Here is a 72089-nt window from a genome sequence, read left to right on the forward strand (position 1 = left end):
CTGCTTCATGGATCTACTTATAGAAGGAGGAATGAATTTCTGGGAAGTAAGCAAGTCCATTTAAACAGAAAATAAACTTCAAAGAGAATCATAAAAACGGGAGGGCAAACACAGAGGTCATTTTGTTTTGAACTCGGTACAATTGCTCAACAAAAATGCCTGCTATTCAAATTTAATTTTTGGTCTAAACATTACAGTTTCTTTTGCTACTCCTGGCAAAACTGTGTTCTTATCCTGTAGGCACTTCTGTCATTACTCTTTTTCTTAGCCTCTGAGCCTACAGCTTCACAACAACACCAGAGCTCATTCCCACAGGCTGGCCTCCAGGATTGTGGGTTGCTTATACCTTATCCAAAAGTGTGATATTTTCAGATATGGACACCATAGCTGCAAAAACAGTACAAGTTGCCTCAAAATTTGAAAACCTGGATGTGTCACTACTGCAGAAAAAAACTTCCATTCTTCATTCTTTCTTTTCAAGCTACAATATTGATTTCAACTATAAGGAATCTGTTTCTGATTTTTAACTTAAAAATTAATCTCTTTAGAGCAGCAGAAGGTTAGCTGGCAAGTCAGCTCCTGCTTTTTGCCTGTCTCTGATAGTAGTTCCTCTTTTAAAAGACTATTTGTGATCCTCTTCAGCAAGGCATATCAAACATTTACAAACCAAAGAAAGATTTTAATTCTTATCAAATGTTGCAACTATATTTTACCCACAATCTCCCTATTCTCCTGAAAGCTGAACCAGCTGACATTTATGGATTTAAGTATTAGCATACTATACATGATATATCTTAACTTACATATGCAGTCTTCTTACAGTGGCAAGGATTGCTGGTTTTAATAGTTAAATTTCCCATGCAATTTAGTGGACCTAGCTACCTATAGGGACCTACCTCATTTTCCTGTCTTTGAAAATCCAAGCCAATATTAATATCTAACAGTTTTTATAACAACCCTTATAATACCCAAACGAAGACAATTGGTATTTGCATACAACAGATCCCAAATACCTAAGAAGATAAAGAAAACCAAAGCACAAAGTCCACTGGAGGCAAAGATACGGTATGACCCTAGGAAAATCAGGATCATTTTAGTAATTTCCTTCACTGAAAGCTGGGAAAAAAATAAAGTTCCCTATTTACCCATAGGCTTGTCTTTCTCTTGTGAACATCAAACTCACCTGGAGCATGAAATGTTTCTGGATACTATGGCACTGTTTTGGTCTGGTTAATATTTCTTTCTGTAAAGCTTTTAATCTTGTTTTTCAAACACTGTTAGCACCAAAATGACCTGCCAGCTTTTATTTTTAAAGAAGCATGACTGGTCAGATTCCTAGGAATAACTATTTAAGCAAAAGGTCATGTGGTAGCCAAAGATCCTCTACACTTATAAACAAGTAGTTCTATAAAACATTGCTTCAGGCAGAGAAATGTGGCAGATAAGGCACTACTGGATGACAGTTACATTTTTCTCAAAGTAGGAAAAACAATGTCATAGTTCCCAAAGGCCCCATCTCTGTAGGCTTGAAATAGAACAAAAAATTAAAAAGATTGAAAAAGAACGCAAACACTGTTTTCCATTTATCAAGAACTGCCATTAATAAAAAGACAATGGATAAGCCTTTCTTGCACTGTATGTAATATTTTTGCATCTTCATGAATGTTATGTATACAAAGCATACACAGAGATGTCAAGAAAAATAATACCATCAGTGGAACCACAGAGTTGAGAAAACAAGCATTCAGAGCATGGAAACACAGTCTTAAAATAAAATTTTATCCCTGAACTTTACCCTCCTATATTTATTCTAAAATATTGGATTTGTTATAGAAATAAAGAGAAATATTGATGATTCCAAGATCACAAAAAACATAAAATAATTTTGTGTACAACTCAGCATATTATCCTTCACCAAAAGTAATGTTTGGCCCTTGCACATCTATAGGCTGGAGAATTTCACTTTGGCTAGTTTTCTGCAAGCTTGTCATATTTTAATTGCAAAAGTATATTAATTAAGCTAACTTTGGTTGAACTGTCTTATTGCTCAGTTATCCTTGCACAATGAAGGTGTGGTTTCATCAGGGGAAAAGTTATTTAATGTGTTTGGAATGAAAAATACAGTAGATAAATTCTCCTTGCTGCAAAGGGAAAAAGTATAAAACTCAATTAAATTTAGTAAATTTGTACACCTTTGGTATAAGGATTTAGAAATCAAAACTAAGCATTTCCCTTCAGTACTCAATATTACTACTGCTATCCTTTTTTAACCCACCCAAATGTTAATGGTCTTATAAATTAGGCAACACACACTCTGCATACATCCTTTTTTATGTTTGTGTTTCTGTGAAATAATAATAATAATAATAATAATAATAATAATGAATTAATTAACTGTCTGCATTGATATCAATCAGGGACAGTTAATTAAGTACTTTATAAATGCACCATTGAACAAAGTGCTCCTGTAAGTTAAAAATAAATTAAATGTAATATTAATTCCTGTATTTAGGGATTAGAATCAAGGATTCCTTCAGCATAGTGGAGGTTATCAACTGAAACCACAGAAGAGAAAACAGAGGATACCAAGACCACAGGAAACCTATTAGACCCAAATGTAATTATGAACTAAGTAATGTGGTCCTGGGATATTTAAGACAAAATGTTTCCACTAGAAATGGAATGATACTCATGGAAATGTGCATTTCTTCACCCAAATCTGAAGTATTCTGTATACAATTCTGGTCACTCATGGTTCAGAAGGGATGAATTTAGGATGCAAAAGCATTGCAGATAACTGGCATGAGTCAAAGAATGGATAGGCTACCATGAAAATACAATGGGTTCGTTTGTTTAACCTAGCGAAAGTCAGTAATCAAGCATAACACTAGAAAGCTAAAATAACTTTTTCAGCTATTGAATAATGCTGACACTTGATGGAAATTGAAACTCTGACATTTTTGCAATAATGTAGGTTCTTAACCAGCAAAGAAATAAGTTTCTGAAAAAGACACTAAGTGAAAATAGAAACCTAATTGCTTTACAGAGACACAGTTTTGTGAGAGGGCTTGTATGATGCAGTTGTCTGCAGCAGGAGACTTGATGATCCAAAATGTCTTTTTTGATTGTATCATCCTACCTAATAGGTATTAATCCTATAGGTATGGTATAACTCATAGGTTTGATGGGGTTCAGTCATCCATAGATGACTGGGCATCACCAACATTTCCAGGATTGCAACAGCTGACAGGTACTACCACCTCAAGATCACTCTTCAATTTAAATCAAGAGCTCTCAGGCAACGTTTACTCATGTTTACTGTTTTCCTGAAATCACTCTGGTTTGCTATGGCTACAAATGTGCTGCTAGTGACTGTCCCTGCTAAGAGCAGCTTCCAGCACAGAGGTTACCCAGACTGTGCTGTGTGGGGTCTCTTTCCTGCTCAGGCTTCTCTGCCAAGTGCTGCCCATTGACACTGCTGCAAACTGCCTTGCATTGAGCACAAGCACTCAGGGAGCTGGAAACCCTGCATGGAACATGCAGTAAACCTAGAGGACTGTGGGAGGGACTAGCAGTGTTGAAGCAGCCAGGATTTGGAAATTTTGGCTTTCAGGAAGAGGACAGTTTGTTGACATGAACTGTGGATCCTGGAGTGTTCCAAGCATGGCTTTTTGACTTCAGCCTGTTTTCATCAAAGACCATCTTTCTGTTGAATGGGATGGTCCCACCCAGGGGTCACTTTCTGGTCTATCTGCAACTTTGTCACCACAAGGTGAAACTGCAGCTATTGTTAAACTGAAAAGAAGTTTTCTCTACCTACAGCCATCACCTGCCATTCCTCCTGCAATCTCATTAAGCCGTGTTTTGCTTTGCTGACACCAGCACTGCCAAAAAGCTCAGCTGGCGAAGGAGTCTGTGCTAGTAATGTGGCTGGCATCCTGCCTCCTGCAGCTGAGGTCACTTCTGAGCACTTCTGAGTCTCTACTGGTCCTCTCGGATGGATGGCCTATAGCTCTCTCCCCCTGATCAGCTTCCCAGTGCTGTAGCAGGCTTGCAATTGGAGCATTGCTCTGCCCTTGCTCTCCAGCAGTGATAGTACTGTAACTGCTGTTTTTCTTCCCTTGCATCTTCCCTAGCCAGCCACCAGAGTTGTTGAAATACTTCATGATCCTGTGTTCCCATTCTACTCAAAAGCTCCAAGAAGCCCTGCAGACCATTCCACATGGAATTGGGGATGGGTATTTCCCATTTCCTCCCCTGGAAACAACTTAGCTTTGCTGGAAGATTTTACTTAAATTGTTTCAAATTTGGGTAAGAATGCTTCTTCTTCTGTTCCCTTGTGAAACACTCATCACTCTCACTCATGCAGGTCTTTTGATTTCAGAGGCCAGAGACATGAAGCACAAACTCTGCCTTCTTTTCACAGTCTATAAGCAACCTGAACTGTCTAGGATGGAGTCCATTTCACTTCACCTTAGCCATTGAAAAACCAGCCTAAGTCAATAATTTAGATTTTCTCTATAATGGTTGGAAAGGAGAAATTTCTTTTGGGAGGAAAATGTCTTCTACACATGGGGAGGTCTTACCCTTTGGAAAGGTCTCGCTCCACTAAATGCATGTCTACAACACCTAACACTCAGAAACAAAAGGTAGAGGAGTCTGATGATTGATGGTTTATGTATTTTGACAGTATTTTGTAACAGAAACTAATATTTTTTGGCTCTTAAAAGCTAAGTAAAACGTTGTAGGCCCATTTCAGAGAAGGCAAATAGAAGCACATAGAGAATATATGACCTGTCAAAAGACAGAGCAGCAATCACTGTCAAAGTCACAAGGCAAAGACAGGAGATCCTCAATCACAATCCTGTAGTAAGACCATTAAACCATGCCTCTTCCATCAAACACCTTTCTACTTGTTGCCTGCAAACATATCAACAGCAGTTTTACACAGGTTATTAATTGCTTGTAGTGCCTTGCCTAGAATAGTGTGGTCACACACAGAGGACTTTCTGTGGCTGGGTGGTTCCTTAACCCATTTGAGCCAGCTTGAAGAGGGCAGTCAGGTCTGCTCTCAGGTCATCCAGAGCCATTCTAAGTGATACCTCATTGCTCCAGGTTCAGTAAAAGTCCAGTGGAGACACAGCTGAACCAGAAAAGTGTTGGTTGATTTCTGTTTTTTTTTTTTTCCCCAAGGAAAGAAGGGATATGATCAAAAGCAATCCTTCTTCTGACCATAAATGTGGAAGGCTTGCCAGCTCCAAACATATTTTCCAGAGTAGAGGACATAACAAGCCTTCAGGAGTACTATGTCACTTTCCATACATAAAAGTCAGGCCAGTGAACCTTCAAGTTCATATGTGTGTATCTGTAATAATATACACATTTACACATATTTGAGTGTACCCAGAAATGTTTGTGTGAGCACATACACAGTTTTATCATTTTTAGGAGTAACTCTTGATTCTGAAATACTTGTTCTTACTAATGAAGCATACAGATCATCAGAAATTTGTATACACCTCTAGGGGAACACCAAAGAGATATCTTCCACTTTATCATGCTGGACTTAGCCTTCTGAAAAGACTGACCAGATCGGGAAGGGAGAGGTATGGCTAAAAAGCCAAGGTGAATAATTTGTGGTGTAATGTAGTTGTAAAATCACTGGACAAATACCTACTGTGTCTCTAACCCACTGAGCTGCTGGATGTGGAGTGCATGTCATGGAGAAGCTCAGCTGTGTCATATGAGAGGCTGCTTGGAGTCCTGAATTCTTATTGCCAGCTTATCAGAAAGAGTCATAAGACAAAGGAATTGCTCTTTTTCAAATAGTTCAGTAGCTGAGAGCAGAAAATAGTGGGTTTATTTGTGGCAAAGACAGACTCTCTCTGCTGCTGTACAGAAAGAGAAAATGTAAGAATGCAAAGCAATAGCATTTTAATTTCAGGTTGTAAATGCTACACTTTGCTCTTCATGCCCCATGCTTCATGTTAAGAAAAAGCTGCAGCATGCCAGACAGGAGCTCTTTTCAGTGAGCAGAAACAAAACTGAGGAAACTGGAAAATGACACTGTTTTACTGCATTTAAACTCCCTTCTCATGTTAAGCAACAACCACACCAGCAAGCCACAAACCAAGAGACACCTTAATGGTCCAGGAAGTTCAGAGATCTTTGAGTTAAATATTGAGCAATGCAGGTGCAGGCTGCAGATGGGAGGTTTGGGTGTGGAAGCATGCCAAATACATAACAAAACTCGATTGAAAGAAGCCAGTATTAAGATCTCAGTCTGAATTCATTGCACATAGATGGCAGGAATTCCACAGATAGTCTGTGTGAAACGAGAGTTTTCAAGGTTCCTCAGTGTATGAACCACTGGCATAAAAAGGGACCTGCATTGCTTTGCTCTCTCTCAATTAAAATTATCACTACTCATACCAAAAGATATCTTCTGCTAAGTATGCAGGGGCAAATAACTTCTTGGTGCAACACAGGTGAAGTGACTTTACTCACAGAATCAATGTTTTTTCAAGATTTGTGTCTAATTATTTCAGAATTAAGAACTGAATATTTTGCTGGTCTTACCCCATCATGCTATTTCACCTGTTAACTATAAGAGTTAAAAACAGAGGTGACTCTCACACATAAAGCTTAGTGAAGAGAAACCCCATCAAAGTAGCTCCTTGCATTTCCTTGGAATCATTGACATACTGGCATTTAGAATCTGGGCCATTGTTCTTACAGTGGTTTTGATATATAAAGCCCTGTGCCTACACTAACTATTCCATTACTGTTGACACATAGTTAAAAGACAGACTTTAGGATTAATTCTTCATGTCTCACATTTCTTTGCTTAGGTTCTGATTCTTCCTAACCTTTACAGCCAGCATTTTAAATTTAGACATTATCAATTATTATACCAGAAACATATGCAGAATATTAGGTTAGACATATGCAAGTTTTTGTAGAATGTAGGACACTTCACAAAGACCAGAATTCTCTCTTCTCAGGTGTCTTTGAAATTACTCCTAATCATTTATTCCAACTTAAGGATGCAAATAGGATTTATTCATGAAATGGGCTGTTGCTGACTATTAGCACATGGGTGAATTTCGTTCAGTGGGTGTGTATGTTGATTTTCCACTCTAGAATTTCTGATCCTCCCAGTTCTTCATTACTACCTGCCAAGATTGCTATTGTTAGGTTTGATTTTTTGTACACCTGAAGAAAGATTTATAACCTTTTTGTTCAAAGTATTCCACATCTGATCCTTTTTCTATTTACCTTTAACTCTCTTCCCCAGCCCTGATCATATCTGCTTTAATAAGTTTAAATGGCTTGATGATGTTTTTATTAATTATTAATGTAACTAAAAGCTAGTTTATTAACTGAATAGATCTTGGTTTCTGGAGTACTGGGGAAAAAGCATGTCACTGAGGACTTCTCTAAGTAGATGGTGTCCATATAAGTGTTTCTAACTTTGTCTAGCGTTTATTTCTGGGAACTTCCACCCCCAAAGGACTGGTGTTTGCAACAGTTTTCTTTGGAAGATTTGAGAGTTTAAACATTTCAGTCTTAGTGGCAACTTTTAAAGAAAATTAATACACCTTTTTGAGAGAAACATTGATTTGTATTTTGAGTTATATAATTATTTCCCTAAGGCAGTAAAATTCAACTGCTTTTAAAAATGGTGTTATTTTAGCTCTGTTACTTTTAAAAATATTCCCTTAAGCTTGATAGCTTGATTCTTAACTTAAAGTACCTTTTCTATTTTCACATTACATCTTAAATAACAGATGCATTTTATGATCCTCTCTGGAACCCAATAAGTAAAGCTCTGATTTGAGACTTCTGTATTATGAATTTATAGTTCTTGCCTGCCACAGAGAGGTGGCAAAAAAAGGGATGAAACTTTGTGCCAGAATATAATGCTATTCAAGTATTCAAGTATAGAAGAACAAAAAACCAAAATGTTGAAAATTGCATTAAAAGAACCAATAGTATTATCCAAGAAAAATAAATCTATTCTGTACAAAACTGAAGATTCCACAAATCCCAAACTCTAAACTTTCAGCCATTCATTGAATACACATCTGCAGCAGATTGTCCAGGCCTTTTATTAGAAATATGCACTCTATATATATTGCCCTCTCCAGATGTACTCTACAACTGCTCCATAAAGAGGAGAAATGGCAACAGGCACAATGGAAGAGGCCAAAGGAAGACTTTGGACATTGTTTACCGTGAAGAGATGACAAAACAGATTTGATGCCTGCAGAAATAAATAGAGTACATTTATTTATAAAATAATTTATTTGTAAATACAACTTTTATTTCTTTTCTAAAATAAGCTTCAGGATTTCTACAGCAGATTTTTAGTAGCTGATCACCAAAGGCTGAATTTCTTCACTGATGTGAATCTGCTTTTGCCAGGCTTCACTGGTGAGGTTATGGTGAAGCAGTTCCTTTGAGAGGTCCTCACTACAGGAATAACCTTGGTGTTCATAAGGGATCCTGAGAAGATAATTCCTTCAGTGAGACAGAAGAGAGTAAACTGAAAAACCATCTTCATGTTCTCCTAATCTTGTCTGTCTTAGTCACATGAAATTGAGACATCCCAGTCAAACTCTTCAATATGCCCATGAGCAGCAGTGCTCTCCCAGCACCAATACACTTTAAAAGGCAGCCATTATTAACATTCCCATGATTCTTCCCACACCCATCCCTACCAAAACCTTCTTACCAAGTTTCTGAAAGAATCTTTGGATCTTTGAAAAGCGCCACTTGGCTATGCCTGTTCCAGGTCAACTGTCTCCTCTCTAAAGACCTCTTCCTCTCTTCCATCTCTGTTGCACATTGTGAAAGGCCACAGTAAAAGTTTGCACCTACAGTTTGTATAGATCCAACAACCCATGTTTTGATGCTACCCAGGAGATGTAAAATCCAATTTCTGGATAGTTTTCAGTAACTTTTTCCTGTTTTGGGAACTGTTTTATTTCTGTTTAAATGTTACTATAGATACTGGAACTTAGCCTTACAAAGTTACATAACCAGCCTCTGCAGAGGCGAGGGCAAGGGTGTCTGGAGGGACATAACATCCTCCTATGCAAATCAGAGAACGTGTAGTGCAAAAGTGCTGGCAGGGAGAGGTACCCTTCACACCTCTCTACAGGCCTGAGAGGCTGTGTGTTTGCCCTGAGACCCACAAGGGACAGAATATGGCTGAAGCATCTGGGAGCAACTGGGTGAAACAAGTCATAGGACAGTCATAAAAAATATTGAAAGGATAACAGCAGATATTGTTCAGGCAGAAAGAGACAACAACACATATTAGCAGACACTCCACAGCTTGGAAACAGGAATGAAGGTACATTACATTTGTCTGGACTGTTCAGGACAGTGATGTGTACAAAAGCCAACCACCTTGGAAGAAGCTAAGTCTAGGCCCAGGGTGTCGGAGTGGCACACCAGCTAACTAGCCCAAAAAGTAGAGCTAGTCAGTTGTTGTATCACTGCTGTCTCTGCGCTCAAGGTCTGTGGGTGGCTGGATAAGCACAGTCCAAAAATCACCAGTTTCCTCAGCGCAAATTCTGAGCAACATTACCTAACCATGGTAGTATGCTCATGGCCTCAGGCATTTTTCTATAACTCATTAATATTTCTTTATCATATGGTAGGGAAAGAGAAGTTTCTAAACCAACTTATACATTAATTTGGCTTTTCCACCATCATGTTCATAATCCAGGAAATTGCTTAGGGAAAGTCCACGATCCTCAAAGCCCAGAAATTCTCTTTTGCTCCACCAAATACAACTGAACTCCAAGTGGACACCTGCATGTTAGAGGGGAAGGATGGTTTTGCCAATGTTTTCAATAAAGCCAGGTTATTGACCTCTTGAAACACTGAAGCCTAAATCCACTATTCTGAACTGAGATAGACATTTGAACATTGAATAGAGTATCTACTAATTCAGACACTGTAATTTTCACACTCCCCTGCTCACACTACCAGTTTCCTGACAATGGTGATCATGCTTCCCTGTTTCACAGAGCTATAGCAAAGAAATTCCCTTAGTGAGTATGTGATGCTTGTCATCAAAATCTAAAGAAAAGGACTGAAGAAGAACTGAAATGGAACTTCCCTGCAACCCAGGCATATAAAATCCCCAATTTTATTTTGGCTCTTTTATTTTAATTAGTGTCCATTGTAATCTTGCCTTTCTTGGCAACTGCTACAAATGCTCCCTTTGACAACCAATGCAGATGCAGCTGCTTCTTCAGTGAAACAAGGAGAGAGCTCAACAAGACAGAGACATCAGGCACAGCCATTTAGGACCAGAAGAATTAATCAACATCATATGGCAGTAGTATAGGCAAGCAGATTTTGTGAACAGATGCATTGTTTCATCTTCTCTGTATATACCTGCTACCCCAGTTTTGTATCTCACAGCTCTATCTCACTGCCAGTTATACTGATACCAGAGCTTTTAACCCATATGTAGCTTTTAATTAAATAAAGGCCATTTAGATACTCTTCACAAGCTATGAGTATAGTGCTGTACTTGAAAGTCTCCAACACCCTTTGAAATAAGTTCACATTTAAGTTAGTAGATTTTCCCCAAAGCATGTAAAATGGGTCCAACACAGGCCCACTGCATTTGTACATTTTAAAAATGGGGTTTATGTAAACACAAAGAGGGATAGTAAATGATTCAGCACTGAGAAGGCAAGCAGGAGGTCCTAACTACAGTGCTTGTAGTGAATAGATATATATATAGAGACATTTCAATTCTTTTTCCACATTCTGTTACCAACAATGAAATGAAATGAAATGAAATTAAATTAAATTAAATTAAATCCCTCACACAAAAACCTACAAAAACAAATTTTTAAAACCCCACTTTGCCTTGAGATATGCCAACAGAGAACAATTTCTATGACGTACTGACTCCCCCACCACCCAGGTTTTGGCTGGGATAGAGTTGATTTTTTACTAGTAGCTGGTACAGGGCTGGGGTTTGGATTTAATATGATAATAATGTTGATAACACACTGATGTTTTAGTTGCTACTGGGCAGTGCTTAAAGTTCAGGACTTCTCAGCTGCCCATCCTCTGCCAGCAAGGTGGCCCACAAGAAGCACAGAGGAAGTATGGCCAGGACAGTTGGCCCAAAGAGGCCAAAGAGATGTTCCATACCATGGAGTGTCACACTCAATATAGAAACTGGGTCGGGGAGGGGGTCAGTCACTGCTCAGGGATAGGCCTGGCATTCATCAGCAGGTGATGAACAATTATAGTGTTCATCACTTGTGTTTCTTGGGGTTTATTTTGCTGTCTCTTCTTTCTGTTGCCTCCCCTTTCATTTATATTATTATTATTATTATTATTATTTATTTCTATTATTAAGATGTTCTTATCTCAACCCACAGGTTTTACCTTTTTCCCCCCAGTTCTTCTCCGATCACACTGGGGGCCAGGGTGCAGCAAGCAGCTGGGGTCAAACCAAGACTCTCACTTTTTAACATCCCTCAAAGCTGTTTCAAGATTCACTCTGAAAGCCTTAGGACTTAAAAAGAATCTGTTCTTTTTTGAAAATGTATGAGTACTAGTATGAAGTGATGTAGATTAAGGAACAGAAATGGTGAGATTTTCCTCAAAGCTTAGACTGGAAGATGTTTTTCTGGTGATGGCATTATCTGATTCATGAAAAATTTTGAAGTTGTTTGGCAAAACATATTGTACAAAGGCTTTTCCTCTATTGCATTTGCAAAAGCTATCAGCACAACTGAGACTTGCACATATTGTGAAATAGTTTCTTTACTTTCACATCATTTTAATGTCATTCACTTTCTTGATGAAATCCTGAACCATAAACTGAGCTGTAGGCAGTATACCTATGTAGTAAACCCCCATGACTTTGGACATTCTGAACGCCACACTCCCTCCTCTCTCAGTACTTTTTCTGTTACAATTCCACAGGGCTTTGCTTGAATTATAACTACTGCTGGAGTATTTCAAATAAATTCAGGCCACTTTAACCCTGATCAGTTCATTGTCATTCTTTGCTCAGAAATGCCAGTGTGACCTTACTATTTGCTGACTCTGTAAATAAGTAATTATTTGGCTTACTTATTAAGGTAACACACCCTAGGCAGGATGAAAAACCAGACCTACAACATAATCCTCATCTCAAGTTTCTGCTGGCTGTACTGTCCCAAAGAATATGTCCACACTGAATAAGTGAAATTTCATCTACCCTTCATACTGCAGTTGGACGTATGAGACACAGGTGGTAAAAGCAATAGTCATCAAACAGGCGTTTTCTCCCATTAATTTATGAGTACAGAATTTTGCTCTGTAGATACAGATATATTTTTCTTACTGCAGAAACTGTATTGCTAAGTATGCAATTAAAATTTTCTGTCAAATCACTTCTCATTAAAATAGGTGGATCAATAATGACATTATTAGCTATTTGTGTAGAGGGCAAAGAAATTAAATTTCATAGAAGAGGTCTATATTTCACACTATAGATGATACCACCCTATTAATTATTTTTTATACACACTGAAATTCTAAATGTCATTGCTTTACAAAAGTAGTTTGGAAGTACCATGAAAACAGCAGTTAGTTAAAAAAATAGACATGCTGATATAATTTTATAAAAGTTTTTAAATTATGTATTTTTTCTTTTTTTTCTTTTAATATTTATAATATGCAGTAAATTAAAAATATATGTATTACTGCTGGTTAAAATAGGGAAAAATACTTGTTCTCTGTTTTTAACCAACAAATGCCATTCTTGCTGGAGCATATAGTACCACATACAGGCATGTAAGATGGTAGCCACTGGCTATTCCTTTACTTTGTTGTTAATGCCTGCATTATGATAATTTTAACTTGCAATTTGTTCTCACTCAGCTTTTCTTTTTACCAAGTAAAACACATTATAGCTAGAAGTTGCCATGAACAGCCTGATTTTAAAGTATATAATGATTCTTATCTTCCCCCAACAGTGGCACTTAATGCAGAAGCAAAGAAATCCCAGGACCTCAGGAGGTCATTTAGTCCAAACTCCTGTTCAGAACAGGTTCTGAGTTTAGAATGGATTTGTCTAGATTTTGTCCAGTCTGATCCTGAAAATCTTTTGAAAACATTTCAGAGCCTTTCTGGGCAGCTTGTTCCAAAACTTCACAACAAAATAACATTTATTCTTGTTTTGGCTAGAATTCCCCTTCTCCATTCCCTCATTTTTAGGAAACCACTGTCTCCCATTTCCACAGTGGGCTCCTCAGCTTCAGTTTCACCTCCTCAGTAACCTCCAGTGCTCAGGAGGCTGGTCTTAGATCTCCAAACACCATTTCTTCTGCACCCAGTCACAGCCTTTACTGAAATACTTTTTTTTATATAATGGTATTTTTAATTTATGAAAATCAACTGAAGATGGCAGCTAGTTCAAACTGGTAAGAGTTTGGTTTTTCAAAAACCAAAGGTTTTCAAACCTTTTCAAAGGTTTTTCAAACAGGAAACCATTATCTTACCAATTTCAGTATATTGTTCAGTCAAATGTATTACATTCCACATTTTGTCTGATAAGTCATTTCAGGGCCACACAATTCAGCAAAGAAATGTGCTAACTTTTCAGTAAGTATTCAATAACATTTGAGTAAAAGAGATACAACATTTTTTAGTTCTATATTAACTTTTCAAATTCTTCTAGTGTATCTTTTTCATACAATACCAGCTTTGCAAGGGAAGAAAACCCAAAACAACAAACCAAACCAAGCATTGTTTCCCAAAATTGCATGCTTTTGGAGTTTGTTTTTGAATATTGAGCATGATGAGTCATTTGTGACTGTGGAAATTCCAGTAAGCCAATGGAGTTACATCAGACCTGAATTGGACTCTTTAATTCCTGACAGTACATCCTAAACTACACAAGCAGTGTCCCTAAATGTGAAAGGAGTGTTGACACCCTCTATATTTTCAGACAGCTCTCAATCATCCAAATTAAACCCAAAACCTCCATTCTTGCAGGACACATAAAACCCTGTGATCTCTGGGTATATGAAACCTCCAAAGATGAATCTGTCTCCTACTTGTTGTATAAAGCCATACATAATAAAACACAACAAAATGGGGAAATAAATTCTTAAACAAAACAATAAAAAACCCTCTACAAAATTCTTAAAATTTATCTATTTTCCCATCAGTCAAGTAAATAAATAATAACTGAAGGTCTAACAGCTTCAGCTATAGGCTACTATCGTTAGATAGCCTTAACCATCTCCTGGAAGATCCAAGCCCTGGTTTTCCCCTAGGAGTAACCTGGCATTACTCCACGGAGTTGCTTAACTGAGCAAAGTCAAATGACATTTACAATTTATGGACCCTCAATAGACGTAAACTGACACATCTAAATTACATTTTTGCACAGCAAAGTCAACTTCCATCTGTTAATAATTCCACCTTCTATCTAACTCGTGCATTACAAGATTTTCTGAGAATAGCAAAGAGCAGAATTATTTCTCTTGATTTCCCACCTACCACTGGTCGGCCCTGGCTGGATGCCAGGCACCCACCAAAGCTATTCTATCACTCCCCTCCACAGCTGGACAAGGAAGAGAATAAAGTAAAATAAGACCTTAAAAACACCTTCTCTCCTATCCCTCCCTGCTTCCCAGCTCTACCTCCTCCCCCAGGAGCACAGAGAAACAGGGAATGGGGATTATGGTCAGTTTGTCACATGTTGTCACTTCTCAGGAGGGGAGAAGTCCCCTTGCTCCAGTGTGGGGTCTCTCCCCCAGGAGACAGTTCTCCAAGAACTCCAACAGGAGTTCATCTCACGATCAATACTTCTCCACAAACTGCTCCAACACAGGTCACCCTTCCACAGGGTGCAGTCCTTCAAGGACAGGCTGTTCCTGCGTGGGTCCCCAGGGGGTCCCAAGTCCTACAGGGACACCTGATCTGGCAGGGGCTCCTCTCTCCATGGGTATGCAGATCCCTCCCAGGGTCCTGCTCCAGACAGGCCTCCCACAGGGTCACAGCCTCCTCTCAGGCATCCACCAGCACTGGTGTGGGTCTCCTCCACAGGCTGCAGGTGGATCTCAGCATCTCTGTGGTCCACTGCAGGCTGCAGGGGCACAGCTGCCTCACCTCACAGCTACAGGGGAATGAATCTCAGCTCCAGTGCCTGGAGCACCTCCTCTGCCACCTCCTCCACTGACCTGGGTGTCTGCAGAGCTGTTCCTTTCACATATTCTCGGCCCACTCTTTTCTGGCTGCAGTTACATCCACACAATAACTTTCTATCTTCCTTTTAAGATATGTTATCACAGAGTATTACCACCATTTCTAATTGTCCCAGGCTTGGCCAGCAGCATGACTGTCCTGGAGCCATTTGGCATTGGCTCCGCTGTACATGGGAGAATCTTCTGGCAGCTTCTCACAGAAGCCACCCCTATAGCCCATCATTAACAAAACCTGGCCATACACATCCAATATACCATAATTTCAAGACTTCCAGAGCGTATGTTGGAACACAGAGCACATCTTTATACAGTGAAAGTCAACAGAGTAACTCACTTCTTATCCATGTGTTTTCCATTGCGTTTTGTTGGGAAGGAACAGTGAACATAATCTGAAAGCAACAGACCTTTTATAACCAAACCACTGACTGCATATATTTTTGTATGAGAGAACCACGTCATCTGTATGAGAGAACCATGTGCATCCTGCTGTGCACTCTGGAGAGAAATTCCAGCTCCAGTAACGAGGAAAACATCACTATACAAATAAAGCCCAAGAACAGTATTAAGGGACAGGGCAGCTACACAATATCGTTCTCAATTACAACTTCATCCACACATGGTCTTGAGTTCACGTCAGCATATGCTTGACGAAGATTTTGGTCTCCAAACCCATCAATCTTCACACATATATGTCTGTTCTTGCTTCCAAAATTGTTGTTATTCTTTCTGCTATGGAAACTTCAAGTGTCCCTCAACTACATCTTGGACATCACTACTAAATTCAACCATCTTTCTACACTTCAAATAATGAAATTCAACCTCAGCAGCCTTCAGTAGTCATTACACCTGCAACAAAATCATGCCTGTTCTTAAGAACATCCTTTATTCCTCTGCTCTGTCTAGTCTCTGTTCCAGGCCAGCCTTTCCAGGCATCAAACATATAACAAGAAATTCAACACACACATATCCCAGTCCCCACATGTTGCCTCTGTAATTCTGATTGCTGCAGTGGGCTCGAGGGCTGGCCTCAGAGAGCTGACTTTTTTTAAAAACAGTTATATGTGACTTGTTGGCTTTAACTAGAAAGAGTAGCCAACCATCCTTTCCTCATGTGAGGTGGTGAACATAAAAGAACCTTGTGTTATGGTGTTTGAAATCTGTTTCTGCACAAAATGTGAATTAATTTCAGGGGTGAGGAACTTCAGTAATTGTCTTTGTCCGTGGGCCACAGGAAGGGACAAGCAGGAGGAAGAACTTGGGCCAGGTCAGGCAGCAAGACTCGTCATCCATGTGTGGGCAGGAGAGAGGCAGGGAGGGGTTCACACAGTAGCCTCTGCCCTAGGCACCTCAATACCAGCTCTGCCCAAGCTCCTCCAGTGGTTTCCTCTTGTCCACACCTGCATGACAGAGCCAGGAAGCCTGGCTACTCACCCTCTCCTTGCCCTTCCTCCAAGCAAACAAGAAGGACCCAATTATGCAAACATGCAGATTGACTCACAAGCTGCTCAGGTGGGTACAAGATGAGAGCCCACCGTTACAACACTGGACGTTTTAATGCAATAAAGATCCATCTTACATTGTTCTGGGAGTTTCTTAATACCTGCAAAGGCCTTGGACCACTGAATTGACACTAGCCACAAAATTCCCAGATGAGTTTGGGAATCATGTGCCAGACAACAAGGCTGAGTCACAGAATTCACAGAAGGATATGTCTGTGCTATAGTCACAAGTGATGGTGACTGCAACATTGTGTATACCCAGCCAGGCAAGCTTTACATTACTTGTCTTGGGTACTGGTAGTAGTCTGCCCACTGAACTCAGGCCAGCCTAACCACTCAAGTATTTACCCGGCTTTTTGGGCATGTTTTCCAGATAGCTACAGGGTCCACACAGCCACAGCTAGATTGCTACCAGTTCCCCAGCTGACTAGTTTTGAACCAGCTCAGGTAGGTACATGACTGCAGCGTAAACATACCTAAGCTTATAAGACATTTAAGCTTCTATTCAAATTCATACTGCCTCAACTTCTGTATTTCTAACAGCTTGGACCTACAGTATGTATCCTAACTGTACTGTGGAGATTTAACATTTGGGGTGCAATAAATCAATAGCATTTTAAGTGTGAAATTTATGCTTCTTCTAAAATGTGAACTGTGTTTAACAAAAGCAATGAATACTGCTGTCTATGCGATGATTTCTCCCTCCTTGCTTCCAGAAGCTGTTCAGTGAGTACTAGATGTATGAGGTGACTATCTGACCTGAAACACAGTGGAACGCAGTAAGTTTATACACAGATATCCAAATCCCTCAAATATGTATCTATAGATTAAGGAAAAAGCCCACTGGTTGTGGTGGACATTTTCCCTGCATAAATACCACTCTACTGACTGCATATACGGTACATTTTGTAACAGAACAACTTGGAAAAAATGCTATTTTAACAATTGCACTCCTTGGATCCAGCAAACTACTTCCAATTTACCTCATAACCTGAAGCTGAATTAATGACTGAAAAAGTACACAGAACTCTTAAATATTTATTTTATTTTTAACTGATTGTTGGGAAGCAGAATATGTCAGAAATGTGACAGAATAGTCGCATCACAGTGGCACTTTGGCTGAATGTAAAAAGGGTTCATTTCAACAAATGGCTGGATCTGGTCTTTTAACATTATTTTATTATTTTATCTGGTATTTTAACATCTTATGCCCTTTCATTTAACATTTTAATATTGATTTGTCCACACCAGAAATCCATACGTTCCCCTCAACATACTCTAGGTATCACCTCCTGTCTGCTTATATCAGAAACTTGTAACATGTTGCCAACACTCTTCCTAATGCTTGGGATTAGGGATCCTCAAGGCCCCATCATGTTAAATGCTCCATCTTGTTGCAAGGGCTCATGGCAAGTGCCACAAACCAAAGGACACCCAAGCAGCATTCTTTCCTTTTTTCAATACCAAGGACTTGCATACCACTTCTCCTCTTTCTTCTCTTTTTGAGACAGAAGTCATTCTGTGGGGATGATGGGTAGAGTAGAAATGGAAGAGGTGTTGTGCTAAAAGATGCTAAGGGCTGCCATTCACCAGTCCTTTGATCTAGAAACACTTCCAGACCTGGTTAAAACTGCTGGGTCTGCTAACCAGATGGCAAGGACTTTCTCTCTGCTCCCAGTTTCTCCCTTCTGGTTTTTCAATTCCAACTAAAATCAGTAAGATTCTATTCCCTTTAGAAACTTGACTTGCCATTAAAAACCCACCAGAAGGCAACAAAATGCTGACAGTTGTACAATCTTGACAGTGCAAAAGCATCATTCTCAATCCTCCCTCTCCTCTGCCACTTCACAAGACAGTCAAATTATACCAGATTACAACAGGTTCATCTCAGGCCAGAGCTAGATAATAGCAAGAAGAGCCAGTGACTTCACCAGGAACAGCATGCTGGCTACTGCTAAGTATTTTGGCATTTCTCATGATTTGGCATCAAAACAGCTCTGCCTCTGACCTAAGGGTTTCAGTTAGCTGTTTAACCTCTGCTAGTTCCCAGAATTAAAGAATGCGCACTGGCACATATCTACTTTATCTTGAGCAAGTTCATGCAAGAGAGCTACAGCAGCTCCTTTTCACAACCCTAATGAAATCTTTTGTGCCCATGTGTGTGTAACACAGCATTCTGTTTATTTTATAGGCTTATAATAAAAAAATGACACTTTATGAGCTACATGATAGTACTTCAACAATCCCTTGTTGTGACATGATATGGTGTAATTACTTAGCAGGAGATACTACAGTTTATTGTTATGTCACTGAGTCATACCCTTCAGGGCTTCAGATTGGTGTCTTAATTTGTTTTTTTAAAGCCATACAGACTAGCAAGCTAAGTAAAGAGATTTATTAAAACATCCTACGAATAAAGACATAGTCTGAACATGTGTGGACAGCCACGTGTTTGAAAATACTTTCCCCATCCTTTCCCTTTCCCTTTCCTTCTTTGTTTTTATCGACTGGGTCAATAGGAATCAAAGTGAGCAGAAATTTTAACCCAAACATACAAAGAAACAGGTATGTTACACTAGGGACCTATTAAGTCTGGTCCTGTAGAGTCAGAAATTCTCAGCCCCTTCCACTGACTTATACAGGAAACAAAGCAGTAAATAAATGAAGACCTGCCAGGTAACCTGTCAGTCCACAAGAAGTATCGCTGGCTTTTCACATGCAATTAGCACTGGACAGGGCCTTGCCAAGCGCAGCTTTTGTGTCTTCCTTGGTCTCATGGTCAGGTACCATACATCAGTACGGAGAGACCATGATTTCATATGGCACACTAAGTAAGCACACTACAGTGAGTAAGTGGCAGTACTTTTCCTTAACCAAGTGGAATTGATACAGTCAGCCAAGATAATTTTTTAAAAAACGTATTGCTCCCAATGAAGTCCCTCGGTCTATCTGTGGCTGTAAATGCTTCTCATTTTACAGAAGGCACGTGAAGTGCACTCCGCTGAAAACTGTCTGGAGCAGCAAGAGCAGTCCTGGGGCAGAGCCAGCGACCCGCCGTATCCCGCATCCCCGTCCCTGGGCAGCGCGGCCCAGCGCCGCTCCCCGCTCCGGCAACTCCCTCTGCGAGCGGAGCCCGGAGGAGGGACGGCCTGGGTCACGCACACACACCTGCCCCGGGCCGGTGCCGGACACGGGGCTGGGCAGGCAGAGCCGACACGGGTGGCGGAGGGGGGGGATCGCCGCCTCTGGCGACGGGGGTCGAGTCCGAGGGAAGCTGGCTGCGCCTCTCCCCGCCAGCCTCTTTCCCTCCGGCGGGAGCGCACCCGACGCACGACGGGCTGAGCGTAGCCATAAAAACCACCCCGGCACGGGCCTCAGCAGCCGGCGGTCCCGGCGGGCGAGCCGCCAAGCCGGGGCGGAGCCGGGCCGACACCTCTGGCCCACGCCCGCCGCTGTCCGGCCCTCGCCTCGCCTCGCCTCGCCTCGCCTCGCCTCGCCTCGCCCCGCCCGGCCCCGCCACCTCCCCCGGCGCGACGGGGCGCGGCGCGGGCAGCCCGCGGCGGCGGGGCCGGGGAGCGCCGCCCGGCTCCGCGCCCTTTCCCAGCCCCCGCCGGCGAAGCCAGCTAGGCGGCAGGGGCCCAGCGTGAGCACCTCCCTTCCTTCCCCCCGGGCGCTGGGTGTTGCTGTTGTTTTGCTGCCGCCGCAGGTCGGCCGGGGTGGACGCGGAGGGAGGAGAGCAGGGAGGGGTGCGCCGTGCCGCAGGGCCAGTGCCAGGTGCACGCCTCTGCCTGACACACGGGCGGGGAGGAGGAGCTGGACGGGCAGGTTTGTCGGTGGGGCGGCCCCGCTCCCCTCCCCTTCCCTCCCCGGGCTGCTGGGGATAATTAGTGTCTGTGCGAGGCCGTCTGCCCCCGGGAGGCAGGGCGGACGCGCAGTTAGTGCGTGCCCGGCTGTTTGTGAGCGGTGACTCGCCCCGGCCCCTCGGCGGAGCCTCCACCCCGCGGGCGGGGACCCGCCCGGCCGCGCTCCCTGCCGTGACCCTCCCACCGCCACTCACCCCGCCGGCCCGGGGAGCCTGGCAGGGCGAGCGGCGCCGGCGTCATGTGACAGCGCGGCCCCGTGCCAGGAGCCCGGGGGGGAAGGCGAGCGGGCGGAGGGCGGGAGCGGGCAGCTCCTCCTCGCACACAGACCCGGAGACAGCGCCGAGCCGCCTCAGCCGCCGGGACGCGGGACACGCCGGGCTCGCGCCTCGGTCCCACCGGAGCGCCCCCACCCCCGCCGCCTACCGCGACCCCCGGCGTGCGGGAGCCGACGGAGCCGCGGCGCGCTCCGCACCGCCTGCCGAGCGTAAGTGTGAGGGCGGGGGTAATGCGGGGGCCCGGCTGTGCCGGCCGCGGGATGGAGGTGCCGGAGGAGGAAAGTTTCCAGGCGCCGCGAGCAGCGCGGAGCCCGAGGCGGCAAGGTGATGCCGCAGGAGCCGCGGCCCCGGCGGGAACTGGGGCTCCGTCAGGCCGCAGTTGTGGGGAGGGGGGCAGCAGAACTCGCCGCGGGGCTCCCTCCGCGGAGCCCGGGAAACTCGCGGTGCGGCCGGCGGGAGCCGGGGGCGGAGGCCGCCGCTGTCCGGCGGGCAGCGCACCTGTGTGGCCGGCGGGGCCGCTCTGGGGGGCGCCTTCCCCGGCGGGAGGGCCCGCGGGCCGCCCGCCCCTCGGGGCCGCTCTCCCGCCCAGCGCGGCCCCGGCCCCCGGCCTGTCGCCGGGGCGGGACAGACGCGTCTTGGGGTAGAGACTGAAGTGCCATGAGATCCCGGACGGGATACAGCGCCCGACCGAACCGAGCTGGAAAGTAGCGGGCTCGCTGCGTGACGGGATCGATGCCAGGGCAGGAGCTCGCGTCCGGGCCGTGTCCCACCCGTAGCGCGGAGCTGATCGGGAAGCGCCATGTCCCCCGTTTAACTCTTGGGGAAGTCTAGGATGAAATCGGCTCCCAAAAGCCTGCCCCTCTTATTGTCACGTCACCTTAGCACCGCTTGGCCGCCATGCAGGCAAAGGTAAAACGTGGGACAGCATAGCAGCGACGTGTGGCGTTAGAAATATCCTTTCTTATGCTAGATGCCTCGTGTTGATTTTTTCTTTTTTCTTTTTAAAATGTTTATTTCTGTTCATTTTTTTGTTTTTAACCGAAATGGAAATTGGATTTACTTGCCTTGGACTGCTGTCAGGTGAGTGCCTGGCACAGCTAGGGGAACCCTGGCAAAGGATGGCTCAGCAACACGAGCCTGTGCTGGGAGATCACAGAACCTAACTGGAGCTTGGGAGGAAGACCCAGTTCAGAATAGCTTAAGTGGTCATCCAGGAGTTACATAAAAAAGTACATTCAGGTTGTTCTGTGCACTTCCCTTTTGATTCAGGTTCCGTACCTGCAAGTGTTTTATTCACTTCCTCACCTTTGAGAATTCAGGAAGTGTCACTGTTTGTGGAACTGGACTCTGATGGTTTAATTGTTGGGAAAAGCTGAATTTGAGTGGCTGACCAGAGAACTCTGAAGACTTGAAGACTTCATTTAAACTAATATTCATAAACATACATTACCTGTATTAAAAAGAAATAATTACATGGCTGCTAACTAGTGACTTTTCCCTCAAATACTTTTAAGATACTGGTGTGATAATCACATGAGCAGCTGGTATTTGTGTAAGAGGAATTATATATGGATTTGATAATCCCACCTGACCCAGAAGACACTTATTTCAAATTAGCTTTCACCTTGTATTTTTAAGAATATATTGTATCAAAATATCAAAAGTATAAAAAAAGCTGCCATCAAAATATAAAAAACCTGAACTGACTTGAGTAGCCTATTTTTTCACAAGCAGGCAAATATTTGTGTTTTTGTTTTGTTTTTTTTTCTTCTCCCTGTGCACGCTATTCTAGCCATGGTAGAGATCACAAGAGAAACTGGGGGTAAGGGCATGTGGTGGTGGCAGGAAAGACTGCTAAATGGTCTCTCCCTTCCTTGAGAATGCAAGGAAAATTTCCTCCAAGTTGCAGAGCTGCAAGGGAGCCCTTAGGTCCTGCGAACATTTGACCTAGGCAATACCTGTTTAGCCTAAAGCAAAAGCCTTTATAAATCAATATAATAAATATAAAGAAAGGTGTGAGTGAGATGAGTTGAAGACTCAGTGATACTAGAGATGTTATACAGTCACCAAATTAGCTATATTTGCAGTTATTCAGTATGAAGAAGTAAGGAACTGATACTATTGTCATAAAACCTACACCCACGCCTTGCTGTGTAGATGCTGTATTTTTCCCCGTGTTCATTATTAAACTCCAACCTTGAACCCCCACAGCATCCATTGGTATTGCTATGGTACTCATCCACATAATTTTCTGTTGCAGTCTCATATTTGATAATATTAGATATCCCACCCGTGGTATCTAAGAGAAGAGAGTATTTGAAACCACAGCTCTGAAGAAAAACGAGTGTTGGAGTTATTCTACTGCACGAAACCTCAACAAATTGTGCTGTTCTCTACTTCAGCTTACTTCATTTATTCAGCTTTATATGTGGGTGCTTCAAAAATACAACTAGTAAATTCATTGGAAATCAGGTTCTGAAAGGAAGTCAGAGTCCGTATGAAAACAGGGATGTGGAAGGCTAAGCATGTGATGGCTTAGAAAAATATTCTTGGGTGAACTGGGTGACGTTGGAGCTCAGCTATGGAGCAGTATTGAGCATGAGCCAGCCAGTGTCCAGGAGCAGCCCCAAGCTTTAAAAATCCTTCCTGCGATGGTCTCATCCCCCAGCTCTGTCTGCAAAGAAGATGCTGGGCACTGCCTCTTTGATGTCATGAAGCCGGAGCTCTGTTTAGCTACCGGCACTCTGTAAATACAGTAATAAACCAACTGGTGTAAGGGAAGGTTTCAGCGAATCCTGACCTGTGGTGTCTTTAAAATCTCCTGCTCCCTCATGTTAAGGGAGCCTGTTTGTAAATAGGGCAGGTCCCCTGCATAAGGACAGTGTTTTCATTCACACCCAATGAACAAACACCTCCACCCACTGTTGTTGTTTTAAAAGACTCCAGCTGCTCATGAATATAGGGTCAGGGAGAGCCGCCTAAATGTTTCTCTGTGCTTTCTCCCCAGCGCAGCCAGCAGAGCTGTTTCCTGTTCTTTGTTTCAAGGCTGGGGTTTGCGTCACACATTCCAAGTGGCATATGTGGTGCTCTTTCCTGTTTCAGGCTGTTTTCTGGCAGTTTGGTGGCCTCGTCCAGGCCCCTTGTCACTGCCCCTCAACTCCCAATCCCCACCCGATGAGTTATCATGTCTCTACACACTCAGAATTGCTTAAGATGCCTGTGTTATGTCATAACGAGGTTTCCAAGTTAACCTTTAACGCGTGCCTTCAACTCCAATATAGTTATGGGGATGAACTGGTGTTTTTAGCTTTGCTCGATGAAAACTTGAACTCAAGTGTCCAGAAAGTTGTGAGCCAGTTTTCTGCTCTCACTTGCTCATCAGATGATCTGGAATAGTTCCATTAAAGTCACAGAGTTGCACTGATGTATAAAGAGTGTAAGTGAGAAGAACGTTCACATCTGTAGGCTCATAGGTGTGAAAGGGTTTTGGCTTCAGCCCTTAATCAACCTGAATGGCTCACATATTTCCAAATCTCAAAAGAAGCAGGTATTTTCTCCTTATACAGGCTAGAAGATTCATTGTCTTCCATATGTAATACAGAAAATGAGGCACTGCTGTCTAATTTTTTTTTGGCATTAATAAGTACAGCTGTACTTACTAATTATTGCAGTTCATTTTGCATTTTTGAAGGCTTAAAAGTAATTGTTTTAATTTTCTGTAATTTTCCGGTTTTATATTTATCTTTCCTCCTCACCCTGTTGCAGGCAGACATAGTGAAAAATTGAGGGGAAATTGAGAAAAACAAATCTTCCTGTTGCTTTGAATCTCACAGAAGAGCTAAAGGATCCAGGCCAAAGCTCATTGAAATCAAGAGAAAAACTTGCATTCACTTCAGTGCGCCATGTATGAAAATGCAAGATGGAGTATTTATTCTTCTCTGTCTCTTATGGGCTGGATTATGTATGGTTTCTGTACACACAGAAATACTTCCATCATTTCATTTTAGTCTATTTTTTTACCCCCCAGTCATTTTTAAAGTAGTCTTTTCGTTCCTGCTCTTGCTCTTCTGGATGCTACAGGTTAGCTGTTTGAAATCACTGAAAGTGTCTTTAAGAAGTATCTGAAACTTTAAACTTCTTTCAGAGCTCAGTTGTATATGAAAAAAAACATTTATTGGATTATATTCACATACTTACAGCAAACTCTTTTTTGTTTGTTCAGAAATCCAGATAAAAAGAAGTCTTTGGCTACACAGTTTTGGTAAGTTGTTTATTATTATTTTAATGTGTTGCTCTCAGTTGTTTTTATTTTTTTGGTTTTTTCTATTTGTTTCAGAACACCATAGGTGAGTTTACCCATTAGAATATGATTATGTATTCTAATGTATTATCTTGTACTGTTAATTTTCCCAAGATTTCAAACAGTTAATCTTTTTTTTTTTTCTGGTGACAGAGGAAAAGAGTTGCATTTAACTGTGTTTGATATTGGAAAATGCTGTATAATAAATGCAGTAAATTTTGTGGTTCACACCTTTTTGTAGCCAGAAGTTCTATAAAATACAGAACTGAGGTTAAAATTATAATAACTTTTGTAAACCAACTTTTAAATATTAATTAACACTGCTAACAGGAGGTCTTTCAGAGTTCTTTTATGCTGTCAGTATTCAATCTTTGTGTTTTCATTCTGAGGCTAGTTGCTTCCAATCCAGAATATGAAGTTTGGCAGAGCTGGTTTTAGGAGAGGTTTAACTCTTCCCTGTGAAGCATTCACTTGATGATGAAGCTGCCTTTGAGGTTTTTGTAGCTGTAGGTGATACCTCCCAGGGGAAGGAAATATAAGTGTGGATCAGCCAATTGGAAAGACAAAGCTCCAACAGGTTTTAAATAGTAAACTTACTCAGAAAGGAAAAAACCGCCAACCAAATGCATGGTCTGCCTAGCACGCAGTCAGTGTGTGTTACCAACCAGCTAACCTGATCCATGAAGACATGACAGAGTTTCCACTTAAAGAGTCCAAGCTGCTTTGATCACTGTTGCATCTGTACCCACTACACTGTCCACCTCTTTTCCATGGTTGTTTTTTTTTTTTTTAATTTCCATAGGTTCATAGAAGTTCATCAACATTTGCCCTGTATTCAGGCTCTTGTTCTAATCAGTCATTTAGGCTGCTGTTCATAAATGTATACTTCCTTTCTCTAGCATTGGATTTTCTTTCTTCTTTCTCATGCTATAAAAATGTTGAATCTCTTTCATGCTTCCTGGAATAGCAGAAGCCTTCACATAAGAGAACAGTATTTTCTGTAATTTTCCCCTCACAATTAAAAGGTTTAATATTTCTCCTTTAAAATTAATTATCTAAAAACACAACAAGAAAAGCGAAGTTCAGTTTGGAAGGGAAAGATTATCATACCATTCCACATAGTTCATTTGTTTTCAAAAGTCTGATCTTTTATCCTTATAGACAGTTTCTCCTTCTAAGAAGTAGCTTGAGACAGAAAACCAGACAGCAGTCTGCCCTGATAAGGGAGAATATTGTCTAATGGAGGTGCCTCAAGAGCTTTTCTTTCTCCTCTTAGGTTCAGTAAGTACAGAATTGAAGGTTGAACAGGGTTTACGTGGGCTCAGTTTTCCTTGGTAAAGAAGATATTTTCTTAGCATGCACTTCAAGAACATTTTTTTCCAAGATTTTTGCATACAAGAAAGCCATTTCCAGACACATGTCTTCAATGAACATGCAACAATACTATCAAAAATGTAATTGAAATACCGATTAGTCTGCCACATGTCAAAGCAGTTCTGGGTCAAACAAGGTGACATCAACAAAGTTATGATGCACAAGTTGTGCAAAAACACAAGTTTTTCAGCCTGCCTGCAGTCCTGAAAGGAAGAAGAGAAAAGATTTTCAAGTCTTTCCTAAGAAAAAAACGTAGTTTGAAATAGTAAATACCAGAATTCTGTAGAAATGCTCTTTTTCTTAATGCCTATTAATACAACTTGAAGGAATTTTTTTTTGCCTAGGTACCATTTTCTTTTACAAAATATTCTAACTTTTTCAACAATGATTATTGTTACCCAGTAGAAATACAGCAAATAAACAAACACAGAAAGCTATTGATCAGTAGAAGATTTTTTTGGTGTGCTGGTTCTTCATGATTGTCCTTTTGCTCTGTTCATCATGGTCTGGCTGCTCTGGTCTCTTCCCACAGCACCACGTCTGAACCTTTGTTGCTTTGGCTGAGTTTGACTGCTGTGCTGAGCTGGAGAGCTTCTTTGCCTGCTGCTATTTTTGGGTCAAGTGCAGTTAAGCACTTGCTTACTTCCCATTAAAGTTAATGGAACTTCAGAAATACTTTTTTGCTGACTCGAGGTCTTGATGAGCAGCTGGTACAGTAAAGTGCAAACACGTTACAAGCTCTGGAAAACAGCTTTCATACCTTCTTCAGGGAATGTTTGTCTCAGAAACTGGTTCCTCTCTGCCAAACTCTTTGGAGGTTCCACTGATGACAATTTCTCACCTGGGTTCAGAAAACCTCTCTTTTCTTTTGGATTTCATCAGTGGAGAATCTTCTGATACTGTTCCTTCTCCCTTGTATCAGAGGAAGTTTGACTTGAGGTCCACACAAGTCATAGGTTCAGAGCAACAGGTCTGAGTTCCAAAGGCCTTAGACGGAACAGCTTTTGCAATGTGATAGTCTTTGCTGCTGGATTCAAACAGTGCTGCAAGAGCTGCAGTTCTTTGCAGAGGGCAGTCATACAGTGCTAATTTAGCAGATACCATTACATTATTCTGTAATTACACTGACAATAACAATCATACCTTGAAGCTTCTAGACAAAGACTTGCTGTATATGGGGCAGCATTCCTTTGCTTCCCCCAGGCACAAAGACTGAAGAAATGAACCCTGTATGTGTTCTCAGGCAGAGTGAAGAGGGGCAGAATGCATGGTCTCCACCCCTGTCTGCAACAAAAGTCAGTCACTGACTGCTTTTCCAGGTATTTAATAAGAGCACAGGCTTTATATTATAATAAACCTTTGTTGTTGTATGTGCACAGTCAAAACTGGCCCTCCACCCCACCCTTTCCTTTCATAACAGGTCTGCAGAGTTGGTGGACCTTGAAGGTAGATGTGCAGGGCTGCTGGGAGTAGCTGCACTGTGCTTGCCCTTTTCCAGGGGCTCTGCAGTGCAGATTTGTAGTCTGAGTGCATTTTTTAGCCACTTTGCACATTTCATCCAGGGTAAATAATCTATACAAGCCCTTATTGTCAAAATACACGTTCAAGTACTTTTAAGCTTTCATTTAATCTTAATTATGTCTCTGAAGCAATAAACCATATACCTGTCAGGAAGTTAATATTGAGAAGTGTTCAATCCTGACAAGGCGATGATCTCTAATGATAATGAACTTCCCTTCTGGAGTGGATTCCTTGCTGTATGTTGGATCATAAGGGTAGAGTTTGTGTTGTTTCTGGCTTGCTGTCTTCGCTGGACTTCAGGTAGGAGAATACTGAGAGACTTTGCCTGGACTTTACCTTGCACCTGTCCTTATTTGCATACAAAACCAGTTGCTTCATTCGTCTTTCTGAAGTATAGGGTGTGAGGAAAATCTTATCAAAAGCTGTGTCCTGTTTGGACAAGTTGGACTGACTTGGCAGAGATCCACAGGGTGGAGTGAATGGGAGGAGGCAAGAAAGTAAAACTGGGTGGTTTGTTAGCAGAAAAGAAGAGGGAGAGCAAAAAAAAAAGAGAGGGTGGAATGTTTGCTTACGGGATTGCAGTTAATTATTTAGTTTCAGATTACATTCATTTTAAATTCTTTTACCTCACATAAGAAAACCCTTTAATGTAAAACAGCTCACCTAATAAAGTCAAAGACAAAAGTTCTTATTTTTTAATACATTTAACATGAATATATATTTTGTCACCTCGCCAGTTTTTCCAGAGCACCTCAGGAATGAGAGATGGTATTTTGATATTCCAGAAATTATTCGTATATACTAAAAAATTTGTAGGCTTTCAAACAAGTACATTCTGAAATCACTCTGTAAAGTAGAACCCTACTGTTTCTTCATTCCTCTCAAATAGAAACAGATAAGACTGTTTACCTTCACTATTGCCCCCTTCTCAAATATTTAGAAGAGAAAGACTGAGAAGTTTTGAGTTAATAGGCATGATTTTACAAATATACTGGGAAAAACTACTACTTCTTAGTAGAAGTACCATGCTTTGTTTGTGTGTGAGTGTACATGCACATATTTGCTCATGAGTGAGGTCCAAGCTATCAATTTGGAGCATTATTTTTAAATATAAAGAGGAGTATTTTGTGAGTTTATTTATAGCATTAGAAAAATGTAATTTTGAGCTAAATTTTGAATGCCAGATCCAAAGCTGACTTATATGACTCTGTGGAGTCCTCCAGGGCCAAGTGTCACATCTTAATGGTTTCCAGTCACTGTGAAACGGGGAAAATAAACTAGCTTAAGAGTAACATGATAAAGAGTAACATTCTATACTCTGATGCAGCCTAGTAAGTCACATAAAAGTGAAGTTTTGCTCTGTTGTTCTTAGATGACTGCGCTTGGGAAAGACTGAGAATTAATTTTCACTTTTGTTCAGAGTAGTACACTTCCTGTTGTCTATGTCAGTTTAATTCCTGCACAGTGATTTAGAGCTATCTCAGGAAACACAGAAATGTGTAGCATGACATGTGAAATGTGTATCAAGTGTCTTTTCACACATTTTCTTGGAGTAAAAGGTGAAAAGGAGTAATTTGTAAACTGAGGAAAATACGGTTTTAGAATTACAGAAAGTTACAGAAAGGATGAGCATTATTGTATTTACTTAGAACAATCCTTCCTTCCTTCCTTCCTTCCTTCCTTCCTTCCTTCCTTCCTTCCTTCCTTCCTTCCTTCCTTCCTTCCTTCCTTCCTTCCTTCTGTCCTTCCGTCCTTCGTTTTACTTTATCTACAAGTTAAAAATGAAAAGTTTCTGGAAACCTGAAAGGATTTAGTTCCAAATTTCTATATGGAATATAGGAGCTCCGAGTGGCTACATTTTACTGTAATTTTTTTCATGTCTAAAAGTACAACTTCTCTGTTTTCACAATGCAGATGCATGTGTGAGAATATGAATGATGCACAGATACGTGGATATATTTCTGGAAAGTCAGTATTTTTAAACATTAGTTCTCATTATGTGACATGTTGGAACCTGAAAAAGGTAATTAGATAGCAGTTATCTAAATTATAACCATTCAAAGAAAACAGTATAATTAATAACCTTCTCACAAACATACTTTAGGTATTTACGGAATTATCACAACTTTTAGCAAATAGTTCCATCTTACACGACTGCTCCCAAACTAAAACTACATATTAAGTTTAGATTGGAAATTGCATTAAGCTGCATTATTTGTTTCACTTCAGTTTTGTGATTTGTTTTTGTCAGACCTTCAACTTTTATAAGGTGAATTATGAAGGTACTATAATTTACTCTGCTGCTTGTTTATTTCCATTATTCAAAGTGCACACTCTTGTAATATATTTCCAGAAGCCTTTAAACTTTACCTGAATAACTGATGGTAGACTTATAATGACTCATGCCATCTTTCCCTGAAAGCTCTTTACAAATTTTGATCTCTAAACACGTATTTACTGCAAAATTATTAGTGTAAGCTTACTAGAATCGTTTTAATTGGAGCAAGTGCATCTTTACTTGTTCATTTACATTTCTGGGAGAATTTCCCAGCCGCAGCTACAAATCTGTTGGTGAGCCTTCAGCCTGTCCTGCGGGGTGTGTTGCAGACGGTGGAGTCTGGCTGTATTCGCTTCTTTTCAGTGCCATCTACTGGCCAAATTCAATTTGTGTCATTTACTTTTGTCCTCGCATCTTGAAAGAGGTCCTACCGCTTCCAGGCAGGGCTGTGAAGTTCTAGAGTGCACGGTCAGAACTTGCTCCTTTGACATCAGTCATATAATGTATAACCTCGAGTGATTTATAAACAGCTTGGCAACATCTAAATGTCATTGCAAACAACTTCCCTTTGCTTCCCTTTAGTTTCTCTGTGTACCCTTATGGCTTTACCCAGAAGAGGTATCTCCTTTCCTTCCCAGTGTCTCTCCAAGATGACCATGGCAAATGTGTAGTATGACAGTTATGACATGCTTTATGCTGAATACTTTTATTTCAGGCACTTAGAGATTGCACAAGTGTAGTTGAACACTGTAGGAAGAAAACCCTGAAGCTGCACAGAATGCATGCAGATTTTTTTAGTGCTTCTATTTTGCATTATTAGCACAAATAGTTGTTGAATTGTCAGTAAATCTGTTATGTTCTAATAACTGATGCATTTTTTTCTTTGAAGTCATTGTAGCGTGTTGACTGTAGTCAAAGTTAGTCTTGAATTTTAATCTTTTTTTTGCATTGGTATCAGTGTCACTGTATGTGATCTATTGAGTGTTTCTATCAGGACTCTTATGAAAGAGAGATCCTCTCCACAATCAGTTCACTTGTATAAACGATTATTCTGAGGTTCTAATGCTGATGAGAAATGTTTGGTCTAAACAGTGATGTGTTAAAACTCTTGACAGCTAATGAAAGTGAAAATTCTGTGGTCTTGGTGTGCTGACATGCACAACAAATATTCAATTTGACTTTTAAAGTGAGCAGATGTCCCTTTGTTTCAATAGCAATTTGGAAAGGAAAAACTTGCAGTAAATTTAGACAAAGATTTAAAAACCTATGTTAGAGATTGATAAATATTCACATTAATCTAACAAAATAGTAAATTCTCTACAATTCAGAACGTTGATTTGGGTATTTCCTGTGGCTTTCTAACACCTTGTCTTTCCCCAGCAGGACAGAACCTCAGAGGCATCAGAACAGGTGAATAAAAAAGATGCTAATGTTTGACCCAGTCCCTATCAAGCAAGAAGCCATGGAGCCTGTTTCAGTGGTAAGACTTTTCCAATATATTGGCCCTAAAAATGACTCCTCAGTTTTTTCACCTTTAAATTCATAATGAGATGTAATTAAGCATTGGACTAGCTTAGGAGCACATGTGAAGCTATATTTTGCTCTTTGTGAAATCGGGTTAACGTTCTAGGAAAACTTGCTGTAGTTTATTAATTTATTTCCTTAAATGACCTGGCCAGTTGTCTATCCGAGGAGAGAGTGTCCATGTATTCCTGAGCCACTGCTCTGTAAATACCATCTCTGTAGCTCAGGCTGCTGATGGAGGTGGGTTGAAATTAAGTTGCCACGCTTCATGGTGAAGTGGCAATAGCCTGTGGTTTCAATGTTACACCTTTGGGCTAAGTGAACAGCTTCTTGCTGTGCCTTTTTCCGTTTTTCTCGCGGTTGTGGTAACAGGTGCCCCTGGCTAACTCTGCTCTAAATAGCAGAAAATTAATCCTGCAAAAACCCAAACCAACAATGTGTTTTTGCTGGGTGAACTGGTTGCACTAGTTTGTCAAGGAAACAGATGAGAACTAGGGCAGTGGAGAAGGAATGTGGGGGAAAAAAAGGGGAAGAAGAGAGACACTTCTTTAAAATTGGTTAATTTTCCATGGACTTAGAGTATAGAGTCATCTAAGAGAAGAGTCTGATAAGCAACAGCAGCAGGGATATGTAGGTGGGAGCAGTACTATGAGAACTGTGATGATACAGGCTGCTGCTGAAAGGGTAGGCTTTGACTTTGCTCCCTCCATACCAGCTTTGTGTCTCCTTTGTGTGACTGAAGAATTGTGTTGTCCTAGAATGATTTGGAACCTTTGGATCAGCTCACTGAATGGTCAGGATTGCTAACCCACCAAAAATACTCATTTTTTTGGTCAGGTCAAGAACCTGATCTGACTCATTCTGTGCAGCTGCTCAGTATTAGAGAGAGGGGGGGATGATGAGAGAACAGGACCTCCCCTTTCAGCTTTTAGCCTGCAAAAACAGATTAAGTGTAACATGAAACCACACCCCAAGAAAGGCTGATCCATTAAAAGGGTGAAGTCAGTGAGCATAACTCAGAGTGCATTAAACTTGTGCTGTGAATCACATCTTTTAATGAAAAGCTTGTTTCCTGTTTTATTTAAAATAAATAGTAATTTTCATAAATTTAAATGCATCTGTAAGCAGTCTGATTTCTTCAGTGCTATTAATAACAGCTCTGGGAATTAAGTTTAAAAGCATTTTGAAATTACAGTTTGACTCCTGTGGGGGTTTATTTGCTGGAGAGTAATGATAGAAAAATAATTGTCACTGAAAATCACAAGTATGACAAATTCCAATATTTGGGTCAAGAAAGAACTTTAGTATTGGCCAGCCTGTCTGTCACTTTAATCACAATTTTTTTGTGTAACTATATTAAGATTAGTGGAGATTATCTACTATAAGATTATCTAATGGTGTCCATTGAAATCAGAAAAGAGGCCAGTTTTACAGAAGAAATGTCATTGCTGTCTTTTGGGCCGCCTTTTGTGCACACCTGCCTTCGTCTCCCAAAGAAGGTTCTGCAGTGGTTTGGGGTTCTGCACAAGACACACAAGTGCCCCAAACAGCTGTGTGCTTCTGTCAGGTGGGCAAGGTCAGTCCCTCAAAAGGCTCACCAGGAGAGGAGCAAGCAGTCTTTCCCAGACCAGCAGATGAAGAAAAAACTGCTGTGCTGTGGGAAGAACAAGGGAGCCTTTCTGAGCCAAGTGCATTTCAAGACTGGAGTTCCAAATATTGTTTATTCTGTACCATATCCTTCTCCTAGTGATGTGGTGCCTTCCATGTGTTGGACTTCTGGAGTCTTCTCATACGTATAATCACTCTGACCAGCTATTAAAGACTATTCAGAGCATTTTACCACATCTGTATGTTTTTCTTTTCCCTTATGCCATTGCATAAGGGAAAAAAAAAGGCAGAAAAGAAAAAGCAGAGAGTCCCGAGGAAAGTATGGTTTCTGAGTGAAGTTTCCATCACTGGACATTACTTTGTTTTCCCTCAGGCTGAGGACCATGTGTGTTTCAGCTTCTGTACACACACGGGCTGCTTAGCCCTAAGCCCCTGAGCCTCCCCCGCTCTTCTTGCTCTTGTGGCTTCCTTGGAGACCTGGTGCCACAGCAGAAACTGCTCTGAAGCCACATCTAAAGGGAGGTTTTGTGATACGGAGAGAACATAGAAAGGATAGCAGCCACTGAGTGAGTTAGTTTTCTTGACCACCTTTTGAAGAGGTGGAATGAGAGAGAAACTGATAGTGTGATGTTGAGAAGAGCTAAGCAGAGCATTATGGGCTAACATAACCCAGAAATCTAAAACCAGGATTATTTATATTGCATCTTTCATTCTGATAGAATCATTAGAGACCAAATTAAATTAATCCCCTTAGTAATAATTCATTCTTCTATTTGAATGTACATTGTAGGTGTAAAGTCTGTCTGTCTTTAAAACATCACAGTAGTTGGAGTGGAAGGGGGATGCTAGTAATGGTTTTGGCACCACTGTATTGGTGTGTGGCTGAAAGGATTAACTATACTTCTCAGGTGACTGAAGCTTGTACCCACACTGTTTCATCCCTCTGCCAACAGCTCAGGCCATTTATTGAAATGAATTACTGAGCATATATTATGATAGCTCTTAATGAACTACTGACAAAGTAATCTGAGTCCTACCTAAAGGACTACCTATTTGCTTTGAGGACTTTTTAAACATTTGGACAAATACCAGTTATCATTTGGTGAAACAAGTTGCTTTTTTGTTTAACTTGTAATAAACAGTTTTTCTCTGTGTAGCAGAGTAGTAGAAGACTTGGTCAGGCACAAGAAGCATGACATTGATTATGTGGGTCATGATGGTTAGATTTATTGATAATACAGTCTCGAAATATTGCCAATGCAGTATATAATAAAATGAGGTCTAAATGTCATGTGTGTGTGTATATATATATATATATATATATATATATAAAAGCATGTTTAGCTAGAAATGTTTTCGGCCTTGCAGAATGCACAGCCATAAAAACAAAGCAGCTGTGAACTGCTTCAGAGTTTTATCTTTATATGTGACTGAATCTTGGCATTTTTACTCACCCATCCAAAAGTGAGTGTTCCAGTGTTTGCTGTGGGTGTATTCTGCTGGCCTCCATACCAGGGAGGGGGGTGAATCTACCTGGAAGCTGCCCACGGTGTCAGGAGACCAGTTTTCCCAATCTCTAGCACCATTTCTACCCTTTTACAGGCTGTGCACCAAAATCAATCACAATCATCACTCTTCCCCCATCACAGAACACATAAACTATGTGAGCATCCAGACAGTTACTCCTCAAATTCCCACCGGGTGTTCTTAGGATAAGATTACATCTAGGGATGCTTGGATACTTGTTCTTTAATAGGCTCATTGGCCAAAATCATTCCTGGAGATTTAAATATCACAGGCTTTTTCCTTTTTAGCATTCTTGCAATGGAAGAAAAGTTTGTAGGCAATTGTGATCATCCCTGACAAACCTGCAGCACTGTAAATGCACTGATGCTTAGTGGTGGAATGTTTACAGTTTGCTAAGGCTGGGTGAACTTTGTAATGTTAACTAATAATAGGAGTTTTAACAGCAGTATTTAATGATCCTTACCTGTTAAAATTTTGATTTTTTTGGCTATGCCCATAATTTGATCAGATTTAATAGATACTAAATGCTGGATCAGATTTAATAGATACTAAATGCTGTTAGATATTAAATTATATCAATATTTAGTGGTCTTCATCACTTAGAATGCTAATAATTACATTGCTTGGCTCAGCAGTGCTGGCAAGTCTAGAGACAGCACTTACTGCAAAAATGGCATTTAATAAAATTCTGACGAACTAATTACCATCAAATATGAATGTTTCTATAGATGGAATTTGTAAGAATAGTCATGAAGAGAATATATAACTTTCAGAGATCTTAATGTAATATTTACTGTTTGAAGATTAATCACCATTGTGTGTACTGCTTTTTTTGAATGTTTTATGGACTGAGTGACTCAGCTTTGTTGTTTTATCATAGTACTATGAATTCAGGAGGAAAATTTAATATTTTCTAAACTCAATGTTTCAAACAGTAACTGAAAAGAAGAAAATTACATTTGTGTCACTTTGCAAAAATACCTCCAGTTAACACTGGCATTTAAAATGAACCAAGTGTTCCCTCACAGGGAAGACAGAGCTAAGAAACCAGGAAGATATATTGACAGAAGTGTTCACCCCAGGAAGAAACATAATTACAATGTTATGAAAATAATTTTATGAAAATACAGTAGTTTTATACTTAATGATCTGCTTCACTTTATACTATTTTGAACATTTTTCTATTCTCAGTCATCAAAAATATTTTTGGTACCAAAGAAGTAATTAGTTTCTTAATATTGGTTTACTTATCTAAAACCCAAAGATAGCATTTTGTTTCAAAATGTTGACAACACGACTAAAAATTTGTGTGCACTGCATTTTCTGTGTCTCACTTCTGTGTTAGAGCATCACATTAGTCTTCATTGTGAGTTAGCTGTTAATAAACAACCTCAGTTTTCAACAGTTTTTAAGTGCACTATTGGTCTGTATATTTGTTTAATAATACTGCACTATGAAGTTAATACTTATTGGTTTACAGAAATCACTAGATATATGTGTGTTACTTATATAATACATGCATACCTACATACATACATATATATATATAATTACTGAATTTTGCAGATCAAGATTAGCTTTGGAGTTTATATTGTAATGGGAACTGCTACCACTAACAGGAATATTCTTCCAACACACCAAATGTTTATCCTTGTACTCATTTTCCAAAATCAGCTGCTTTATATCTCAAAAAAACATTTAGAAAGGTTTAGATTTTACCTTTTGCACTCTTGAGTTTCTCACCCATTACTTAGTTCAGCTGAGTATTTTGTATTGATTGTAGTGTTCAGAGTCATAATTTCTTTCCTTATTGATGATTGTCTTTCAATTGCTTTAGCAGTTGATTGGGACCCATTACTTGCAATTCTAAGCCCAGCTGAACTCCCCTCTTGCCAGAATTGATGATACTCAGTATATAGTTATATGCTTGGCATAGCAGATATATCTCCCAGGTCAGTTAAGACATGTACAGCTTAATATATGATAGGCAATTTTAAAGGGAGAAAAATAGTTAAATAAGCCTTGAAGATTTGTTTTCATAATCTGTTTTACATTGCTTCTGAAACAGTTAGTGAATCAGAACTTGATTGACTTCCTGTGTGTGGAATCTGAGGCTTTATTTAATTCACTGTTATTTAGAAAGTACATTAAAGTGCTTTCTTGAAACTTTTTCATTTTGCCTGTTTTATTGGCTGCCTTTCTTTTTCAGCAGTAGCTGTGTGTATGTGTTGATTTATTATTTTATTTTCTGTATTTCTTTTCCACTCCTTCTGACAGTCATACCCGTCCAATTACATGGACCAAATGAAGCCAAACAAATACGGTGTCATTTATTCTACACCGAGTATGTTGCACAATAAATTCTACTCAAACCCTGAAGGACTCTCAAATGTAATCCAGATGGAGCCAGTAGACCTTACGGTAAATAAACGGAGCTCACCACCTTCAACTGGAAGTTCTCCCTCCCCACTAAAATTTCAGACTGTGCACAGGAGAAGTTCACCTGGATTGACTCTGTCCTCACCCAACTCACCTCTCAGTAAATTCACACCGTCACCCCCAGGAGTACAGCCTCTTTCTATGCCAATAACAATCCCACCTGTAATGGCCGCTGCTCTTTCACGCCATGGACTGAGAAGCCCTGGGATACTCCCGGTTATACAGCCTGTTGTGGTCCAGCCAGTTCCTTTCATGTATGCTCCCCATCTCCAGCAGCCCATCATGGTGTCCACAGTTCTTGCAGATGAGATGGAAACTCCGAGTAGCATGCAAGGTTGGTGTTGTTACAATTCCTTTTTATTCTATCTCATCCCAGCAAAATAAGACAAATATCCAAGCACTTGTTTTCTGTGGGTTGTTTGCATTTTAGAAAGCGGAATATAATTCCTGTTCTTCCAAAATAAATAGGCATAGAATTTGTTGTGTGAATATTTTACCAGACTTACCAAGGTCGTAGGATTACAGAATCAGTTAGATTGAAAAGACCTCTGAGATCATTGAGCCCAACCCATGACCCACCACCACCTTGTCAGCCAGACTATGAGTGCCACATCCAGTCTTTCCTTAAACACCTCCAGGTGACTCCACCACTACCCTGGAAAGCCCATTCCAGTATCTAATCAACCTTTCTGGAAAGAAATTCTTCCTAGTGTCCAAACTAAGCCTCCCCTGGCGCACCTTGAAGCCACTTCCTCTAGTCCTGTCTCCAGTTGTCTGGGAGAAGAGACCGACAGCCCCCTGGCTACAGTCTTCTTTCAGGCAGTTGTAGAGAGTGATTAGGTCTCCTCTGAGCCTCCGTTTTCCCAGCTCCCTCAGCTGCTCCCCACAATATTTGTTCTCCAGACCCTTCACCAGCTCCATTGCTCTTGTATAGAACAATGCTCTTGTGTATAGATCTATTGAGATGTGGACTGATAATAATGTCAGACTGATGAAAATGAATACAAATGTATTGAATCTAAGTTCATCAGGATATAGCTAAAACTGAAAAATTTTGTGTTTGGTATAAATTGTCACTGTAAATGTAGAACTGATGGATTTGTTTTAAATATAGATCTTTATGTATGTTATTTATTTCCATAACTCTTTATAATTTTTATGTGTTGCCTTCTCTCTCCTACCCTCTCGCCTACAGTGCCTGTCATTGAGTCTTATGAGAAGCCCACCCTGAAGAAAACAATCAAAGTAGAGCCAGGGAGTGAACCATCGAAGACTGACTTCTATCCTGAACAAATGTCACCTCCAGTGATGACCTCGTTGTCTCCTCAGCAAGTAATGTTGCAAGAGTAAGTAGCTAACAGTAATCCCAAGATGAGCAGAGGAATGGAAAGCAGTTCACTACAGCAGTTAACAGTTCTGAGGAATGGGAAGAATTGTTGCTGTGCTTTAGAACATGTGATAAAATACAGGAAAATGTTTACCCCTCCCACCACTGTCTCTGTGAAATCTGATTACAACTTTCTTTTCACCCTTCTTCAGCCATACAGGAGTTGATACATATTTATACATTGCAATAGATCTGCCATTTATATAATACATTCCTAAAGTGATGAAAAGTCCTAATTCCACAAATTACTGAAAGTAGGACACCAAATAAGCTAGTGATAACCTGCTTATGTAAAACCAGCAGCAAAGTTAAAAAAACCTTAAAAGACAGTTCATACTGATATCTCTAGTCATGTTATTTAAAATACCTTTCTTTAAAATTAGTGTTGTGACTTTCTCTTCTTGGAGAACCCCTTTGTCTTTTCAAAAATTTTGCCTGCTTGGTGGGAGGAACCTCTTCAGGCTTACAAGTTCTGTGTATATCCAGTGAAACTGCATTTTTACCTGAGGCCATTGTTCTGTGGGTGATTTTTTGGCAGGTCAAGTAGTTTGTTAAGCTTTCTTCCCTCACAGCTACTTGTTTCCATCCCAGTATTATCTCGTTGTGCTGGTATAGCTGTTACTGGGGCCGCTGCATGAACTGGATCACAGATCTAATGGGTTTTAAATCAGTGCTGTCTGCAGAAGAAAGGATGAGGGCTAGAAGAAGAAATTGGGTCTGGGGCATAAACCTTTTAAATTGAAAACATTAAAAAGTTCTCAAGAAAGTACCTCTGGAGCCATGGGCACCCTTCCATTTCCTATTTTCCTAGGAAAAATCTTGTCAACTTAGTCAAACCATGGAATGACCCAGAACCTGTCTCATCCTTCAGCAGGCAGTGCTCTGGGTAGGCAGGCAGGCTGCCAACATGGCTCTGGCAGGAGCTGAAGTTGGGAGCTTAGCAGGGCTCACAGCACAGAAGCTCAGAATCCATTTCTGTACTTCCCTCTTTCTCACTGTCACCCTTGAGGTGGTTTTGTTTGACTTCATCTCACAGAGTAAGGGGAAGAGGGCTTCAAGCCAGACACTCAAAACCCAGTGTGAGTATGGTTCAGAGAGAGAAAGAATAGCATAGGTTGGATGAGTGGTCTCCTGTATTTCTTCCAGAGTGCTGCCTCTTCCTCCTGCTCATTGCCTTTGGGTTCAAAAGCACACCACAGCACCAGGGCTGGCTACATTCCACTACAGCCTTCTTGTGGGCACCCTTCCTTTTCTTCAAACAATCTAGATGCAGCTCTTTCGGATTGGTTGCCAGCTAGCTTTTGTAAAGTATATGCTGTTTCCTTTAAATTGCCTTATACATTTTATTGTAATAAACATAGAATAGTAAGCGTGGATGTTTACTAGTTGGTAGCTTACCTTCCATAATAGACCGGTCACAAGGGAGTCAGGTCTTTATGTACCTGGAACTAACTACTGCTAGGTCAGGACTATCAAATGATTTAGTTATTTTTTTGTCTTTGTTAAGTCTCTTTAACAAGAGCAAACCAGTAAGTGCTGCTTTTGGCTGGTACCACACCCTTCCTCCAAGTCTCAGACTTCTGCAGTCACCTGCATTAGTGATTTGCATTATTTATTTCCCAGTGGGTCTAGTTTCCCCAGGAAACTCATCCACTGAGCAAAGAATATAAAATTTGATATAATGTGCAGGTAGTTTTGTTGCAGAAAATATTTGTATGTCCATGTTTCCAAAGCATCTCCTCTGCTTGCCCATGCAAGTGTTAAGTTCATGGAGATTCTATCCTTGCATTGTAACAGCTTAAATTGCTCTGTAGCTGTCCTGTGGAGCTCTAGCTCTTACTCCTAGAGTCAGCCATTTCAAGTTCAAGTTCTGCTGTATCCAAAACAAGTTTCTAAATTATATTTGTTATCATGAAAAAATGCATAGACAACTCACACAAGTAACAAGATTAAATACATAAACCTGTATTTTAAAAAAATGTTGCTGTCTCATAGCTTTACAGCTATAGTTAGGCGTTGAAGTTTTCATCACTATTCATTGGTTCCAACTGCCCAGAGTGTACTATTTGGACACCTAAGCTACATTAAAGGGGCATAGGAAACCTTAAGTCTCACTGAAGGGACTTAATTTAAGACTTTTAAGTGACTTATTTTGCTTTAGTGTTAGCTTTTGGCAGTATATCTATCTTTATCTGTCTATGTGTATGTATATATATAAATAATGTTGGTGGCATTTCTGTAGGGATGGCTGGACTTTTAGTATGTCTGATAATCGATGTAACTGTGCAGTTATTTCTAAAATCAAACTTGAGGTAATAATTATAATCTCTGGCCAAATATGAGGAGCCTCATTAACATATTTTCATGCAAGTTTAAAGGTATAACTCATGCTGTCAACATAGTGTGGTCTGTGGTAAAGAAGAAAAAGCTGTTGAAGTTTTAACACAATTTTTGGACGATATTCTTATTTATTGAGGAGTGACACTTAAATGGGTAGATTTACATGAATTTACATCTGGTTGTAGAAGAGGGGATTAAAGAATTAGGGCTGTTATTTTACTTTGGGCACTTACTTAATATTTACCTCTGAATTTGACACCATCCTAACAATTTTTTAAAACTGCCACACCCTATCTGATTATTGATAACATTCTGTTGTCTTGCCAGCCTCCTCTCCCATGAGGGGAAAAGGAGACATTCTCAGTGCTTTTTCCAGACACTTGTAGATTGAAAATCTAAATCACAAATGGTGTATGGCAAATACCATTTTTCTCCCTTTTCCCAGATGTTACCATGTCCAGGACTAGCCTCCACACGTAATGATTTAAACCAAGTCTGTTTGCTGTCCTAAGCCAGAGCTTCTCCAAAAAGACTGGTATGCAACTGCATTAAAACTGACCATTGCTTTAGAGAGCCATTTCTTTGGAAGCTAGAAGCCTGCCTTCTTATTTAAGAGTGTGTACATCTCTGTCTAACATCACTATCTTGGGTTTCCTGCCATTATAGTATTTTTAGCTAGATTTAATGTGTACTTGAAGAGTAGTACATCACTCAACAGCACAGAACCACCCATGAAAGAGAATTTGGCTTCCAGTTTCCAGCTTCTAACTCTTAACAAAAGAATCAATAACAGAATTCAACTTTATCCACATGGGTAATCCCTATCCTGCTGCTTTGGGGTCATAGAAAAATCTTTAATTCTTAAGCCATGCACAAGATTTTCTCTCTTTAGCACGTGCCATTTATTTTGCTGAGAGAAGTAGGAATTCAGTGTTTCTGAAAATTAGACCCTTGAGGAACTTGGAGTAAGTAACCAATAGAACCCCGTGTTACAAAACATAAGTTGATTGCTGAAAACATGTGAAATACATTAACTTGGAAAAGATTGGAAATTTAGGAAGTTCCATTCTGTTGCATGGCAAGCTGATTTTGAAACAAGGAATGCTAATATCTGCATGTTGCATTGTACACATACCTCTTTGACCAACCTACGTTTTGTAAGACTGATGTGGAAGAAAGAATCAAAGTTGTCCCCAATTCTACAGTAGGGGTGTCATTCAGCAGTCAAAGACACCTTTTAAGAAGCTTGTACGTTTTCACACGCACGAACATTTATGGGTTTGTTTATGGCAGGAGTCCATATGTAGTTTGTATATGTCTTACCTGCACTGTACCTGTGGGCTTCTAAAGTGAAAAATTGTGTTTATGAAGGTGGAGGGGACAACTTCAGACATCCTGTGGGTGTGCCACACAGGCTAAGCTCTACTTTTAGGAATTGACGTCAGTGGTACAAGGAGGCCGCACCCTGCTGCCACCACCAAACAGGAAATTCTTAATTACATTCTAAAGGAGTGGCTGGAACAATAAAGATTGAGTTCTGCTTTGAAACCCTAAAGATACAAATTCTTTAATAATACGGAATAGCTGTTTTCAGTTACAATCAAATTAGTTGTATTTGAAGGAAAAAAAATAGTGAACAAATACAAGAGAAGTTCACTCAGGGTTTAAAAAATCTGGGTTTGACTGAAAAACACGAAGTTGTAGGGTTTTTTTTTCTCTCAAAGATTAAAAAATGCTAGGGAGCAGTAAAAATGGCTACATCATGCCACAAAGTGAGTAAACATTTAAAAATATTACTGCTAAAATGCACAAAATCTGGTAAACCCTGTTGAATTTTTCGACATGTATGTAATGTTTTTCTTTCTGCCAAGAGACAGAGTGGTAGTGAATAAAAGGCTCTGTTATGAATCATATTAGCTGAGGTTTGCTGTGCTAAATGGTTTTTATTTTTAACATTAATTTGACTTTGCAGGAATCACCCTTCAGTTATAGTTCAGCCAGGAAAGAGACCTTTACCTGTGGAATCTCCAGACACACAAAGAAAACGCAGAATACATCGATGTGATTATGAAGGCTGCAACAAAGTCTACACTAAAAGCTCCCACCTGAAAGCTCACCGAAGAACCCATACAGGTTTGAGCATAGCTATGCTTCCCTTTCATCAAGTCTGTGCTAAAATAGTAGGCTAAGCTTGTAATTTCTTCTAATGGCCAGGTGACCACACGTGTAAATAACAAAATGACAGAAGGTAGATCTGGCATTGTTGTGAAAATAATTATAGGCTGGGCAAAAGGTAGAGGACCTAGTAGGGAAAACCTACAACACAGGACTGTAAGCCAGAACAGGTTCTCAGTGCTTGCTGATGTGTTTTACATTCACTGGCTCTTCACTCATTTTATGTCCAGTTGCTTGCAGTTTGCTTAATCCACAGACCCTATTAACACCAAATCAGTTCTAATTGCCCTGGCTCACCTATGACATCACTGTTAAATTTGACTGTGATTTCCATGGGAGTAGCCCATTTGCAGAAGTCTGGACCATATGCCAAATGCAAATGCATCTGCTCTGTGGAGATGCTAACCACTGGTGCAATGGTTTTTTTTTTCTGAACAAGTGTTCCAATAAACATCCCTATCTCTGTTCTCCACTGAAATGTTCATCTTGGCATGCTGAATGAATATATACACATCCAAGGTTTTTACAAAGATAGCTCTTTCAGGAAGAATAGAGCCCAGTTTATGTCAGTTGTGCATCAAGCCAGCACTTTACCTGTTGGGCAATACAGTGGTGTTAAAGGAGGAGGATGACATATTAGTAATGACAGACAGAAAGTTTAAGTCGAGGTACGTGCAACAGTGATGCCAGTCATTTACGGTACATTAAATTTCAGAAATCACAAGATTTCTGACTGTTGTGCTTTATGGTAGCACAGTCCTTCCCCCCAGAAATCTAGAAAATGAGATTCCTGTTTTGAAAAGACTTGGAACAAATGCTTAAACCTTCATGCTTGTGGGCTTCATAAGACAAAACAAGTGCTAATATGGCAGAGAGAGGAACAGAGAGACAATAAAAAAATAAGTTGTGGCAGGTAACAATTTTTTGGTCAGTTAACTTCAACTGCACAGTTTCTAGTGCATAGTACTCATCAGCTTTGAGCTGTTTGGAGGCTTTTTGAGTAAGCATTGAAATACTTGCTGAAATTTGGCAAGGCGGTAGAATAAATCTGTCAGATTTATGTGTGAACTTCTGTGATCAGAACTGATGTGTTCATGTCTTAAATCCCCACTTCTGTGTTTCCTTTTCCAGGAGAAAAACCGTACAAATGCACTTGGGAGGGATGCACGTGGAAGTTTGCTCGTTCCGATGAACTAACGCGGCATTTCCGCAAGCACACAGGAATCAAACCCTTCCAGTGTCCAGACTGTGACCGGAGCTTTTCGCGTTCGGACCATCTTGCTCTTCACAGGAAACGCCACATGCTAGTCTGAATGTCTTCTCTCCCTGACTCCTGTCACACTTTTTTTGTTTTTTACACATGCATTTTAATTTGGATTCAGCTGGTCTGGATCTCTGAGTTTATATCATTAAAAGCTTACCTATGGTCAGTAACAGGTGTTATCTAACCCTTCTATGTCCTTGCCACGGGTCAGACCTAAAGAATGTGAACACTTCTTTTTTTTTTCTCCTGGGGATGCTAAGCAAACCCTTTCTGCATTCAGTATGTTTATTGTATTTCATTTGTGAATAAGGGAATTTTAAACTAGCAGCTTTCGTTGGTTTCTTCGTATAATCAACCCAGCATATACTGGTAAAATAGTAAATGTTATGGAATATCCGAAATGCTAGTCCTTGCCAGAGACTATTATTTATGTTCCCTGTAAGGGATACACTCTCATTTTATGCTCAACAATGCAATGAATGGACTCTCCCAGCTGTGTTGATTTCTGCAACGTGGTTAATACAACAGTTTTAGAAAGACACCTGATTTAGAAATCCCCAAACAGTGAGTAATGCTGAGGAAATAAATCTAAACAGTATAATTACTTTACAGAAAGACTGAGTCATAGTATTATTTACCCAGTCAAGAAGAAAAATGGGCAGGAATTGGCCTGTACATAATACTGTGCATCTAAACTAATGTCATCTGTCATCTGTATTACAGTGTAGTATATATCCTTGTTTTCATTGCAGAATGCCCCAGTGCATTTGTTAAAGGAAGACTTTGTGTGACTCTGTTGTCTGGTTTCTGTGCAAGTGTATGGATGGAACACACACAGTTGAGGAAATGGCTTGAAGCTGAGTTGGGTTTACCATCAAGCAGATTTTCACCCAGGGGGTGATTGGGCACTGGAATGTGCTTCCCAGGGAAGTGGTCACAGCACCAAGCCTGTCTGAGTTAAACGTCTGGACAATGCTCTCAGGCACATGGTGTGACTTTTGGGGTGTCCTGTGCAGGGCCATGAGTTGGACATGATGATCCTGATGGGTCCTTTCCAACTCAGCATATTCTATTATTGTTATTCTATGGTACTCTCCTGTGATTTGGCATTAAATGACATTCATGGAAACCTGTTCCACCTCATTTCAGGGATATAGATTATCCCCCTGCAATCATGCCCCTGCATTTCTTCTAAACAATTTTTTTTTCTCTTTTCTGTACTTCAGAAAATAGCAATCATTGAGTCAAAAATGGTCTGAATTGTATTGTTTTGAGTACCACTGTAATACACTGCAGTATTTAAAATTATGATCCAGAATATTTTTATGAGATGATATCAGGTATGAAGTACTTCTGATAATGAGTCATGTATCTGTTTTGGATAAAAGCATATACCAAACCATCCAGTTCCTAACTCTTAATTTGTGACTCTGGTAGTATCTCGATGGTAGGTACAACTGCTTCCTTGTGGACATGTCTGTTGCATTAAAACCATGCCTATTAGCAAGCAGAACTCCATAGGTAAAATAAATTGAATTCAAGCAACCTGCAGTTGCCCCTAGAAATGTTCCTGTCTGGGAGCCCTCTGAAAGGAAGGTTCCTGTATTAGCTGGCCGACTCTCTGGCACTGCAAGGAAACAGGATGTCTTTCTCTACACTCACACACAAGCATTTTCCTTCCTTGCCCTATGTAAGGTAGCCACCATTCCCTGTACGTTAAACATACTGAACTCTGCTTTCCCTTTCTTATGGAAAAACCCAGTGATCAATGGAGGTATGAGGGGAGGAAGAGTTTCATAGAACTCTGCAGGAGACAGGTGGAGTGCCCATCTGCAGGTGGGTATGTTTGAGCTTGTGGAGCAGGTAGGCTGTGCTTCTGTATCCAGTGAAGCCCAATGCCAAGCAATCTTGGTGATGCAAGAGTGTGAGTGCAAAGAGCCTTTATTTGGTGATAGGACTTTACCAGCGGTTCTGCTGACATCCACATGCCTATGGAATTAGAGAAGGAGAGGTCTGTACTTCCTGTAGAAAAATGGTCTGACAGCAATTGCTCTGTTCCAGCTCCATACATCCTCACCACCTCTAGGTGGTAGGGCTACATCTGGTGTCTTGTAACTCTCCCTCATCTGCTCACATCTGGTGCTGAAACACCTGGCACATGAATCCGTCTTTTTTCTTTCTTGGTAGACCAGATTGTTAATGACACTGAGAAACTTGTAGGAAAAAGACTGATATTAATCAGCAGTTGTTCCAGAATGTGGACTTCTGTTTTATATTGGGGTTTTTTTTGTCAAGTGGTAGCAGGTTTTAATCGCAATTTTGTAAATCCAGGCATGTCACTGGCTGAGAGGCTGTGTGGAGGGAGCCCTGTGACATAAGTACAGACATTTAGTACCCTGGGATGAAAACAATTCTCTGTTCTGTTGTAGAGGGTGAAAAAACAGATATTACAAAAAAAAAAGCACCTTAATAGCAATTGGTCCCATTTTTACCTTAAAAATGCAAATTTAAAAAACTCAGGATGTTTAAGGAATGTTTCTTTCTAATGCTCGGTTTCTCTTTTGAGGCTTACATAAAATGTTTTCATTAATGTGTTTTTTAATTCTTTTGAAATCAGTACCCTGAAAGCAGAACTTCTTTGTAACTAAGAGTTACTTCAGGTAATTTAGTCTAGGTTATTTGCTATGTTAATTCATTACCTTAGGTACCTTTTCCTGAAAGTATTTATGCTAATGATGGGGTCAAATACAGTGGAGATTGAGCAGAACTTTCAAATTTCATCCACGTCTTGTGAATTAGGACAACAGAAATTTAAATATTAAATATAAGTATTTGAGATTATTACATGATGATGCCTTCCTTATAGGATTTTTCACTTATATTTGTGGTGTCTTTGTGGGATGTCTAAAAGGTCACAAACAAGCGCACTTTTAGCTGAATGTGAATTTACATCTTAACCAGCTCATTGGTTTATTTTAGCAAACTTTGATTTGAGGGATACCTTCCAGTTTTTAAATATACTTAATTGAATACTTTTCAAAATCAATCATTCCATCTATGCCCTGAAGAAAAACCAGTTTAGATAGAAAATCCTAATCGTGGAGACTGAGTATATTTAAAACCCCCCACCTTCCTCCCTAACAGTATTGCACTGTGCAGTGTATAACAGGTAATACTGTTTTATTAAAGTGTGCCTGTTTAAGCCATTTGATTATAATAAATTACTAGTTTCTAACACAATTGCAAGAAACTAAGCAGGTAATAATGTGTGGGGTTTATTTAAATATACATGCAGCACTCTGTAGTAATACTTCTAATGCCACATCTTGCTCAAATATGTTGTCTCTGTCAAGGTTAGCAACATACAGATAAATACAAATCCTTTCTAAAAAAATTTACAAAGCATTTTACATCTTTTAAGAGGGCTATACTAGTTTTCATTCTATTTTACAGATATTAGCACTTAATGTACTTTAGAGGGTCAAAATCTTTGCTTAGCACCTCTCACCTGCAAATATAGCAATTATTTACTTTAATACTTCTATAAACTATGCAGAATTTTTAAAATAAAACATAATATATTTTATAAGCTAATAAGACAAAATGGCTAATTAAAGTTTTCTAGCGTGCATTACTATAACATGCAAATATGGAGACATTTTGTTAATCTTTTCTTACTAAAGATGTGAATGTTTAATGTACTTTCACTGTTTGTACTTTGGTAGTCCAATGGGAATTCAGTAATGACATTTTGTCATGTCAAACTGTGAACATAAATTTGTACTGTACAGTCCTCATACTATATTTAGTATATTTAGTATATTTAGTATACAGTGCATATGTGTTATACTTGTTAATAAAACACTCAGAATGTTGTCTGTGGTCGTGTTGTCCTGTGCTGGATGACAAAGGGCAGTGATGCTGTGCTTGGGTTGGAGGAGGTCTGGAGGAGACCCCTGTGGCTCTGGGTGTTTGGGTGGCCCTTCTGCCCGGGCAGTGGCCACCTCCCATGTGTGCCTACCCCACACAGGGCCCAGGGCAGGAGCACAAGGAATTTGTGCTGGAGGAGCTGTGTCCAGCAGCACTCTTAGTGGCAAGCTCATAAAAATGTTTTGCTCACTTCTAATTAGGGCATTCTAATTAGCCTATAGGCAGGTGTGGAACATCAAACACGTGAGTTTGCCTATTTTATCACTCACTCACAAGATGACTGACCGGGCCTACTCCAGTTGTAGCCAAGCTCTGACTGGGGTGCCAAAGGTTGCTGACACATCACCACGTGAGTCTTGCACACCTCCAGACACAACTGCAGGCTGTGCTGAGAGATGATGATGATGATGATGATGATGATGATGATGATGATGGTGGTGGGTAGAGTAACAAAGAATGGGGTTTTCTTTCTTCACACCTTATCAGATGCCTGAGAATAGGAAGCCCGGCTGAATTCACTAAGCATCTCTAACACTTCCTATTTCTGCTGAAGTTTTTGCATCAGGATGCTGATGTCTCACTGCCTGGGATCCTGCAGATCAGCCTGGTGGGCACCTGTGCCATGGTGATATACAGAAGAGAAAGCAGTTACAGTAGAAATGAGGCATAAAAATAAAAGCCTGCAAGCAGCAATCAGAATATGAGAAAATGACTGGCTTGTATTTCTTGGCCTTCTGCTTGAAAAGAAGGACTGCACATTGCAAAGCCAGACAGCTTGTATCATGCTATTGATTTCTAAGGTTCAGGCAGGAGGGACCAAGGGCACGAGGGAGTCATGGTCACTGTCCCAGTATGGCAGTTGTCACAGGGAAGTCCTGCAAGAGGCTATTCCAGTTGCTGGGCTGATAAAATGTATCTGTTTTCCTATGAGTCAAAAAGCATTGCCATACATTCGAAACTGGATCATCATTTTCAGGAAGCAGTGATAATTTTATCGGCCACTGGGTGTCCCTCTTAGTCTGAGAAAAAGGCAGAATTTAAGTTCATGAGCTTGTAATTTAAGATACTATTCATTTTCTCCTACTTGAGAAATTAAGCTGTTCCCTCTGTCTTATTTGCTATCACTGAGTTCAATCCTGTCATACACAGAAATCTGCTCAAGTATTTAAAACAGATCTCTGTGTCTTTACTATGATTTTTAGTCATAAAAACGCTTTAAATGCATCCTTTACAATTAAAACACTGGCCTGGCTGAACACTAACTAAGCCTATACACAATGTTCCTTGATCAGAAATACTGTTAAATGCTTACTTAAAAAGAAAACCAACCAACACATGAAACCACAACAAAATTAGTCTGCTTTATCAAAGGAACTCAAAAACATATTTTAAGATGTGGTATAGCATGGCATGGTGTGGTGTGGTGTAGCATGGCATGTAAATAACAAGTATTTGACATGTGCATGAAAGATCTGTGAGGTGGGAAGGATTGAGTATAAAGAGCTCTTACAGCATTAATATTCCAAAAACGATATACATGGCAGACTTGAGAAACTATTTCTTTCACACCCACCTAAAACTTACATTTCAGACCAGTCTTAAAAGTGAGGTACTCCTCCACAGCCCAGTCTGTAATTATTTGGGATATAACTCCCAGTTTGCTGATGCATGAAATTTACAGAGACCAGAAAGTCTGAATTAGAGAAATTTTACTTCCCCTTTTCTTGTCTAGTAAACAGGATAGACTATATGCCCTTTAGCCCAGTAGCACCAAGTGTGACTGCTAATCATATCCTTAGGTTGTAGTGCCTGGGAGGGAGAGAAGGCTTTCGGAAGGAAGGGGCACAGGATTTCTTGGTAGCTTTCCCCACTTCAAAGTGTCAAGAAGTCCTAGAGATGTAAAATCATAAAATCATAGAATCATAAGATGGCTTGGGTTTGAAAGGACTTTTAAGTCCAAACATCAAGTCCAACACCCTGCAATGAGCAGGGATATCTTCATGTAGATCAGATCACTCAGAGCCCTTCCCAACCTGACCTTGAATGTTTCCAGGGGTGAGACATCCATAACTTCTTTGGGCCATTTCTTCCAGTGGTTCACCACCATCATTATAAAAAATTATTTTTTATATCCAACCTAAATCAGCCCTTTTTTAGTTTATAACCAGTATCCCTTATCACAACAGGCCCTGCTAAAAAGTCTGTCCTCAGCTTTCTCATAAGCCCTATTTAAGTACTGAAAGGCCTCAACAAGATGCCCATGAAGCCTTCTCTTCTCCAGGCTGAACAACCCCAGCTCTCTCAGTCTGTCTGAATAGGGGAGGTGCTCCAGCCTGCTCGCTCCCACAGCTCCATGTCCTTCCTGTGCTGGGACCCCAGAGCTGGATGCAGTCCTGCAGTGGGGTCTCACCAGAGCAGAGCAGAGGGACAGAATCCCCTCCCTCCCTGCTGCCCACGGTGCTCTGGGTACAGCCCAGCACACGTTTGGCTGTCTGGGCTGTGAGTGCTCATGGCTGGGTCATATCCAGCCTCTCATCCAGCAGCATCCATAATCCCTACTAAATCTTAATTTCTGGGTAAGGCTTAGATATGGTACCCCACAACATCCTCCTCTCTGAATGGTAGATATACAAATTTAATGAGTGTGGAAATAATTGAGTGATAATTAAGATTTAGTAGAGATTTTTAGCTCTTCTTTCCAAAGCTCAGGAGCCAGGCACCTGGCATCCTACTACAAAACTATCCAATTAACCTGAACTGGTAGGTGGGTGCCAGAAGTGTCTTGGCATCTTTGGACACCAGCAAGCTCTCCCACAGCTTCAATTTCACTGTTTTATCTAGCTACCACACCTGATGTGTGCTTGGTGACCCACCTCAGTGAGTGTTAAGGATCACATCCTCTTACCAGTTTGATCACCTCATGTGCTGCTCACAGATGTGATCATAGGACTTTACGTTTCCATTAAGCTGTGATGACACAATTCCACATCATCATTGAAATGAGCCATGAAATTTAATAATCAATAAACAATGAGATGTTTATTAGACTCTCAAATCCAAGCACAGCAAGTTACAAGATGTCTCCTACTAACAAACATCATTAGTTTAATCAGTAAGATTTTAGCAGAGAAGTGATTTTCCAGGGAAAAATTACATTTTTTTTCACCTGTGTCATGAGCCTCAGCACATGCTAATTAAATGAGCAAAGTAACAGAGTTCAGTGGAAGCCAGGAGATAAAAGAGGGCTCACCTCCAAACATCAAGTTTCAAAGTCCTAGGAATCAGCAAAAACATGCAACCCAGTATATCTTGATAGAATCATGGCAGAAAGCAGCAATATTACAATACTATAAAAAATAATAAGTACAGGTATTAACTATGAATTTGAAGACAGTGAATAGCAAATTCTATGAAATCATGGCTTGGCAATGATTTCTAGGCAAGTCTTCTATCTCTAGGCAAGTGGTAACGTTTAATACAACAAAGGAAGAAGAACATCAAATAAAGGTAAATGGATTTGACTTTTCAGCACTTACACAAGAAAGCCTCTCTGTGATGAAGTGCAAGATTTACAGGAAGGGAAGACAGGATAAAAGGATGCAGATGCTGTACTCTTGACATCTACTATACCAATGTACCGGGATGGAATTCTAGCAAGAGTTTTCTTCTATGTGTTATTTAATTAAAAGCAAGAAAGCAGATCCCTACAGTCTTAACCTCACAACAATCATGACAGAACAAAGATTAAATGTATGCCTTGACAGACTGATGGCACCAAACCAACTGCTATTCTTAATACTTTCACATAGAGTTTTCAGTGGGGAAAGTCCAAAACAGATCCAACATAAAAATAAGGTCGTTCACTGTGAAAATTTCTCTTCCATTCTCTTCGTTGTTGATGAGCAACTACAGATTACTTCTGACTACTTGGGTGGCTTGAATAAGCAATAGCAATTTCTATATGTGCCACATATTTCAACAAACTGGGAATATTGTAAGAAAATAATAAGAAAGTATTAATGGAGTTTAATGCAAAGCTTTCAAGTCAGTTATTCACTACTAGTAGGTGTAGCATCACTCTCCTGCTCATTTGCTTCACGAGGTATTGGCAGGTTAATGCTAATGGCTGCCCTCAGGTTAGCCCAGAACAGGGCATGCTTGCTCCTCTCCTTCGGCCACTCCAGGTAGGTGCGCTTTGCCATGAGAGCTTTCAGCTTGTGATACCTGGCAGGGATAAGGTAGGGAGGGATGGGCTCCAGTAAAATGAGGATTAAGCTGCTGGAATTCTCACTGAATAACTTGTGGTGGGCAAAGTACAGCTCATAGTGACACCACTCGCTCTGCACAAAGTTGGGAGACAACACAAAGATGGACTTGTAACTCTTCTCAATGCAGTTAATGATGTTCTCCACAATGCTCTTGCCGGGGATAAAGTTCCTCTCGTGCTGGCACAGCTGGACGCAGCCTTCTCCTTTCTCCAGGTTGGGGATCAGCTCGTTCTTCACCCACAGCGAATCGCGCTCGCTGTAGGAAATGAACGCGTGAAATTGCAGAACGCTCCCCGCATCTCCGGGGCGGCTGTGCCAAGCTCTGCGCTTCGTCTGCGTCCACTGCCACATCATCCGCACGTACCACGGCACATCCAGGTAGATGCACAGAAAGGCCACCAAGGCCACCAGCACCAGCGTCAGCAGCAGAGCTGTCACCAGCAGCAGCGTCGCGTTGCAAGCCAGCAGGCTCAGGTGGAAGTCCTTGAGCTGCGTTCCTCGCAAGCCCTCCGGGTACTCACACTCGTACGCCGCTGGCCAGCCAAACAGCTTCCCCCCTGAGTGCCGCTCCAGGCGGATGAAGGCTTGCAGCTCGCAGGAGCACTTGAACGGGTTGTGCCCAGCCTGCAGCTCCCTGACCCTGGGGCAGCTCTGGAAGAAGTCAGCAGAAGGGGTGAGGATCGAATTCATCTCGATGTTCAGGAACTGCAGGGACGTAAAGCCGCTGCAGCCCGGCAGGTCAGCCAGCCTGTTGGATGCCAGGTTCAGCTCTTCCAAGGATTTCAGCTCCACCATCCCGCTGGGGACATTGCTGATCTGATTGTTTTGGAGGCTGAGCTTTTTGACGTTGGCTGGCAAGCACCCAAACACGGCATCTGCCAACTGATTGGAGGACAGGTCCAGCTCAGTCAGAGACTCAGCCCACTGGCACTGCACCTCAGCTCCATCGTGGCGCAGCAGGTTGTTGCTCATGTCCAGGTATTTCAGTGATTTCATATGGCTGGTCATCAAGCTTACCTTGCGAAGGCTTTCAAATTTATTCTTCTGCAAAATAAGTAATTTCAGATCCATGAGAGTGCCACAATTCTGGAACAATTCATCTGTCAGAGCATTGTGAGAAAAATTCAAATACTGAAATGGGCTCATTCTATTGGGGCAAAGCATGTGTGGCATATAAGCATCAGCTATTGTCAAATTTGAAATATTCATCTCTGAAAACTGTCTATATAGAATCTCCTGGTTGAAATAATAAACCTTATTGCGAACATGCTCCAAAGTCAATGCTTTCATGGAGCCATCCAAAGAGATTAATTGTTCCACAGAGCTTGATAAAGGTAGAAATGCATATTCAATCAGCTCCTCCACTGGTCCCCAAAAAGTCAAATTTGTCACAGTCAAATGTTCCACGGGTGAATACCAAATAAGCATGAAAATTTGCAGGATGATAGGCCACTGTAAATCCACAGCATCAAGCGTGAGAGCTGTTGTCTTGATTTTCTTCAGAAGCATTAAAGATGGAGAGGGGAAATCTCTGTAGCTCAAGGTATATCTTAAATTAACTATTTCTAAGTTTTCTGAAGTGCTCATTCCATCGTACAAGAGGGGGAAAATGAAGTTTTGGTTTGCTCCAAAAGCAATGTGGAGGTTCCTTGTAGTCAAGACTGTCAGACTCTGAGGCTCATACAGTGAAATATTTTCCAAGGTCAGAAAGACAGTGTGCAGCTGCAAATGTTTGATATACCTGAAGTCTGACCTTCGTATCATCGTAGCACTTAATCCAAGGTACACCAAATGAAACATGTTCCCATATTCCTGACAGATGGGCAGGGCAGTAAACTTATTGAAAGAAAGATCTAAATGTCTAAGATATGCAATAGTTAGGCAGCAAACTTTAGAAATGTTATTATGAGATAAATCTAAGTATTCTAAATTTTCATTAAAAATAAAGACACTAAAATCAAGCAATCTAATTAGATTATGAGAAAGATTTAATACTTGAAGGTCAGAAAGATAAATAAATTCTGATATACTAAGTGCATAGATCCTGTTATGTGATAGATCTAATACTTGAGTATGGACTGGAATGGTTTTCGGAATATTAGTTAGCAAACTGCTTGAATAATTTGCAATAAATTCATCTTCTACAGTTGGCTGGATATTATTCCATAGTGTAAATGTAAAGGCATAAGTAAAGACAGAGATATTTGTGAGGGATCTCATTATGCTATGCAGTTTTATCTTGTTTTTTTACAGAAGCATGGAAGCATATCTTTGTTTTCTGTTCAATATGTCTCACTGATGAGTCCAGCCCTATGAAAAAAATACATGATATTTAATGAAGTTGTTGAATGGTTGAAGTTGCTTTTTTAATGTGAAAATAAAATTCAATATAAAATCTATGTAATAAAAATTATTTTTACATACACTTGTTTTCAGTTCTTATAAATCATCCTCATTCCTATTATTTTTCTCTAATTATTGACTCAGTCAAATATAAATTAATTCTCTTATAATGGGTGGAGTGCCACCGGTATGTCAGAAACACATAGATGTTAAGAAATACAAATTTCTCAGCAATCATGAAAAAATACAAAACTGGTACAAACCGAAATCAATGGATTTATGAATAAAGGAGAACAAAACAACCCATCCATCTGCTGTTTCTATAAATCCCAAGTTGACACGCATTTGGGAACAAAACTCCAATAAAACCACCCTCACAGGAACTGGTGCAAAAACCACCTCTTCACTCAAAGCATATTCTTCTTCACACCCCAAATACCCTGGACATTGCTAGGGTCAGGGTTATCAGCTTTGTCCTTGCTAGAGCACAAAGACATAAGAGTCCATTTTTCCAGTAAGCCAAGAATTCAGAGGAGGAATTATACTGTCCATTGCACTGGGTTTGTGTCGTGAGGTTTTGATAGCAGGGGGGCTACAGGTCTGGTTTCTGTGAGAAGCTGCCAGAAGCTTCCTCTGTGTTCCATAGAGCCAGTAGCAGCTGGATTCAAGGCCAAGCTCATTCACAACAGTAGTAGTGTCTCTGGGATAATATGGTGAAGAAGGGGGAAAACACCCTGGGGAACAGCAACTGCAGCTGGAAGAGGGGAGTGAGAATATATGGAAGACACAGCTCTGCAGACACAAAGGTCAGGGCAGAAGGAGGGGGAGGAGGTGTTCCTGGGGCTGGAGATTCCTCTGCAGCCTGTGTGAGGCAACTGTGCCCTTGCAGCCCATGGAGGTCAACGATGGAGCAGAGATCCCCCTACAGCCTTGGAAGACCCCATGCTGGAGCATGTAGATGCCTGAAGGAGGCTGTGACCTCATGGGAAGCCCATGTTGGAGCAAGCTCCAGGCAAGGACCTGTGGTCCTGTGGAGAGAGAAACCCACTCTGGAGCAGGTTGTTTATAGGACTGTCCCTTTATGGAGGAGCCATGCTGGAACAGCCTATGCCTGAAGGACTGTGCCCCATGGAAGGGACTGTGCTGAAGAGTTCTTGAACAACTGCAGCACTGGAGAGCTTTGTAGAGAACTATCTTCAGTGGAAGGGACCTCAGGATGGAGCAGGGGAATTGCGTGAGGAGGAGGAAGTGGGAAATACCAGACAGATCACAGCCCCCATTCCCTGACCCACTGTGCCCTTGGGAGAGGAGGAAGAGCATTCAGAAGTAAAGCTGAGCCCAGGGAAAAAGGGAGGTCTGGGAGTAAGGTGTTTTGGGATTTGGTTTTATCTCTCTTTATCCTATTCTGATTGAATTGTAATAACTTACATTAATTTCCCAGTTTTGAGTCTTTTTTACCTGTGATAGTAATGGGTGAGTGATCTTTCCCTGCCCTTTTTTGGCTCATAAGCCTTTCATTTTATATTTTTTTCCTTGTCCAGTTGAGGAAGGGAGTGACGGAATGGCTTGGGTGGACAGCTGGCACCCCGCCAGGGTCAATCCTCCAAACTCCACACAAATGAATATTGTAATACCAGTCGGACCAAAAGTATACTAATGGTAGTACCACACCATGACTGGACTATGTCTGATGCAGTGATACCCAAAATCTGAAAAAAAACCCACTAGACATTACCAAAGACTCCAGAATTTCTTAGATGTCCTGTGACATTTCCTACACTTTCCTACAGTTGGAACTTAACAAAGAACTTCTCTAAAAATAGTGAGGGTTGATTAATCTAATTCTAAGTATCAAAAACCCAAGGAGGAGAGGATTTTGTGGATAGGGTCCAGCTGAATTAATACTTGGTCATGCCTATCAGCAGTCTCCATGGACTTGGAGAGGCATCAGTCCTTTTCTGAGACACCATGACCTGGGCATTACTCTCTTGTTGTCAAGCATTAAACAAAGCACATAGACAGTATGAAGCATAAACAACTCATAAACAGTTTCAGGAGACAAATATCCCCAGTCTTATTTTCTGTTCTCATTTTTTCAGTTAAAAATATATAAAATTCCAAAGCTTTAAAATTCTGTCCCTGTGTAATCTTTTGTTAAATAGAAAACAAAAAACTATTTTTCAGTTTTATGTTATAATGTGTATTAGTGCCTAACAACTTGACTAGCTGATACCAAAACTGAAACCTTCCCATCCAAGTTTCCTATCAGGCTTAATCAAGGTTTTTCTTAATTAAGTAAAGCAAAAATACATGCAATCACCCAAAGCAATAAAAGAATAAATCACTAAGGTACTTCTACCTCTATTAAATCCAATGAGAAGTCAAATTGTGCCTTCAGAAAATTGTGCTAGGTGTCTGAGGACACAAAAGAAATGAAGCTGGGATGGTTGGTCAAAGTACAGTATCAATTGCAAGACAAAACAAGACAAGGAAATTTGACCCATCTCCTTCAAAATGCAGCTGGCTCTGTTCTTCAGAGTCCAGGCTGATAAATGATCTAACTCTTGAATCAAATAAACTTTGATCTAGAACTATCTGGAGGAACTTCCTCCTGGGCAAAAAGGATGTCAGCAATAAAGCAAGAAATGTTCTGAAGGGAGAAAAAAACAGAAATATATTCTCTGTCCATGTTCCAGCACCAAATGATTTTTAATTTACTGTACATGCTATGCTAGACACTGGAACAGGGGACGAGCCACACTCTGTAGCCCTGCAGAGTGCCACAGTCAGAGTAAAGCAAATATGTCTAGAAAAGCAATAGTGAAGATCAAGGGTTAATCCTCCAATGCTGTTTTAAAATGGTATTAAATTAGAATTGGTGGAGAATTAAAACTGCCATACCAAATGATTTTTCTCCCTTTCCTATTTGCTGACATTCAGATGAGTGTTTTCACTGAAACTTCAAAAATGCAAGAGTATCTTCCAACAGCAAAGAAACACCAGCACCTGAGATCTGATGAAGTCCAAGATATATATATAAAACAAAGAGAAAATAATTACAAACAATGAAGCAAGTATAACCCACCTTTTGTGCGTGGAATTCATCTTCGAGTTAAAAATCCAGCAAAAGTTCTCTGCATACTTGATTAGCATCCTCAAAATATGTAAGGTTCAAGGTGGGAAATCTCACATGAGATGCTAATTCCTCAATAATTTCCTATCGCAGGACTTCTTTCAACAGGCTAAACAATTCTAAGAATTAACGGAGCTTCCTTACAATGTGGGTACTAAGTGCACAGTGAAAGGAAACTTAACAGTTCTGACTAAAACTGCATTTACTTCTGTAATATTTACATAACTATCCTGTTTAGGAGGAAATAAACCTATCTGAAGGATAGAATATTTCCCTTGGCAAGACTGTTCAAATAATTCTGCATTTCTAATCTCGAGTCTGCTTCTGATGTTACACAGATGTTCTAGAAATCAGTCAACTGAGTCTCCTCTTTGCACACAGAAAAGAGGAAGCAGAACCCTCACTGCCAGCTTTTGTTCATACCAAGATCTCTTCCAGAGCTCTACCTTACCAAAATTTTTTGCTCATCAAGGAGAGTAACTAATGTAGTACACTGATGGATGACAGAAGTTTATATCTCAAAAGCTAGTAACCTGGGCAAACTGACACAGCTAAAAATATTACAGGCCAATCATCTTTACTCTTGAATGGTTATCAAAGATACCTCACATTGTGGCTTCCTCCAAAAAACTATAAAATTAACAGAGAATATTCCCTATGACATGACAGCTGTAATGAAGCCACAAAGAATATGACAATATAGGTCAGTCTGGGGCTGAAGGAATTCGGGAAAGCAGCCGTTCAGTTAGCATTGTGAACAGGAACAGGAGCCTGGGAGAAAATCAACATCTGTGACCCAACACAAGACCAGGGATCATGAATGTTTCTCAATAAGCAGCAAGACTCTGCCAGCTGACACCATCTAGACTTCAACTTAAAAGAGACACTCCTATTGCTAGGCATTAATCCATGATACTGCATAGAGTAAGGCACTTGCTGACAGAACAACAATATCACAATTAGGCAAAACAGTGGTAGCTTTACTTCAAATATAATTCATAATTCATAGAAAAAACTTTGCTGCACGGATAAAATCAAATACACCATCACCTTTCACCAGAACTGATTCTAGTGCACACACAGCTATTAAAATCACCTTTTAGTTGTAGTATATTTAGTTTTCTTACCACCTTTCTTTTCATGACAGGCAAAACCTGAAAGCACTGTATTTCTGTTCATGCATCATGACATGTACCAGCTACATACCATCTTTTCCATAGTCAGCTCACATATGTTCATGCAGATACCTTGTTCCATTTCTGAATTTTACACTACTGGGTTTTTTTTTAACAGTTTGTTCTATCAATGTTCACAAAAACACATTTCAGACTTCTGCCTGTATGTCATTATTACTTACCCAGAGAGGAACCACAGCCATCCTTGGCCAGGAATGTAAAGCTATTCAGGACCAGCACCATGCCAAAAGTGTGAAGAATCAATCTGACAAGAACTGCAGAAGGGAACTTATATGTGCAAGGCATGGGGTTAAAGGAGAGTCACAGAAGATGAACTCAAAAAAAGCATTCATGAAATGTTAATACAATAATTAAAGGTTTGCAAAACTGTTTGGTCACATCAGGGACTTTCGTTTAACTGTAACTGTCATTGTCACCTGTACATCAAGTAGGTGAAACACAGGTTAATGCCACCACAAGTCAAAGTGAGCAGAGACTGTATCACATTTATGCCCAAACCTATTTTGCTTTGGTATAAATAGACACAAGGATCAAAGCTGTGGAAATCAAACTGGTAATCCAGAGTCACTCTGCAGAACACACAGTTTTCTAACTTATTGATTATAAATACTGCTTTCTCTTGACAAAACAGGGACTACAAATGAGCATTATAGTCAACCACAGTAAATATTTCCAAATGAAAAAAGAGACTAACCAAAGCCCTGAGTAAAAACATGGGTTTCACAGAGGCTTTGAGCCTTCCCCTAAGCAGAATCTCCCACAGAGACCCATTATTTTTCCCTGAGTGCCTTTCCTTCTTCTAACTCTCTGCAGCTGAGCTTCAGTGAAGATATTTTGTAATATTTCTAAAGTTAAAGAGCTGAGCTCTCAGCAGAGCAACCCACATGGCATCAAGTCTCCCTGTTTGCCATAGTTCAGTTTCCTTTATATTACACATTGCTTAAATATTTATAAAAACATTTACACTTTCACAGTTTCATTTCATTCTGCACATTTTTTAGGTTTTGGAGGGTGTTTAACTCCCATGTTATCAGTTTTGTATGTTGATATTTTTATGTATGTAAAAATAGCGTTCTGGCTAGTCACCAAAATGACAAGTCAAATGCCAGGAATCTGCTCTGATACAGTATCTGAAATGAGAACACATTTGCACACTCCCTTTTCCTGATACCTGGAGTGCAGCAGCAGTTAGACTTTCAGTGCAGCACCAAATGTAGGCACACATCACCAGGCTGCACAGAAAAGGTTCATCCCTTCCCAAAATGTGCAGATATACTGGTTCATGTGCTGTGAGACTATCCATGGCCCCATGAACATGGAAAAATATCTTCATGGATTAAACCTGGTTTTATAGAAAGGGTTGGGAGTATGACAGAGGCTGAGATAATTATTTGAAATATTTTAATACCACTTGAGAAACTCATTCTCCCTTATGGAATCAGAGAAACTAGCTCTAATAATTTGTGGCATGTTTAGCTGTTTTATAAATTATTTGGTAGGTGAAAAAAAAAAGATAATAATATGTGGGCTTCTGGTTCCAAAGTACAAGTTCTAATTGATGCCCATGCTCATTAAAAGCCACCCTTTTCAATTTATTCACTCAAGGATTTTGGAATCCAGAAACCTGTAATACCAGAGAACTACAATTGTATGCTTCTGCCTATCATAACATCAGCTACATTACCTGAGGTCACATAGTTCCAAGGTCCTTCCAAAATGGCAAACAAACCTTGCTTGCCTTGCTAAAACCTTCCACTCCTTAATTTCTGGTAATGGCTATGGCTCCCACATGAGTAACAGGAAGGTTTCTTTGTGCACTCTCTGACTTTCAGAGGGCTTCTCTGTCTTCCAGCCAACAGAAGAAGCCAGACAAGTTCTTAAGGTTACACACAACAAGGGGGTGTTAATTTTACTGCAGAGGTTTCAAGGGTTCCTGGCCTAAAATTCTGAGACTTTTGAAAAAAAAATTTCAAGCAAGGCACCAGATAATCCAGCTGTTCCTGGTTGTGAGAAAAAGATAAGCAAAATAAACTGTCTGATCATCTTCCGTTTTCTAAGGGTTAAATGAGTCACACACTCAAGCAGTAGTTGGAGGGGGAGGAGGAAGCAGAGAAAACATTTATTTCCACAGTCCTGAATTAAATGTCTGCAATTTGGTAATAGGTGTGTTATATTAATTTTGAGGCTAAGTGGGATGAAAGAGCTAAAGTTGTTAAATTTGACCTTTCTTCTACAGGTCATAAACAGTCAGAGTTCAAGGCTTCAGCTCACTTAGACCTCAGGCAAAAAGAAGAACCAAAATTAAAACCATTTGCTAATAATGGAAGACAAAAATAAGACAAAATGTAAACATTCTATACTACACGAGGATTTAATCGTAACATCCCTTTTTCTCTCATATACACATTGAAACACATTTTTGAAAGGAAACTTCCTGCTTGATGGTCACCTAGCTCTGGTATTTCAAGCAATCTTCCCTTGTTGGGGCAAAGAGGAAGTTTGCTGTCTTCATCTTTAGCAGTTGTGAATGTTTGCCAGAGCACAGTCATGTTCTCTTGAAGCTAAAAGTACAGTATAAATACAGAGGGGTTGCTATATTTCTGTGTAGGAAAGCAAATATTGCAAATGTAGTTTGTTCTTCTAACTCAGTGAATAAAGTCTTATCTGCTGTCTCAAGACTGAGAAATTTTTTCAGTCTCTCACTGGTTATTAACTTCCTGTTCACAAGTCATAGCCACTCTAGAAGAGACACTAATTCAGCTGAAATGGACAGATTCTTTTAATAAGAAGCATGAAATGGGAGATACAGACAAAAAGTAGAAAGGTAGGGTGGGAAAAGCATGATCTGGAGATGTCAGGAGTTTCTCAAAACATGGATAATATGATGGAGGCAGTTCTGTTACTGCAGATGCCCTCCCATCCCCTCAGGATCAAAATGGTACCAGGGCTCTATGGGTATTAGAGCTCTGTCAATTCACTGCTCCTCCCTTGCTACATGCCAAGATAAAAAGTGAAGTGCCTCATTTTTTTTTTCCTTTTTTTTTTTCTACTTAAGAAAAAAACCCAAAATTTTTCTTCCTTGCTCAGTCCTTGTTTTTGGCAAGGTCAAAGTTCACATATGTCTGTATCTGGATCCTATCCTTTTAATCTTCACCAAATCTGAGCAAAGACTATTTGGCAACCATTTTGAGCTCTGGATTTCAGGCATCTTCTCAGGAACCTTAATTTTCTTTCACGTGAACCGGTTTTAGCAAAATATCTCCTTTGAAAACGCTGTCTAAATTTTGTGATTAAAGCAGCTCTGCAAACTACCCAGCAGCTAAAGCATTCTTCCACATGACTATACCAAATGCTCCAGATTTACTTCTGCTAAGAAAAATGCACTAAAATATTTGAAGTGATATTTCAAAATCCACATTCAAATTCATTTGCAATTTGCTATCTCAAGAGATTTGAAATAAAGTGAATTGAATTTTGACTACAGTTAGGAGGCAACAGAGACCACGAGTTGGAAACAAAATTGTGTAACAAAAAGTTAAATACATTTGCAATGACTAAAACTCATATTTATTGTTTCACTAAGAAAAAAAAAGGTGAAAGTCCATTAGAAAAATTCTTTAATCTATTTCCTCATACAAGTTTCCATCAGCTTTTGACAGGTTAATGCTAATGGCTGCCCTCAGGTTAGCCCAGAACAGGGCATGCTTGCTCCTCTCCTTCGGCCACTCCAGGTAGGTGCGCTTTGCCATGAGAGCTTTCAGCTTGTGATACCTGGCAGGGATAAGGTAGGGAGGGATGGGCTCCAGTAAAATGAGGATTAAGCTGCTGGAATTCTCACTGAATAACTTGTGGTGGGCAAAGTACAGCTCATAGTGACACCACTCGCTCTGCACAAAGTTGGGAGACAACACAAAGATGGACTTGTAACTCTTCTCAATGCAGTTAATGATGTTCTCCACAATGCTCTTGCCGGGGATAAAGTTCCTCTCGTGCTGGCACAGCTGGACGCAGCCTTCTCCTTTCTCCAGGTTGGGGATCAGCTCGTTCTTCACCCACAGCGAATCGCGCTCGCTGTAGGAAATGAACGCGTGAAATTGCAGAACGCTCCCCGCATCTCCGGGGCGGCTGTGCCAAGCTCTGCGCTTCGTCTGCGTCCACTGCCACATCATCCGCACGTACCACGGCACATCCAGGTAGATGCACAGAAAGGCCACCAAGGCCACCAGCACCAGCGTCAGCAGCAGAGCTGTCACCAGCAGCAGCGTCGCGTTGCAAGCCAGCAGGCTCAGGTGGAAGTCCTTGAGCTGCGTTCCTCGCAAGCCCTCCGGGTACTCACACTCGTACGCCGCTGGCCAGCCAAACAGCTTCCCCCCTGAGTGCCGCTCCAGGCGGATGAAGGCTTGCAGCTCGCAGGAGCACTTGAACGGGTTGTGCCCAGCCTGCAGCTCCCTGACCCTGGGGCAGCTCTGGAAGAAGTCAGCAGAAGGGGTGAGGATCGAATTCATCTCGATGTTCAGGAACTGCAGGGACGTAAAGCCGCTGCAGCCCGGCAGGTCAGCCAGCCTGTTGGATGCCAGGTTCAGCTCTTCCAAGGATTTCAGCTCCACCATCCCGCTGGGGACATTGCTGATCTGATTGTTTTGGAGGCTGAGCTTTTTGACGTTGGCTGGCAAGCACCCAAACACGGCATCTGCCAACTGATTGGAGGACAGGTCCAGCTCAGTCAGAGACTCAGCCCACTGGCACTGCACCTCAGCTCCATCGTGGCGCAGCAGGTTGTTGCTCATGTCCAGGTATTTCAGTGATTTCATATGGCTGGTCATCAAGCTTACCTTGCGAAGGCTTTCAAATTTATTCTTCTTTAAGATTAATGTCTCCAGCTCAAGTAGGTTGTCACATTTTTGAAAAAGAAAATCTGTTAAATCATTCTTTAAAAAATTTAGGTATCTAAAGCGACTCTTGGATGAAGGACAAAGCATATGAATCATCTCTGAATCAGCTATTGTCATCTCTGCAATATTCATGTCTGCAAATATTTCGTATAGGTCATCCTGTGAGAAGTATAAATCTGTGATCATAATTTTCTTCATTGTCAGTGCTTTCATAGAGGTACCTGAATAGTCAAAGTTATACCTTTTAATGTCTGACAGTTGTGTTACATTGTTAGCATTGAAGTATTCAATGGATGTGTGCCAAACAGTCTGAAAAATTTTCATAAGAGCATTCCAATCCACTGACACATTAGTCAGTGTCAGATTTTGTAACCTGGATCCTTGTCTGAAATTAGATAATAAAGCTACCAATTTTTTTACATTGCGATTTGTGATTTTTGACAATGACAGGCTTTCTGTAGTGTTTTGTATCACAACCCAATCAGAATTAGCTTGGGACTGATGATTCACTCTATACTGGAGTGGCAGGCTCTTGATTTTTTGGCTAGCACCATCTTCTGGAAAATTGTTAGAAACAGATGTAAAGATTTCATCTTCCACAGACAGGCTGACATAGTTCCAAAAAGTTAATGTAAACAGACATTTGTAAAGAAAAAATTTTCTGATAAAGCTCATATTTTGAGTCATACTGTTTTCTATTTCCTTCAAGATGCTCAATACTTCTCTTAACTGTCCATCTTTATTCTAATTCTGCTGGAAAACAAACAAACAAAAAACACAAGCAAAAACCAGATTGTATTATTAAGTAGCTGTGCAGTAACCATCAGAGAGAGATATTTTTTTAAGGTTACAATTTCTCATTTCTCCTTTTGATTCAAAAAGCAATGACATTCTTTATTGACAGAACACCACTGAAATTTTATTTGGCAATTATGGTGTATTTAACAAATAATGAATAGTTTCTTACAAAACATGTCTGATTTCACAGGTGTCTAAAATTTGCTGCTTAGTTACAGAATTACTGCTGTGATAGTGTATTATGAAGGCTTCCTAAACTGTGTAATGCACTTTGATTAGAAAGTACAATAATTGGGTTCAGCAGTCATCCTCTCCTCAGATTCTCTCTTAAGGGATGTGAACTGGACTCAGAGACATCATTTTAAAATGTACTTTTGACAGTAACACTTGGACTGAAACATAGGATGGAGGTTCAAGAGCCTGAATCAAAAGATGAATGCCTTTAGATAGTTGAGATTGGATCATCAGTGATTCTTTTAACTGGGGAAACTGAGGTGAGGGTAGAATAATCTATATTTATGCCTTGGGAAAGTCCACAGAAGAGTTCACTTCTTGTCTGAGCTTGAGCATTTCCTGAATTTAGACTCTGAAGGTGGGGTGCTCACATGTCTGGTTTTCAGGTGTACACAGAGAACACCAGACACACACTGGGAATATTTGCAGGCTACACCAAAATATATCAGTTGTAGAACACCTGTACACAAAATCCAGCTGTGATCTAAGGACACTGACCTCAAACATCTCTGTTGCGAAATGGAGGTTTATTTAAACAGAATTTAGAGGAAAAAAAAATCATAATGTGCTTTGCTTTGGTTTTCCCTATTAGAGGTCACTTTTTTTCTTTCTTTCTGAATGTAGAAGTTTAGGGTAGCCAGCCTCTCTTTGTTTAAGTCAGCCATTGAGAATACTGTCTTAAATCTCCTTTTAGATATTGCATAAATCCATTAGACTGCCCCTCCAAAAGAGGAACTGGTAAGATCTTGGTTAACACTTTTATATGTGTAAATCTTATTTAAAGTTGTTTTCCAGATTTATAATATCTTTTTATTAATGACTGCACTGGCCTTCAACTTTCCCTTGATACTGAAGGGGCTAAATTGTGAGTTTATATTTCTAATGACTATATGATGAGGCAGAAGCTATCATCTGATGGACTGATTCACAGCTTCAAGGACTACATTCACTGCACCACTAACCATTCCATAAGCTTTCTCAGAATTACTGGGGCAAAATATATGTTCCAATCTAACAAAAAAAAACAAACAAAAAAAAAAAAAAAACAAAAACCAAACAACAACAACAACAACAACAACAACAACAACAAAACCCCTGAGTTAGTTATTTTATAAAGAATGCATGAAACTAAGCTTGGAAATCATCTAGAAATAGTGGGGTAATGTGGCAAAGCTATTCCAGCCCTTTTCCAAATTCTCATTTGGAAAAATTATATGCATCACAGCCCTCAAAAGAATTTGGGCATATTCAGTCCTGTTCTTCTGATTGTTAGGGCAACCCTACTAAAGTATTTATAATCAAATAAAATATGTAGCTTCAACAGAAACGTGGAAAAAAAATCTATCTTTAAGTCATTATTCCTTCTTCAGATAAAATTTCAGCAATATCCAAGGACTAGATGAAAAAAGAATATATGATTCTTCTACATGTGTTTTATTTTCTTTCTCATTCATTTATCCTAGCATTCAGTCAAATTATTTATGAGTAACTTCAAACTTTCTTTAGAATAGCCTATGAAGCAGCACAAGTAAAAACTTTTATAACATATAATCTGTGATTTGAGGGCTAATGCTGTAGAAATTATCCTTTACAGTAATATCACTTTTCATTCAGTAGTATCCTCATGTCCTCAAACTTGATAAAAAAGCTTAATCAAGAAAAGCAGTCCAGGAGAGTAGGGAAGCCAAGAGCATAGCAGGAAAGTGTCCTGTTTAAAGAGTGGGGGGGGGGATTAAAAAAAAAGAGGTTTTAAGAGTTTTTCCAATATAAAATTGGTATAAACTGCCTAAAGTGCCATATAAGAAATATACAGAATATATTTATTTAGCTAAGGCAGCTCACTATTAAGGCATGCACTTCGCAAGTTACCAGCATAGAAAAAGACTCTAATGTTACAAACATGCCTTTCACAAGGATGAGGCACATGATCAAGTTAGACCCATTCCTGCACTGTAGAAAAATTATTGCCATCACTCTGCCTTCCTTAACTATGGGTGTAGTGCTAATAAAAAGACACTGTTACTTGGACAGTTTCTTTGAATAAATATTCTGAACACAAGCAACGTTACCATTGTTGCTTACCCATACACTTGAAAGAACGCTGTACACTTGCTATGGAAAACAAGGCTCATTTTCAAATAAGATACAGAATATAAAGCAATTCCAGCTAACTAGCATCAGCACAAAGTCAACAAAATTAAAACTTTCTCACCAGAAATCCCTGCTGTCCGACAAAGCAGAAAATGTTTTCAGGAAAGCACAAAAAGAAAACTTCCCGTAACTCTATCCTACTGAGTAACAATACTTAGGAACGCCCAAATTTTTATACACGTTTGTGCCATCTACTGGCAGCTTGTGAAATGGCTTTTGCTTTCCTTCAGACGTATTTTTCACATACAACATTACTGTAATATCCCCACTATTCTATTATTATTGAACTTTGTGTTTTTATGTTTTGCAATACATTAAGCAGAAGAAAAATTAATCTTTTTACCAACTTTCCGGCTTCATTAAATTAATTTGAAAATAAGTACTTCTTTTGAACAAGAAATTCAAACATCTTCTTATCTGAACTTAATAATTACCTAAATCTATATGCATTATTGTAATTTTTTGTCCATTTTGCTACACCAATTTAGTTGTCAGACTCTTATCAAGGCAGGTTTATAAAAGTACCCTTAGTCTTACTTTAATTTCCATTTAATGGGAATGGAATAATAATCCCTCTCCTACTCCAGCAGTGTTGTGATTGAGTTAAACAGTGAACACGGAAACATTGAGTGGGGTTTGTCTGTTTTTTTTTTTTTAATTAAAACTGAGTAGTGACTTTGGTACTGAATGCCCAAACACAGGGTTATTGTCTTGGCAAAGACATAAACCAGTGTCTCTTTATTTCTGTATAATGTTGGTCAGAAATTCCACCATAGCTGAGATCTAAATACAGAACTGCGACACTAGAACCTACATTTCTGTGTTAGTATATCATAACACATTAATGATTTAATATTTCAATGATTCAGGAAGCAGAGAAAATAATCTAAAAATTACTTTTTCACTTTGAAAATTATTCTGTAGATTATACTGAATTTCTGGGCCTCAAGTGAAAAGACGTCATCCAAAAATGAAATGGCAACATAGGACAGGTATTAGGCAACAGAATATGGAAAATTCTCTGTTATAATGCTGATGAGTTTTATAGTAGTACTCTATGATTTTATGATTCATTCTCCACTTCTGTCAATTCAGACAAGACTATTCACAGCTGATTTCCAAATGACACCTCATAATGATGCTACATACAAAACTCCCCATTGCTCTTAGCTGGAAAGACTTTGCTATCCATCCTTGGGATGAGATAAAATCCTAAGGTCATCCTAATACCTTGCTTCTACCAAATATTCATTCCTGTTTTGTATGGTAACAGCTGAACTGCTTGAACATAGCCTACATATTACTGTGCTGAATACAGAACCAGATGTACAATTGGTACTGTGTATTAACTCCTGTAAGATAGAGACTCTTATTCCAGAGGCTCTTTTCAATTCAGTGACTGTGAGCTGCCACTGGCATTGTCTGTATGCCTACGCACTATAAAAACAGATGAACAATATATTAAACAGCAAAATAAGCATATTACCATTAATTGTATGCCATTAATCCTTCAGATTTACCACTCAGATTTACCAGTGCAATCACTGGAGGTAGATTAACAGTCCATGAATGCTTTGCATACTTCCATGTTCTATTAAAAGTAGCCAAATGTATTTTCACCTTTATTTTTATGTATTTATTAAAAGGCAGGTATCTTTTCTGAAACACATTGGATAGGTGATGACAGAGTAATAACAAACATCAGTGAAATCTGAGATGAGTGGAAGTGTTCAATCTCTAATGCTTAATTATTCCAAAACCATTTGCAATATTACCATAGTGAAACAATACAAGTAAAATTAATTACTGAAAATTGAAAGAGAAAAAAATTAGAAAATGCTAAGTGTAAAAGTCTTAAATTCAAAAAAGTAGTTTAGAAACTTAGAAAATGTATGCATCCTTATATCCAAACAGACAGACATCCACATTCATGTACATATAATGTCAATTTCACCCTCAGGTGATAACTTTGTGTTACAACAGTGATTAACAATGTCTTGCACTAATAATGTCTTGCAGTTCTATAGCATGCATGGTTATGTAAAAAAATGTGTAAAACTGACAGTGCAAGATCCACGTTACAGTCAAAATCATTATCTGTCATGGGTTAGACAAACTCCAGCTACTGTGATTCCTCCTAAGATACTGCTCTTACTCTTCCACAAGCTCCACTGAAAAGCAGAGGAAAATCCCTAGGGCCACTCTAGAATTCATTTTCAATAAATATATCTAACATTAATAAATTACCCATCACTGCCCGACACAAAGTCTCACTGAAAGACTTTCAAAAGAAACTTATTATGTAGGGCTACAAACACTTGGTGTGCCACCAACTACCTTAATGAGAAACTTCAGAGACTTATGCCTGGTAAATGTCTAAGTGACATAGCATAATCGGTATTTGTGAAACACACTTGAGAACTGGGGCTTTGTTTTGTGACCTCTTGGAATAGCTCTCCTCAATGTCTCACAATGTTCTGGTTTGCCTCCTGTGTCAAAAGTCACTTCTCTCGTTGGCAGACTAGTGACAGAAATGACGCTATTATGAACCGTGGAATCGCCTTTTATCACTGTTAAAGGGCATGCTTCTTAAAATGAGGCGGCAAAAAGAGGCATGGGTATATGGAAATGCACAGAAACAAGAACCACAGGCTGTTGGGAAAAGCCTGAAACCTGAAGCTTGCTCAACCAAGTGTTTCACCAACTGACTGGAAATGCGTGCGCGCACCGCTGGCTTCTGTCAAGGGCATTTCCTGTAAACACAGCGGTAACGCAGGTGCCAAGCGGTATTTGAAAAGCTACATCTCGGTTTAATTCCGCAACCCCACGGGTCTGTAAGTGCTTACTTTGAGGAAGGATTAGACTTTCCAAAAAGAGAATAATATTTTTTTTATGCCAGCTCAGCAACTGTATTTATTTGGACTTTTTCTCTCACAGGATGGCTGAGCACTAAACCGGCTTCCCAGCGAAGCAGCCACAGCACCAAGCTTGTCCGAGTCCAAGAAGCGTTTGGAGACAACGCTCTCAGCAGGCGCTGTGATTCTTGCGGTGTCCTGCACAGGCCCAGGAGTTGGACTCGTTGATCCTGACAGGTCCCTTCCAACTCGGCGTATTGTATGATTCTACGAAATTCACCCCTTTTCCCCCTCAGCGCGGACGCCGGGGTGCCGCCGGCCCTGAGGGAAGCACTGCCGCAGGCCACGCCCGACGCTCCGGGCCGGAGCTTCCAGCGAGGTCTCCCACGCCGGGGGCCCTGAGGAGCGGCCATGGCGGCCGGGGCGCCTCCCCGCGTTGGGTCAGAGAAGCCTGGAGCCCGAGGACTGCTCTGCCCCTTCATAGCAGGCGTCCGCCTCACACAGCCGGAAGGCGAGTGGGTCACAAAAGCCAGCCCTCCCTCCTCCCTAGGGCCGGCCCGGGCTGCCTGGCCCGCTCTGCCTCCTCCCCCCGTTGCTGCCGACGTGGCGGGGCGGGGAAGGGAAGGAGTCGAGGGCGCGCCGGTCGGGGCACTGCTGAGCGGTAAGGAGCACGGCGATTTCTGCATTTTCTGCCGCTTTTGACAGTGGCTGCGACACATAGCTCTGTCCCAGAAGGGAATTTCGAAAAGGGAACAAAAGAAAAGAAGCGGGAAGTTGTGGCCGCTGCGGGCTTGTGGGAGCGGCGCCTCGGCTGCTCCTGCCCCGCCTCGGGCAGGGGGCAGAGGGCAGCGGGGCAGGGGGAGCTGCCGGCGGCGGGCGCCTGCCAGGGGAGGTTCGCCTGCGCTCGCCGTGTCCGCAGCGTTCCGCGCAGGCGGAGCGGCTGCGGGCATCGAGCGAGAGGGGAGCGAGGTGCAGTGGCCAGAAAAGTTATTCCTCCCTCCCGAGGCTCGGGGACGGTGGTTGGTGCCCGGAGGCGCCCGGCGGCGCCCGGCGGCGGCTGGGCTTTGCTTCCTAGGAGAGATGAAACTCTTCGGACGGACGCTCGGCAGGTGCCGTCACCTCCGGCCCCTCAGCGCGGCTGGTCGGTGCGGGCCGGGCACTCCCCTGCCGCCGGTCTGGGCCGGCCTTTGCATCTCCCTCACGAACTCCCCGTTCAGTAATTCCCTTTGGGCGGAGCTGTCCGAGTTGATTTGGATCCGGACAGTCTCACGGATGAGAGGCTGAGTGACGCTGACCCCGGTGCAGCCCGGCTCCTGTGTTATGACAGACGCGGTAATTTGCTGTTACGTGCCGTGCTGCTGGAAGGAAGGTTCAGCAGGGACCGTGGCCCGAGTGGTACCCAAAGATGACCCAGGACTGCAAAAATTCATTTGCACGTCTGTGTGATCCTTTAAAAAGTGCCGGGCTCAGAGATAGTCCCATTCAAAATGATGAAGTATGTATGTAAAGGTTTTACAGGTTTTAATGGAGCAATTAATGATGGAATTTGGTTTACAAATAAAAGATTCTCCTTAAGTGATGCTGACCATCACACAGTGAGTAATGTTAAAACAATAGCAATACTTCCATACACTAAAGCATTTAATAATATTTGCTGTATTTTTAAT

General features: G+C 40.7%; 3 protein-coding genes across 8 annotated transcripts; 1 reads left to right on the top strand and 2 right to left on the bottom strand.

The window, feature by feature from the left end:
* The first annotated feature begins 20845 nt into the window (after positions 1-20845).
* KLF3 (KLF transcription factor 3) lies at positions 20846-48497 on the top strand. Of its 6 annotated transcripts, none has more exons than XM_062492703.1 (7): positions 20846-21094; positions 25108-25146; positions 31739-31838; positions 37295-37790; positions 38652-38802; positions 43156-43316; positions 44490-48497. In XM_062492703.1, exons 3-7 carry the CDS (start codon positions 31782-31784, stop codon positions 44669-44671), a joined length of 1047 nt encoding a protein of 348 aa, XP_062348687.1. In that variant the 5' UTR covers positions 20846-21094; positions 25108-25146; positions 31739-31781; the 3' UTR covers positions 44672-48497. The 6 variants fall into 6 exon arrangements, with proteins under 6 accessions (XP_062348687.1, XP_062348686.1, XP_062348692.1 ...); XM_062492702.1 differs by having other exon boundaries at positions 31742-31838; XM_062492705.1 differs by lacking the exon at positions 20846-21094 and adding an exon at positions 21554-21965.
* A 3991-nt stretch (positions 48498-52488) lies between these two features.
* Positions 52489-55040, bottom strand: LOC134044297 (toll-like receptor 6). Its single transcript, XM_062493451.1, has one exon. The coding sequence runs from the start codon at positions 55038-55040 to the stop codon at positions 52602-52604; it is 2439 nt and encodes an 812-aa protein (XP_062349435.1). The 3' UTR covers positions 52489-52601.
* Positions 55041-63109: 8069 nt separating this feature from the next.
* LOC134044298 (toll-like receptor 1) lies at positions 63110-65071 on the bottom strand. Its single transcript, XM_062493453.1, has one exon. The coding sequence runs from the start codon at positions 65069-65071 to the stop codon at positions 63110-63112; it is 1962 nt and encodes a 653-aa protein (XP_062349437.1).
* Positions 65072-72089: the final 7018 nt, after the last annotated feature.

The sequence above is a fragment of the Cinclus cinclus genome, chromosome 5, assembly GCF_963662255.1.
Source record: "Cinclus cinclus chromosome 5, bCinCin1.1, whole genome shotgun sequence".
NCBI classification, from domain to species: Eukaryota; Metazoa; Chordata; class Aves; order Passeriformes; family Cinclidae; genus Cinclus; species Cinclus cinclus.

What these genes read in the sequence shown, in the direction of transcription:
- KLF3 (XM_062492703.1), top strand. Translation starts at nt 31,782, where the DNA reads ATGCTAATGTTTGACCCAGTCCCTATCAAGCAAGAAGCCATGGAGCCT. An exon ending in CAGCAAGTAATGTTGCAAGA is followed by an intron (nt 38,803 to 43,155) that starts GTAAGTAGCTAA and finishes TTGACTTTGCAG; the next exon opens with GAATCACCCTTCAGTTATAG. An exon ending in TCACCGAAGAACCCATACAG is followed by an intron (nt 43,317 to 44,489) that starts GTTTGAGCATAG and finishes TTCCTTTTCCAG; the next exon opens with GAGAAAAACCGTACAAATGC.
- LOC134044298 (XM_062493453.1), bottom strand. Translation starts at nt 65,071, where the DNA reads ATGACTCAAAATATGAGCTTTATCAGAAAATTTTTTCTTTACAAATGT.
- LOC134044297 (XM_062493451.1), bottom strand. Translation starts at nt 55,040, where the DNA reads ATGAGATCCCTCACAAATATCTCTGTCTTTACTTATGCCTTTACATTT.